This window comes from Sminthopsis crassicaudata, chromosome 3 (genome assembly GCF_048593235.1).
Source record: "Sminthopsis crassicaudata isolate SCR6 chromosome 3, ASM4859323v1, whole genome shotgun sequence".
NCBI classification, from domain to species: Eukaryota; Metazoa; Chordata; class Mammalia; order Dasyuromorphia; family Dasyuridae; genus Sminthopsis; species Sminthopsis crassicaudata.
Window position 1 is genome coordinate 650,129,731 of NC_133619.1, and position 72,089 is coordinate 650,201,819.

General features: G+C 36.8%; 3 protein-coding genes across 7 annotated transcripts; all 3 read right to left on the reverse strand.

The window, feature by feature from the left end:
• Positions 1–15,039: 15,039 nt before the first annotated feature.
• Positions 15,040–31,353, reverse strand: LOC141564629 (T-cell-interacting, activating receptor on myeloid cells protein 1-like). Of its 5 annotated transcripts, none has more exons than XM_074307332.1 (8): positions 31,248–31,353; positions 31,018–31,053; positions 25,500–25,799; positions 24,586–24,885; positions 23,209–23,511; positions 20,012–20,044; positions 17,939–18,057; positions 15,040–15,699 (listed from the first exon to the last, which is right to left on the reverse strand). In XM_074307332.1, exons 1-7 carry the CDS (start codon positions 31,279–31,281, stop codon positions 17,984–17,986), a joined length of 1,080 nt encoding a protein of 359 aa, XP_074163433.1. In that variant the 5' UTR covers positions 31,282–31,353; the 3' UTR covers positions 15,040–15,699; positions 17,939–17,983. The 5 variants fall into 5 exon arrangements, with proteins under 5 accessions (XP_074163433.1, XP_074163434.1, XP_074163430.1 ...); XM_074307331.1 differs by having other exon boundaries at positions 15,619–15,745; XM_074307330.1 differs by having other exon boundaries at positions 15,624–16,186.
• Positions 31,354–42,675: 11,322 nt separating this feature from the next.
• On the reverse strand, positions 42,676–43,614 carry LOC141560041 (olfactory receptor 2L3-like). Its single transcript, XM_074297677.1, has one exon. It carries the CDS (start codon positions 43,612–43,614, stop codon positions 42,676–42,678), a length of 939 nt encoding a protein of 312 aa, XP_074153778.1.
• A 12,865-nt stretch (positions 43,615–56,479) lies between these two features.
• Positions 56,480–57,418, reverse strand: LOC141560042 (olfactory receptor 2AJ1-like). The gene has a single exon (XM_074297678.1). The coding sequence runs from the start codon at positions 57,416–57,418 to the stop codon at positions 56,480–56,482; it is 939 nt and encodes a 312-aa protein (XP_074153779.1).
• Between the last annotated feature and the right edge of the window lie 14,671 nt (positions 57,419–72,089).

Below are 72,089 nucleotides of genomic sequence, written 5' to 3' on the forward strand. Positions count from 1 at the left end.
TTCATTAACATTGATGAATATTCTGCCAGCCACTGTGAAGATCATCTTCAGTCATGCTGATCTATATCTGGCCCTTGGACCTTGCAAAGGCCCCCTCACTAAAATCCAATTTACTTGCATGTCACCTCCCTGATTTCATGGCCCTCTTTAAGAATGAAAGTCAAACAATAACAACAAAAATATTTGGGTTAATACTCATTTACTCATCAAGGACTGTGTGCCACGCACTGTGTTAAATAGGCAGAGTGGTCAAAGAAGTCCGTTCTCTAAGTTTAATGGAGGAGGCAATAAGCAAACCACTGCATATGAGCAAATGATATCTAGGATAAAAAAATCATTAGATAAAAAGACACTAAATTAAGGAAGTCAGAGAAAGGTTTCCTCTCTAGGAAGATAGGACCTGAAAGAATCCAGGAAGGATACCAGTCAGAGATGAGGAAGAACATTCCAGACCTGGGGATCCAGAGAAAATGCTCAAGAGTCTGAGAGTGGAACTGTTTTGTTTAAGGAACAACAAGGAAGCCAGTGTCCCTGGTCTGTGGAGTACCAGGAGGAAAAAAATGTGAAAGAAAAGTAGAGGGTGGGGAAGAATGTATTAAGGAGGTCTTCTCTAGTTGATCCTAGACACTGGAGTTTACTGAGTAAAAGCATGATGTGACCAGTCTGTGCTTTAGGAATATCAATTTGACAGCTTAGCAATGGACATTGTTTGACAACTTATTACCACCTGAAGTAGAGAGAGACTTGTGGCAGAGATACCAACTAGAGGGCTAGTGCAATAATCTAGGTATGAAGTAATGAAGATTTCCACCATGGGAGCAATGTCAGAGGAGAAAGCAGGGTATTTATAAGGGATGTAATGGGAGAATCAACAGAACTTGAAAACTGAATGAATATTGGTGGTTAAAAAACAGTGAAGCATCTAGGCTGACATGGAGGTTGTGAGCCTGAGTTTCTGGGAGGATAGTGGCACTCTCAACAGTAATATCAAAGTTAAGAATGGAAAGCTGAGAAGGAAAGATTACGAATTCAGTCTTGGACATCTTGGATTTAAGATTGAACATTCAACTGAATCTGTCCAATAGGTAGTGGGAGATGAAAAATTATAGGTCAGGAGTGAGGTTTTGATTGCATAAATCAATCTAAGAGTCATCAGCATAGAGATGATAATTTAATCCATGAAAACTGATGAGGTCACAAAGTGAAATAGAGAACAAGGTGAAATAGGACCAGTAGGGCACCTTGGGGATAGATTGCTAGATTCAGCCTAGAAAAATGAGCCTACAAGATGACCTTTTGCTGTGGGCCAATGTGGAATGTTCAATCTATACTATGAGAGCAGACACTTATAGGAACAAGGTAACCTACACAGGCTGGGGCTAAATTTTCAATGATATATCAGATCACCAGCACATAGGAAATTAGAGTTGCTGCTATCATCCAGACTTTGGTAGCTCTACTCAAGCACAGCTCAGTGAGCACTAAAACTTATAGGGTAGAATATGGAAGGAATGCTGAAAGATTCAGTGGACATGAACATTTGGGTCCAGTAAGAGGGAACTGGTGCTGATGGCTCTGATGTCATCTTTCCTGTAAAGGTTAAAAAAGCCTCTAGGAGCAAGGAATTCAGCTCCAAGCATGTGGGAGGATCTGAGGGATGAGAGGTACCAAGGTGCAAGTGAGTCCAACGGGGAGATGGGGCATAGCCCCAGGAAGCAGTGTCTGGCCCCAGGTGCCACGCCTCCCTCCTTAGTGCTCTCAAAGCCAAGCACCTCCCTCCCTCCCTTTTCTCGGGCCAATCCCATTATGCCAGTTTTTTAGAGGACCTCCCCTTTCCCCCAGATCCTCAGGAGGGTGTAAATATATGCTATCTAAAAATAAATATTTCTTTCACATCACCCCTACCTCTTGGTGGTCTTTCTCTATGTTATCCGGGTTGGTGCCTAAAGACGAGTAAGTGTGGCCCAGCCATGCCATTGACAGATGGGCATTAAGAGTCGCTCAAAGGGGAGCTACAAGGTTAGGGTAGCATTAAGAGATGCTACAAGTGGTGCCCGAACAGGGACAATTTTGGCTAGGACCTCACCTTGTAGCAGGCCTACAAGTGGAAAGAGAAACAGAACTGAGTAGAGTGAGTGAGTAGAAAATTAGGAAATGGGACAAATTGTTGTGAGGGTGCCATACCAGGAGGTACCAGGGAAAGAAGCTTATAGAATAATAAAGCAAGCAGAATTGGAAATGGATTTTAAAATGTGAGAGGTTGTAGGTAGCCTCATAAGGATAAGTATGATAAGGAAACTCCTGGAGCCATCCAGGAACAGCACCAAGTGATTGGGGCCACTTTAAGAGGTGCAAGCTGCAATCCATTAAAAGTAAATAAAGAAGTGCAAATGGAGTCATAAAATAAATGAGGGTCATAAACTGACACTCATTGGGACCAGGTGTGCTCATAAAATGGAGCCAGAAGAAGTTAGCTGTGGGAAAGAATCAGGAAATAAACAGGAAGATGAAGGAGGTGGGTGTGACGTGAAAGAAGGAAGAGGTAGTGAGGAAGAAGCAGGAAGTGGATATGACAGAACAGGAGAGGGCAGGGATAAGATGAGTAAAGAGAAAGTAAACAGAGAGACATATGACCTTGAGGAAAAGGATGGTGATAAGACAAGGGAGGAGAAAGCAAACAGAGGGAAGGGAAGTCGTCTCCATCTCCAAGGCATGGCCTTCTTCCTCATCCCCCGCCCTCCCTGAGGAGACATATCTCCCGTTCACTCTCTCTGCATCCCTTTGTGAAGGCTTTGGAGATTCCCAGACAAGTTTAGGACAAATAATACAGAAAGCTGGAAAGTATAAAAGAAATGAGAATCAAATGCAATATGATGCAGCAATACATGCAGCTGTGTCCCAATGTGCCCAAAAAGCATTTAAAAAAATTCAAGCTTCTTGAAAGCAGAAGCCCTCAATGTCTAGGAACCTTTTCCTGATTTTGTGGCCTGCCTACAGGTGGCTGTTGAGAGGTCAGTGGGCAGAGGGAAGCCTCCAGCCTCCTTATACAGAAATTGGCAGGGGAGAATGCTAATACTAACTGCCAGATGGCCATGCTCACCGTAGCTGGGGAGGCTGGCCTGGAAGAGATGATAAAGAGATGTGAGGATGTCTGCTGCAATGCCTATAAAATGGATACCCTTGTGGCTGCTATATTTAAAGGGATTGCAGCAGAAGACCTGCCTTGGTAATTTGCACAGAAACAGGGGGTATTCCAACCCCTGGTGGTCACAGGTCTCAGGTACAATCAGTGGAGCAGAAACATATTGAAGGCTTGTGGGGCCTCAGTTTATATACCACCACTCCAGGATTTTTAATTGGGGTCATTGGGTGTTTGAGTACCACCATTCATATCACGCCCGTACCATTAATATGGAAATCTAACATCCCAGTTTGGGTACCCCAATGGCCTTTCTCAGTTTATAAAGCCCAACCCTTTTGTGAAATTTTACAACAACAGTTGAAGGCTGGACATATAGAACCAATGTCCAGCCCATGGAATAGCCCTGTATTTATCATAAAGAGAAAATCTGGAAAATTCAAAATGCTAGTGAACCTTAGGGCCATTGATGATACTATTGGACCTATGAAGCCAGCCTGGCATGCCATCTTCTAATCTAGTACCCACCGGCTGGCCAGTCACTGTAATAGACATACAGGATAGTTTCTTCTCCCTCCCTCTGGCCCCAGAGGATAAGAAAAGATTTGCTTTTACCATTCCCTCTATAAACAATGCAGGGCACTACCAATGGAAAGTTCTCCTCCAAGGGATGTGTTGTAGTCCACCTTGTGTCAGGTCTTTGTAGCACAAGTGCTAGAACCAATTAGGAAGACGTGGTTTCATGCCACAATACTGCACTATATGGATGATATATTGTTTTCAACAAGCAGTGCGAAAGATCTCTCTGCCCTGCTTAAAAAGACCATAAGTTTCTCGCTCCACATGGACTGGTGGTAGCGCCAGAAAAGATCCAACAAAATATCCCATCATTTACCTGGAACTCTGTATGGGGACTTCTGCAGTTACTAATCAGATACGTAACTTACAATTAGACAAGGTGAATACTCTGAACCTATTTCAGAAATTAGTTGGACAAAATCAATGGTTATTCCTACTTCTTTGATCAGCCTTTATATGACATCTTGAAAGGATGTAACAGATACCCAGAGCCCACATCCTTTTCATGGCTTTCTTAGATTATCACCATAATCAGGTAGCAAGTGTTGGGTAAAAAAGTATGAATCTCACTGAGATTAGAGGGAATATATATTTGGGTAAAATGTGGGATCTCAATTTCCTTATCTGTAAAATAGGACTCTTCCTTTGCTGCATGTTGAAACCCCAGAATACAGTTAATTTTAATTTATAAGTAAAGGATAAATGGAATTTTAACTCTTAGCAAAACATAAAAAATGATATTCAACCCTGTTATAGTTAGTGAAATTTTGCTTTTTGAGATAAAGACTTTGGGACTATGCTATCGTTCTGAGTTTCGCTGTATAGGGATGGTTGTCTGAATTGTCACAAAGCTAATAGTAGAACATGGCATGCTTCAGTCTGGGGAATTGTTATAGACAGATGTTTGGGCTTGAGAAAAGTGTTGCAGATGCTTAAGCATCCTCTTGACTCAGTTTCTCCCTTGTACTATTCCCCTTTGTAAATAGAAAATGTCCCTACTTCAATAATTCTGGACTTGGCTTTTGATACCCTGTGACTATATGATTGGCTGTCAGATATAATTCATGCCTACTATAAAAAAAAGCTAGGAAAGTTTTCTCCTGTCAAGGTGTATGTCAGGTGAGTCTGTGCTCTTGAAGGCATGAGTCTTGGCATTGTTATAACTATGTCCCTCCTTTTTCTTTCATAGTAAATTTCTACAACCAAGGCATATAAGAAAGAAAAGTTTTGCAAGTATAATACTAGATCTATCAATTAATAGAGTGATACTGGAATCTCTATTACTATAATAGGATGAAAATATGGAAAAATCTTACAATTTTGATCTGTATTTGTGGTCAAATTATAATACAGGGACAATATTCTTCAAAAGGGAGAATTAGATAAAGTGATAAGACAAAGATATGATGTAAATTTTTTCTAATTAAATAGAATAGGAAATTTCAAAACAGTAATCTAGAATCTAGAGATATTTATTTTTATCTCCCTAAAAGTCACATATAGATAGACCTACATAACCTATATGAGCAACAGACACATACTCTACACTTATATTCATTCCTAGTCATTCTCACATCAACTCCTGAACCACATACCATACCCTAGAGATGTTACAACTATGGTATTTTCATGCTAGAGTTCCTGCTATTCCAGTGGGGGAGTGCCTTATGTGGGGCTTCTTCTCTCAGGTTAACTGCTTTAGACAGGCTTCACTTTATTCACTGATATTCTTTCTGCCAAGAATCTTTCTTTTTTTTTTTTTAATATAATTTAATTTTTGTTTTATTTTATAATTATAACTTTTTTTTGACAGTACATATGCATGGGTAATTTTTTACAACATTATCCCTTGCACTTACTTCTATTCAGATTTTTTCCCTTCCTCCCCCAGGAGGCAGGCAGTCTTATACATGTTAAATATATTACAGTATATTCTAGATACAATATATATCTGTAGAACCGAATTTTTTGTTGCACAGGAAGAATTGGATTCAGAAGTTAAAAATAACAGTTTACACTCATTTCCCAGTGTTCCTTTTCTGGATGTAGCTGATTCTGTCCATAATTAATCAATTGGAATTGGATTAGTGTAGCGAGCTGTCGTCTCCAGAAGCTGCTGGATTGCTCTCTGGGAAGAGATCTGCTGTGTCTACTCAAATCTTTCAGACAGATTCTTCTTCCTGTAGTGAACCGTTGTCTCCAGGCAGTTGCTGTTAACTCTTGTCCAAAGAAGTGACTTCCCTTCCTGCAGAGAGCCCCGTCAAGCCTGATGCAATTCAGAGTCTTTCTCTTGAATCCTGGCTCTGAATCTCCTCCAGCTCTTATCCTTCTCCAGGCCGATCTGCTCTCTGCGCCCAGTGCTGTCTCTTTTTATCCTCCCAGAGAATGGGCGTGGGATAATGCAAGGGCTTCTGGGAAGAACCACCCCAGCCAATGAGCTTGCCCCCTCTATCAAGTCAACCTGAGTTCTCACCTTGTAATTGTCCAGAAAACCTCAGTTCTCACTTAGTAATCCTAACATCTCCCCCTTTCTTTTGATTTAGAACATAGGACAGTCATGACCTTGAAACATAAATCCATCAATATGGGAAGTATTACAGATAATTACATGAATTACATAAGCACATAGTAACATAGTAACATAACACATGCTAGAAGTATATAACATAATCATAAATTGAAAATTTATAAATGTCCATAAGTCCATTGTCCATTAGTCTCATCTTGTGTGAGGAAGTCCAATGATTCCTGCTGGTTTTTAAAGTTCTTTAACAGTCTTCTTATTATCCATGCTCTTTCAGTGTCAGATGTTTCTTAGATCTTCTCCTTTATTTTGAGGTCTTTCTCTTTTTCTGTCTCTCTCTGGTGGACAAGGCGAATATGACTCGTTGGCACCCATCTGATTCCTTCTCCTGCTGAAGAAATACAAGCAAACCCTCTCCCCCAGGCAGTTAACCTATCTAATTACCTTCTATTTACCACTTTCTAAATCTCTTCTCATCATCTGGCAATTACATTGGAGTTGTTTGCACTGGACACAGCCCTGTTGGTTTAAAAGGCCTGTATTCTCCCCAAGTGTAATCCATTTTTGCAATCTGATTGCCTTTTGGCTCACTTATCAGGTAATCCCTTTCTACCATGTGATTGCTTTTCTGCTGGTTGATCAAATCAGAGTCCTGACCTTCTAAAGGCTCTTTAGGTGTAACATCAGCTGCCATCATGCCCCAAGTCTTTTTTGCCTGGGGCCCTGGACCTGGGCCCCTCATCCCATTTCCCTGAATTATTCTACACTCTGATGCCCAATGGAGTCCTCTGTTGCATTTTGGACATGGGGTTTTAGGTCTTCTCTCACCCTGTCTTCTCACTGTATCTCCATATCTACACTGAGCTCTTAGATGCCCAATTTTTCCACATTGAAAACATCGCCGAGTTTCTCTAGAAGGCCCTTGCCATGAGGGACCCTGTCTTTCCACATTCATCATTGTCCGGGTGTAAAAAGCATTTGTTCCCACTGTAGCACAGCGTCTTATGATCTCCTCTAAAGGAGCATCTTTGTCTAATCCCCATATAATTCTTTTGCAAATCTCGTTGGCATTTTCCTTAGCCAGATGTCTGGTCATTATTTCTGTAGCTGAATTTTCTCCAATAGTTCTTTTGACAGCAGTTTGCAAACGTCCCACAAAATCTGCAAAAGGTTCATTGGGACCTTGCTGTATTTTAGTGAAAGCCTCTCCACGATCTTTCTGTCCAGGAAGGACACCCCAAGCTTTTATTGCAGCCTTAGCAATTTGCTCATATATTGTCATGGTATAATTAATCTGTTCCGAATTCTCTCCATACTGACCTTCACCAGCTAAGTGCTCAAAAGTGAATTGTGTGTTAACTCCTATTTCCAAATTGCATCTGACTTGAATTTTACATAATTCATGAAATTCCGCAAGCCATAATAAATTTTCTCCAGGTTCCAGACATGTCCTTGCTATGGATTTCCAATCATTCGGGGTTAGGACTTCATAAGACAAACCATCTAGTAACATTTTGACATAAGCTGATGTAGCCCCATAAAGGGTACAACCTTTTTTCAAATCCTTAATTTTATTCAAATCTAAAGGTGCATATCTTCTCCTTTTTTTACCTACAGAGTCAGTATTTTCAATCACAGGATATGCATGTATAAAATCACTTATATCCTGTCCTTCTCTCTTAGCTTTAACCAATGCTTTTTCTAATCTTGTCATAGGCTTAGGCTTCTTCACAGGCAATTCTGTTTGTGTTTCTGCCTCTTCCCCTCTTTCTTCCTCCATCTCTGAAGGTGGGGTTGATGTGGGCCTGTCAATAATCTGTTCTCTAGGCAGGGTTGAAGCTTCTTCAAGAGAATCATACCATAATTCCTCATTTAAATCCTCTTGCTCTAGGGAAAGATCTTGATCTTTCCTTTTTTCCTCACACTTCCTCCTCTGTTCATTTTTAGAACTTTTCCTTCTCCTACAACTTGCTTGATAGTTTAAGGCTAATTGAACTATGTTGTAGATATAAAATACTTCTGCAGAAATTGAACGAGGCCCATTTTTTGCTTGAAATTCTTTCATTTCATATCCCACTAGCTTCCATTTATCTACATCTATCTTTTCTTCCTCTAAGAACCAAGGGGATGTGCGTCTTAATGCAGCCAAGAGTTTAGCAATCTGTAACCAGGTTACAAGTAAACTCTGCTCCTCAATTATCTTGATTATACTCTCTATAGTACCACTCCTGAATGGGGGTGGAGCTGAGGTTGCTTCTGGGGCTGGGGTTGAGTCGGCTGAGGTCCAGGGATTGAATATAGCTAACATCTGCCCCATTTCAGCTATAAGAGATTCCTGGTTTATCCCTTAACAAGTTCCTTATTTATCTATTAGCACGCTCACTTAATCTTTAACAAAGTTTCCTCGTTACTCACGGTTCTGGGTCAGAGAGACTGAGATCTAGATCGGAAGCTTTTCCACTGGAATCAGGACCGTGTCTGTCCCTGTTCGGGCGCCAAATTGCGAAGGTCTGGTCTAGCTCTTCTTGTCAGGGTAAGCAAAAGTCCTTGCCCCACGTTGGGCACCAAATGTAGCGAGCTGTCGTCTCCAGAAGCTGCTGGATCGCTCTCTGGGAAGAGATCTGCTGTGTCTACTCAAATCTTTCAGACAGATTCTTCTTCCTGTAGTGAACCGTTGTCTCCAGGCAGTTGCTGTTAACTCTTGTCCAAAGAAGTGACTTCCCTTCCTGCAGAGAGCCCCGTCAAGCCTGATGAAATTCAGAGTCTTTCTCTTGAATCCTGGCTCTGAATCTCCTCCAGCTCTTATCCTTCTCCAGGCCGATCTGCTCTCTGCGCCCAGTGCTGTCTCTTTTTATCCTCCCAGAGAATGGGCGTGGGATAATGCAAGGGCTTCTGGGAAGAACCACCCCAGCCAATGAGCTTGCCCCCTCTATCAAGTCAACCTGAGTTCTCACCTTGTAATTGTCCAGAAAACCTCAGTTCTCACTTAGTAATCCTAACAGATTAGCTCTTCTCTATGTTGAAGATATCCACTTCTCTCAGAATACATCCTCATACAGTTGTTGAAGTGTATAATGATCTTCTGGTTCTGCTCGTTTCACTTAGCATCAGTTGATGTAAGTCTCTCCAAACCTCTCTGTATTTCTCCTGTTGGTCATTTCTTACAGAACAATAATATTCCATAACATTCATATACCATAATTTACCCAACCATTCTTCAATTGATGGACATCCATTCATCTTCCAGCTTCTAGCCACTATGAAAAGGGCTGCCACAAACATTTTGGCACATACAGGTCCCTTTCCCTTCTTTAGTATTTCCTTGGGAAATAAACCCAGTAGTAGGATGGCTGGGTCAAAGGGTATGCACATTTTGATAACTTTTTGGGCATAATTCCAGATTGCTCTCCAGAATGGTTGGATTCTTTCACAACTCCACCAACAATGCATCAGTGTCCCAGTTTTCCCACAGCCCCTCCAACATTCATCGTTATTTGTTCCTGTCATCTTAGCCAATCTGACAGGTGTGTAATGATACCTCAGAGTTGTCTTAATTTGCATTTCTCTGATCAATAGTGATTTGGAACACTCTTTCATATGAGTGGAAATAGTTTTAATTTCATCATCTGAAAATTGTCTGTTCATATCCTTTGACCATTTATCAATTGGAGAATGGCTTGATTTCTTATAAATTAAAGTCAATTCTCTGTATATTTTGGAGATGAGGCCTTTATCAGAACCTTTAACTGTAAAAATGTTTTCCCAATTTATTACTTCCCTTCTAATCTTGTTTGCATTAGTTTTGTTTGTGCAGAAACTTTTTAATTTGGTGTAATCAAATTTTTCTATTTTGTGATCAATAATGGTCTCTAGTTCTCCCTTGGACACAAACTCCTTCCTCCTCCACAAGTCTGAGAGGTAAACTATCCCATGTTCCTCCAATTTATTTATGATTTCGTTCTTTATGCCTAAATCTTGGACCCATTTTGATCTAATCTTAGTATGTGGTGTTAAATGTGGGTCCATGCCTAGTTTCTGCCATACTAATTTCCAGTTTTCCCAGCAGTTTTTGTCAAATAATGAATTCTTATCCCAAAATTTGGGATCTTTGGGTTTGTCAAAGATTAGATTACTATTTTTATTCACTATCTTGCCCTGTGAACCTAACCTATGTCACTGATCAACTAGTCTATTTCTTAGCCAATACCAAATGGTTTTGGTGACTGTTGCTTTATAATATAGCTTTAAATCAGGTACACTTAGACCACCTTCCTCTGACTTTTTTTTTCATTAGTTCCCTTGCAATTCTCGACCTTTTATTCTTCCATATGAATTTTGTTATTATTTTTTCTAGGTCATTAAAATAGTTTCTTGTGAGTCTGATTGGTATAGCACTAAATAAATAGATTAGTTTGGGGAGTATTGTTATCTTTATTATATTTGCTCGGCCTATCCAAGAGCACTGAATGTCTTTCCAATTATTTAAATCTGACTTTATTTTTGTGGCAAGTGTTTTGTAATTTTGCTCATATAATTCCTGACTCTCCTTTGGTAGATATATTCCCAAATATTTTATATTATCGACTGTTATTTTGAATGGAATTTCTCTTTGTATCTCTTGCTGTTGGATTGTGTTGGTAATATACAAAAATGCTGAGGATTTATGTGGATTTATTTTGTATCCTGCGACTTTGCTAAAATTCTGAATTATTTCTAATAGCTTTTTAGCAGAGTCTTTGGGGTTCTCTAAGTATACCATCATGTCATCTGCAAAAAGTGATAATTTGATTTCCTCATTTCCTACTCTAATTCCTTGAATCTCTATCTCGGCTCTTATTGCCGAGGCTAGAGTTTCTAGTACTATATTGAATAGTAATGGTGATAGTGGACAACCTTGTTTCACTCCTGATCTTACAGGGAAAGGTTCTAGTTTATCACCATTACATATGATGTTTACTGAAGGTTTTAAATATATGCTCCTTATTATTTTAAGGAATAGTCCATTTATTCCTATACTCTCAAGCGTTTTTAGTAGGAATGGATGTTGGATTTTATCAAATGCTTTTTCTGCAGCCAAGAATCTTTCTGTCAAGATCATACCCTGAAGGGCTCAACCTTTTCATCTATGAAACTAATCCTCTGAGTCTACCAGTGTCCTCATTATTGGCGGCCATACTTGGAATCTCACATGACAGAGACATGGATGAAATACTATGTAAAGGAAAAGAAGAAAAGCTGCTATCATTTTGGGTGATCAGGATTCCTAAAGAAAGGAAAATCTAAGATATATAATTCAAGCATATATAGGAATTTAACAGCTGAAGGTGGGAAGGATAAGGACAGTGTGACCAACCCAGTGTGAGCAGATTATAATTGATGGTATAGACATCTAGGTGTACAGAATTATAGAGAAGATAGGAATGATAGGAATAAAATCTGGAAATATTGGGAGATCTCAGATTTTGGAGGATCTTGAATATAAGGAAAAGGAATCAAGAATATATTTGATGTGCAAGCCACTGAGGACTAAGAAATAAAAGAAGGTAGAAAAATTATGAACAATAAATATTCTTTATGAAAAAGATTTTTAATGTTCTTTGGTTCAGTTTTCTTGGAGTCTCTTAGGCAGCCTTCTTTTCAGTCAGAGTAATCACCACAAGAATAGCCAGGGGTTAAAATCCAAATCTTTTATTATCTCCTTGAAAGTGTTGTCTCTTTTTTCCTGGGGCCCAGTTAGTTTTTTTAAAGGCCTTCTGGAGTCTTGGTTTCTGTGGAGAAACTGAGGAGGAGAGCCTGCCACCCTGAGCCTGACCAAAGATCGAAGGAATCTCTCTCCTTGGTTCCAAGATTCCTTTGTCTTTTCTGCCTCTGAATCTGGCTGAGTTTGTCTGAACTTACATGCTATCTTATCATAGGTGTGAATCTTGTAGAATTATATTAAATACTAAGTACATGTGCTGAACTAGAGAACTATTAAGCACCACGCTAAACTAAATAACCATTGTCTTTATCAATTCCACTGACTTAACACCTTGTAAGAATCCTTGATTCAAGTTCAGAGTTCTGGCCCATAACAGAGATTTTGCTAACAAGTGAAGAAGTTGAGATTGATACATAGAGACATTCCCTACTCTCTAATCAACACCATTGTTTCTACACATTCCTCCAATACTAGGAATTCTGACTGAAGAACTGTCTTAAAAGGATCACTGTGAACTGTTCCTTCCTCCTCCTATAAAGTCCAAAGACATTCAATGATCTTCTATCCTCCCTGGGGCATTTCTGCCCTATCTTTTGGGTTGCCATTTCTTATGTCTTCTCTTAGGATATAAATGTTCCTTCGTGTAGGGTTATGAGATGTCTGAAATAAAAGCTTTCTGAGCAACCTGCTTCTTTTATCCGTAAAGCCTCTCTTAATTCCCAGGAATGGATAAATTCATTGGGTGAATACGTCTTAATCAATGGATAGTTACTTCAAATATTGGAGAGAACCAGAGCAAGAGACAAGGACTTAGAGAGAGAAAAGTGGATGAAGAGGGATGTCAGGAAAGCTTGTGCTGATACAGGACAGAAGGACCTCCCATCCTCATGGAACCAAGATACTCAGCCATAGTGTAATGCCAGAGAAAGTGAGGCAAGGAAGAGATTAGTTTTTAATTGTGGAGAGTTTTAGACAAGCCAAGGCTAGCCAGCTGTATAGGACTCTTGTCCAAAGCATTCAGCCACCAAGCAACTAAGGCAGGGAACTCATATTATTACAGTCTTATAGGGGAAACAAAGGCAGATAAGGGGGATGAGCACACTGGGTAAATGGACAAGCCATAACTCCAGGAAAGGATCATAACTTAGACCTGACAGGATAAAGGTCAAGATAAGAAGGTTAAGGGCAGGAGACAGCAAAGCAAGGGGCAATACTCAAATGGAGGGGGAATTATTCCAGCAAGGATTGACAAAAGACATCTGGAGTTTATCTCAATGGCTTTTTTTCTGACTCAATTTCTTCTAGTCCTAATGGCAAGGAAAAGGGGGCTATAATAATTTTATTTAGAGCATTACAATAGGTGATGAGGGAAAGGAAAGGGGGAAGGAACCCCGTTTCTCGGCGCATAGATAATCCCATGAGGCGCAGTGTCCCTTGTAAATGAATGTACAGGCCCGAAAACCTAGATTGATAAATAAAAGGTTTGTTGTAGGAATTTGGAAGTAAAGTTCAGTTAGAAAGACGCCAGGGCCAGAGGTGGCCGCTGGGCGGGCAGGGACCCTTACATGGCCGGAAGGATGCCACGTTTTGGGGGGGAAAGGCTCCTGCAAAGAGAGAGCTCCAGCTCGGCTCTTTTATCCCTAGAAGGGGATTGTGGGCAGTACCCCCAAGTTCTTGGTGGGCTTTTCGGATAGCTCAGATCCGGTGGGGGCTGGGGGAAGCTGAGCTGATACTGGGGGCTGGGCCCGGATATTCAAAAGGGTGCTTCTGACCAGGATTTGTGAATCAAGGTCAGCCATGGGGGTTGGGCAGTCAGAGAGGAATCTTAAGGGACCTCAACCCCCATCATAAGGAGGCATAAACTCAGCCCGGGAGTGGAGCAGATTTTAGGCATGAGGTTGTAGCAAACATTTATGGAGCAGAAAGCAGGGGATCTGGGACCAGAGAGGCTTTTATGGAGTAGGGGAAATAAGCCTAAACTTGAACTTTGAAGATGTGGAGCCCCCATTCTCAGAGTGATCAGGAATGGTTTATGACCACTCCATAAGCGTCAGATTTTTCATCTTTCAAATGGATATATTTATATTCACTGCTTTACCAGATAAGATAACAGCAATAATGGTACTAATGGCTAGCATTTATTTGCTTTTTAGTGTTCAAAAGCTGATTTTTGTAATTAGTATTTTATTTTTTCCAATTACTTGTAAAGATAGTTTTCAACATCCATTTGATAAGATTTTGAATTCCAAAATTTTATTTCTCCTTTCCTTTCCTCCTCTCCACCTCCAGGATGACAAGCAATTTGCATTTGACAATGGACGTTCAATCATGTTAGACATATTTGCACTTTAGTCTTGTTGTGAAAGAAGAAACAGAACCAAAGGTAAAAACCCCAAAGTTTCCCCCCTCCACCAAAAAACAAGCAAAAATAGTCTGCTCTGATCTGCATTCAGATTTCATAGTTCTTTCTCTGGCTGTCATTAGCATTTTCCACCATGAATCTTTGGGGATTGTCTTGGATCCTTGCATTGTTGAGAAGAGCTCAGTCTATCATAGCTCACAATGTTAATAGCCAGCATGTATAAAGTATGTGTGTACAGAAATACACATACAAAAATAACTTATGTAACACTTGTTTTTAGATATATGCTTTTGTATATGTATAAGTGCATATATCTACATCTATATCTATCTGATTTACAAAGCACTTTCAAATATATCAATATATCTTGCCAGCTACTTCTAATATCCTTATAAAGATGGTGCTGTTATAACTACACCCAGAGAAGGAACACTGGGAAGTGAATGTAAATTGTTAGCACTACTGTCTATCTACCCAGGTTACTTATACCTTCGGAATCCAATACTTAACGTGCAACAAGAAAATTGGATTTACACACATATATTGTATCTAGATTATACTGTAACACATTTAATATGTATGGGATTGCCTGTCATCTAGGGGAGGGAGTAGAGGGAGGGAGGGGAAAATCTGGAAAAATGAATACAAGGGATAATGTTATAAAAAATTACTCATGCATATATACTGTCAAAAATGTATAATTATAAAATTAATTTAAAAAAGATGGTGCTGTTATTATTTGCATTTTACAGTTAGAAGAACTGAGGGTATGAGAAAGTGTTAAATGAATTTCCCAGCATCCCACAGCTAGTAAATGACTGAAATAGGTTTTGAACTCAGGTCTTGGTGGATCACAGAACTCTGCTCATTAAAACACCTAGCAATGGTTTTAAAAAGTGCTTTGTAACATACAGGGTGGGCCAGAGCTGAGAATTGTTGCTACACTTAAGGAATTTCATAACTCTTGGAAGCTTTGCTATTTGGAAAATACGTTTTACCTTTTTATTTATTAGTAGAACCATTTATGACATGTGTGTGAAGGGAATACAAGGAGGAAAGGACGTGGTGATATAGCAAGAAGAGAAGCAGGGCTGGAGAGCAAGAAGCAGGTGGTACTGGGCCAAAGGAAGGGGACAGAAGGTTTCTGATGGTCAGCTCTGGACATTAGCTGGGTTTGGGTCCAAGTCTTCTTATGCTGCCCAGAGCTGGCTGATCTCTTTCTCTCAACACTTGCTGGTTAGTTTGAAGTTCCTATAATCCTTTGATCTCAACATATGTTTTCTGCTGTCCAGCCTTATCCAGGTAGACATTTTCTGGCTCATCATCAACTCCTCAGGCTGGTCCAGTCACTGGCCAAAAGCATCCCGATGACAAGGAGGACCAATCCAAACAGGCTGATGTGAAAGAGATTGTTCACAAAATAAACCGACTGGGTAGAGTCTGAGGGAGAAGAGGAAATGAGGCTAGTACTGACATAAGAATATTTCCAAGAGTTCTCCCTTCTCTTAGCAGGCTCCTTGATCCTGCCCCCAGATTGGTCCAAATCAAGGCTTCCACAAAAGCAGGTCATCCAGGACTAAACATATTTCATTTGTGAACAGTTACTCAGCCCTTGCACATCCTCCTATTGAGGCTCTGAACTCTGAAATTCTGTGAGTGTCTGTGACTTTCTAAGAATCGCATCCCTACCAGATCTGCAAGACTCTGCTATTCTCTTGGCAGGATGCTGAGCTGCTCTCTGCTGAGGAGTTTAGCTCATCAGGCCCCTTGTTGCTCTTTACTCACAGCCATTGAGTTGTGGTGGTTAGAAAGTCTTTCGCTGACAAGAACAGGCTGCTCTGTTCAGAGTTCTTTCCACAGGAGCAATGAGCCACACTTTTACTTTGAATAGCCCAGAAAAGACAGGAAACATGTTTTAGGCTAAATCTGCTTTTTGATTTGTTTTTTGACTTCCTATACCTGGTGAAAATCCAAAATTCAAGGTCCCAGTTTGCTTTAGGAATAGAAAATGTATTTAACTCCTGTTTAACCACTTAGGGAGAACTTGTGACCTTAATCACTTTCCAGGGGCTCCACCCCCTCCACCTTCCCATTTTCCCAAATAACAGCTTCTGCCAGACTGGGGCAATCTAGACAAAGAAGCCTTATTCACTCCCAAAACCTTGTCTGATTGGCATGCAAATGAAATGAAACTGGAATCAAAGGTAAATGAGGAAAGGGATGTTTCTACTCTTCATTTAAGGGGCCAATAAAAAAAAAAGCCTGGAGTTTTAGAGCTTTTTCTCATCCAACACAAAGCTTTGCAGAATCTCAGTACCTGGATGTTCACTACCTAGGACTTTGTGAATACATTATTGAATCTGGCCAGGAGTTGAAGTTAAGGTCCCTTTTTTTTTTTTTTTTTTGTATATCCCATTTTCACCTGCCTTAAAAAATAATCTAACATTTGACCCAATAACATTGTCAGCTGCCATGGATTCCATTATTATTTCTAATAATTTGCAGGTCTACTTATTCATCCCAAACACTCTATTGACTTTCTGTCTCTAATTTCTAGCTGCCTATTAGACAGTTCAGACTAGATGCCTTATAGATAACTTAAATCCAATATGTCCCAAATGGAATTCATTATTTCCCCTTCTTCCCTAACCTCCCCTCTTCCTAAACTCCCTATTAGTATCAGGAGCTGTTATGCCACAGTTCTTTTATTGTCCTGACTCAGTTTCCCTAAATTGTCCTACCTTGGTTTCCCTAATTGTTCTGTCTTAGTTTATAATTGTACTGCTCAATCCTGCAAAACCACCCCTCCCTCTTAATCAGAATATTTGATAAGGATAAAAGATCTTATATTTTAGATGACCAGATTGCCTCTCCCTAGCCCAAGCTATCAGAATATCAGATCCTAATGATGCCTCTCCCCATCTCTGGGGTGCCTCCCCCCATGATGTCATTTCCATCTCCAGTGGCTCACCCCACTCTGTCAGAGTCTGTTTCTGCTCTCAGCACCCTGACTCCACCCCTGTCTCAGTCTATCCCCTATGTCTGAGCCACATGTATATATGTCATTGAGAACTCACATTGTTTGCTGGATTCTTGGAGACAATAGTCTCATTCAGTCCTGGGACCCAACCATGGATCCATTTGGCCCCAGTAAATCTCTCCCTTTTAAATAAAATATTAAATACTCTCTAAACTCTATCTTGCCTCAGTTTCTCCAGCATTACAGAGCATGGTCATCCAGGCTTGCAACCCAAGTGCCATCCTCTGCCTCTCACCCTCTGTTTCTCACTTCCCCCAAATCCAGTCTGTTGCTGCCTTGTCAATTCTGCCTTCACCACATGGCTCATACTCCCCCATTCTTTCATTTAGCTTTGTCACTCTCTTGATGTAAGTCTTTATTACTTCATATTGGGACTATTGTAATAGCCTGCTGGTTGGTCTAACCAGCTTAAAGTCCCTACTGCAGTCCCATCTCTATTCAGATACCAAAGTGATCTTCCTGAGCTTAGATCTAACCATGTCAATCCCCACTCTGTCACACTGAGAGCTCACTATCACCTCCAGCTTAAAATAAAAATTTGACTCTTAAAGCTCTTCATAACCCAGCCACTTTCAACTTTCCAATATTCTTACCAAGTCTTTATTGCTCCCATGTACACTGATCTAGTGACACCGATCTTAGTTGAGACTTGAAGAAAACCAGGGAAACAGCCAGGGGAGAGCGATGAGGAAGGACAGCATTCCATAGTTCACTGGACCAGGAGACATAAACTCATCTAGTACAACACTGACCCACAGTTCACTGGGCCAGTAGACTTGAACTCATCTAGTATAGCAAAGGGTTTTCTCTCCTTCCTTTGTTAACTAGTGCGCTATTTCCTTCTAATCATTTTGTATTTTATTCTTTGGAAGTTAAAGATCATTTTATTTGGCAGAGGATTTGGAGAGAAGAAAAGGGAGATAAAGAGATAAAGACAGAGAGAAGGGTGAAAGCACAGAGAGACAGAGTATGGGATAGAGACAGAGAGTAGAAAAGGGAGAGAGAGACAGAGACAAAGAAAGATATACAGAGAGAAACAGCTAAACAGAGAGAAGAGAGACAACAACAGAGACAGAGAGACAGAGGGATAGGTAGAGAGACACACACAGAAACATGGACTCCAAAATAATACTTAAGTAGCTCTACTTTCCCTCTGCCATCCATTACCATTATCCCTCCATCCTGAGCAGTGGTCCTTGCCTCCCCTTTTTGATTCTGTCTCTCTTTTCTCCATATTTCTTATAAAGACACTTTGGAGGTGGGCTGGAGTTTAGCTGTCTTTGCTGGATTCCCCTCACTCTGGATTTTAGATGTCCTGACACTATGCTTATAAGATCATGCATTGTTTCTGTCTTACTCTTTATGTCTCCTTGGCCATCTTCTCGGTATGCTGCTCTGCCGTCACTATGTTGGCTTCTGTTGCTATTTCAGCCTCCCAAGAGGCCCTACAGTAATCATGTCTTGGATCTCAGCCTCTTTCCTTCCTGTGGATGTGATTTCATGACTGAATAGAGTTCACAAGCCTATTCCACCTCACTGGTCTTCCTTCCTCCACTACACTCCCCTGATTCCCCCTGGCCACCTTTCTGCCCTGACACCCTTATAATTCTTGCGGTCATCCTGGTCCCTGATTGGGGATTACCTATGTAATCCATGTCTGTCTAATATTTCTCCAAGGACATGCTTGTGATTAATTTTACTCTAATGAGAAAAGTAGAGAAGGACAAAAAGCCCCAGGGATGTACAGGATGGAGAAAATGAAGAAAATTGATAGAACAAAAGGAAAACAGCCAATTCTCATTATTACTATTTTCTCTGCCAAAGAGAATGATATATCTTTTTATAGCACCATAAATTCTCCAAGTTATTGCCCCTCCTCTCCTCCCCGAGGACCAATCTATGTAGCAAATAATAATTTTTAAAGAAAATAAAAAGAGGAAAGAATTAACACAAGTGATCAATAGATCAAAAACAACAACAATATGTATGCAGTATAAAAATCACCTCTGCAAACAGCTAAATTCTCACCTATATTATTTTTACAGCCTCCTAAATCCTGACTAATATTTTCATCACTCTTATCCTTTTTAAGGACTGCTAGGTAGCACAGTGGATAAAAAGCTGGGCCTGTAGTCAGGGAAGTCTTGAGTCCAAATCCAGCTTCAGACCTATACTAGCCATAAGACCCTAAGCAAGTCACTTTACTCTTTTTGCCTCAGTTTCCTCATCTGTAAAATGAGCTAGAGAAGAAAATGACAAATCACTCCAGAATCTTTGTCAAGAAGATCCCAGATGAAGTCAGGAGGAGTCTGACATTACTGAAATGACTCTAATTTTTTCATCACTCATGTTCATCTACAAATTCCTTCCAAAAGAATTTTCTTAAGCATCAGATGTGATCATGTGACCCCTTATCTTAATGAACTTTAGTGTCTTTTGCCTTTAAAACAAAATATAAAGGCAGCTGTTAAGGTTCTAAAAGCCTTAACAATATGATCAAGAGGGAATCTTTCTACCCCCATTAAACCTTGATTGTTCCACTGCTTATACTCTGAGAACCATTCAAACTTGCCCTCCCACTCTAGTCCTTCCATACGATATTCTTCCTTCTACCCTGGTACTTTTCCACTGGATGATTTCTTTGTAGGAATTCATTCTCTTCTTACCTTGTTGTGTATGATGTGAATTGATGCTTGAATCTGAAAGTTTAAAAAACAATTTTATTTAGTCATTTGGCAAAGAGAGCCAGAAGAAGAGTTTACATTTTAAAATATTCAATGAGGGCATAGGCATTTGCCATATTGGCCACTGATAGGCAATAGGTGGTTTTCAGATGGAAGTTTGAGATGTATATCAGAGAGTAAGCCTAATCATCCAAATTTCAAGGGAAACTTTGTGTAGACTCAGAACAAGTTGGTTCTAAACACTTCCTGCAGCTGTTCTGCTTCCCTTGACCCCTACAGTAAATTTTTGGGTTAGACAATGTTTAGCACATAATACTAACTTTAAACAATATAATAGATAAGGTTTTCTGAACGATGAATAATAAAATATTTTCCTATCTCTGCCTTCATTTAAGACACAGATCGTCTGCATGACCCCTTTCCTGATCCTTCCCAACTGTTTGTGCTCTCCCTCTTAAACAACCTTGCTGTTAATGACTTTCTATTAATTTGCATGTATTAATTTTATAGCTGTAATGCATGGCTTTGCATTTATAACAGAACTGAATTACTTGGGTGTAGGAATTGCTTTATTCTTTGTGTTTGTATTCTCAATACCTATTGCAGTGCTTAGTACATCATAGGTGCTTAATAAATATTTTTTGGTTCATTTTCTGGGACTCAGTTTTCTCTTCGGTAAAATGGGGCTAAAGAGATTTCTAGTGCCAAGATGATAGAAAAGGATAAACTAAGGAAATCTAAACTAAGGTATCATAATTGTAAATGTGAATGGGATGATCTAACCGATAAATAAAAGTGGATAGTAGAGTGGATTAAAAACCAGAATCTTACAATATGCTATTTACAGGAAACACATTTGAGCATAGAAATAAATACCAAGTTTACTGGGTAAGGGGCTAGAACAAAATCTATTATGCTTCACTAGTGAAAAAAATTTGACCGTATTGATAACAAAACCAACAAATGTCTTATGATTTATCTCAATAGATGTAGAAAACACTCTCAACAAAATACAACACTTCCTTAAATGATAAAGTAACATCTGTCTAAAACCACCATTATCTACAATGGGAATAAACTAGAAGTTTTTCCAATAAGATCAAGGGTAAAACAAAGGTATACATTACCACCACTATTATTCAATATTGAACTACAAATGCTAATCATAATAAAAGAAGAAAAATAAATGAAAGAATCAGAATAGCCAATGAGGAAAGACAACTATGACTCTTTGCAGATGATATGATGATATACTTACTAAATTCTAAAGAATCAACAGAAAAAGTAGTTGAAATAATTAACATCTTTAACAAAATTGCAGAATATAAAACAAACCCACAAAAACCATCAGTGTTTCTATATTTCACCAACAAACTCCAGCAGCAAGAAATAGAATGAGACATTTTATTTAAAATAAATGTAGACTACATAAAATATCTAGGAGTCTACCTGCCAAGACAGACTCAGGAATTGCATATGAATACAATCATGACACATTTCTCACACAAATAAATTCAGATTTAAACAATTTAAATTATATTAATTGTTCACAAGTAAGCTAAGACAATATAATAAAAATTACAAAAATGTCAGTTCTATCCAAACTTATTCAATGCCATACTTATTAAATTACTAGAGCTAAAAAATATAACAAAACTCAAATGAAAAGAACAAATGAACTAGAATATCAAGGGGACCAATTGAAAAAAATGTGAAGGAAAGTAGTCTAAGCCATACTATATTATAAAATAATAATCATCAAAACTCGTACTGACCAAGAAATGCAGTTCTGGATCAATGGAATTAATTCGATTTGCAATTAGATACGTTGTAGTAAATACATGATCACAGTAATTTAGTGCTTGATAGATCCAAGCATTTGGGACAAAAACTTTTTTGACAAAAAGTGCTAGGAAAAGGAAAATAGTATGGTAGGCATAGATGAATATCTCAAACAGTATACCAAGATAATGTCAAAATGGATACATGATTTATAAGTGAAGAGTAACACTGTGAGCAAATTACGAAAGAATACTTTACCTGTTAGATCTATGGGAAAGGGATGAATTTAGGACTGAACAAAATATAAACTGGATAATTTTGATTACATAAAATTAAAAAAAAAGTTTCCACAAACAAAACAGATGCATTTCAAATCAGAAGAAAAGCAAAAAAACTGGGAGTTTTTTTTGTTTTGTTTTGTTTTTGTTTTTGTTGTTGTTTTGTTTTGTTTATATTTATTTTTTTACAAGTATCTGTGATAACAGTGCCATTTCTCAAATACATAGAGAACTGAGTCAAATGAATAAGAATGCAAGTCATTTTCTAATTGGTTAAAGACAATGAAGATACTCCCTATATCCTCATTTCCTTTCTCTGATCACTAACCCTTACCTTAATATTCCCTTCCTCTACTTCCCTCATATTGAGGCTTAGGGAAATTTTTAAAAAGACCAAAAAACTATTATTTAATAGTTGATTCTATTCTGTAATTGACTCTATTGTACATTACCGAATTATTTTGCCAAGCCACATTTTTCCATTCTTGAGTTAAACTCAGGAATGGGGTTTTTTCCTCTGAGTCAGTTTAAAGGTATGGTTGAAGGGACATATTATCACGCAAACTATTGGTTCCTGAGCTACCCCTGGCCTGTAAACTTAATCTGATGCCTTTTCCCTAAAGATGTGTCTGTCTTTGCCCATTCTTATATAGTTAGAAGAGATTTGATCTTCTCTAATGGAACAGTGAGACAGGTGGTACTGATCCCCCCAGCAAAGATTACAAGAGTCCCCTCAACTATTTAACATTCCTTTATTGTTGGTGAAGGGAGTAATTAGCCACACCTGAAGCTGAGCTACATTTCTCTGTGTTGTCAATTGTAATGTTCCAAACTACCCAGACTCCCTCATTTCTTGTATGACAATAAAGAGATCCCTGCTTCTCATTGAGATGGCTAACTTTACTGAGGTGGTCAAGCTGACTATTTGTTAATAGTTATATACCATTAGTAGTTATATATATATATCTCGCTGTTAATAAATTGATTTTTCTCAGCATACATTGGTTTACCTATTGAATTGACTCATGACAGACCTTACTAAATTCCCCACCTTTCTCTCAGGGGCCTCACACTAAGCAGTAATAGAGTCCCAATTTTCCTCCCCTTTTACCCACTCACCTGTTACCCAGATTTCCAGGGGATCACTGGGTTCTGACACTTTATGCTGAAGTGTTCTTGAATGATAATAAACACAGCTGTAGTTCCCTGAATCCTGGGTCCTTGCAACCAGGATGGGGAAAGAAGCCTGGGTCCCCACTGGTCTCTGTTGCTGGAAGGGGTCGGGGATGTCAGCCTTAAACAGTGCAAATGTCAGTCCCCAGAGGGAAGACCAGGGTGGCTGCTGGCACTGGAATGTGACATGATACCCTGGAGCTATCACAGGACCTGGAAGAACTAAGAGCAAGGGCTTGGGAAGAGAACCTGCAAGAGAAAGATGATGCAACTGTCAGTACAACAGGATTCATGGCCAACCTTGCTGGGCTCCCTGGACAAATTCCTTCCCTTGTCTTGACAAGTTTTCTGATGCATACTTTTCTTCAGTTTTTGATTCCATCAGGAATGGTACATGATGCTCTCTAAGGTCTTTTCCAAAAGAAGGAGACTTTCATATTAAATTCCCCATCTCACAATCCTCATCTCCACTGAGGGATCCTGTCCTTCATCACTTTCCTCCCCTGTCTCTTCCTAAGACCATTCCAGAATCCATCCAGAACAATTGACCAGTAGGAAAACCTTACTATTCTGAGCTCCCTTCTTCTCTTCCCCTAGCCTTTCTCCTTACCTCTCGGACAGAACAGTCCTCAACACAGCTTGACTTCTCAGAGCACTTCGGTGAGATGTTCAAATGAGATGGAGGACCCCTGGTCCTTGCGGCCCTAAAGCCCCCTCTGCTAAGTCCTTAGACTTTGTAGGCATTTCCGTCTGCCCCACAGCTGGGTAGTCTCCTCCATTAGATTGCAAGCTCCTTGAGAGCAGGCACTGACTTGCTTCTCCATCGGCATAGGGGCTGCCACATAGGAAGTGCTTAAAATATATTTTTGTTTTTGCTTCTCTCCTTTCAACTAAGATCTTGGATTAGAGGAGGACCCACTTTGACCTCTAATATACCCCTTCATCTCTCACCTGATCAAGGGTGAATCGTCAAGCAAGCTCAGGATTCAGGCTAATGCCAAAGGTCACAATATGGTCTGTGTTCTAGCTCCACCGTCTGTATCACCTTTCACCCAATCTGGACTCAAGTTCTTTTACTTGGAAAAAGTACAAGGGGCAGTCCCTTTCCAGGTCTGATGCTTGATGTTTCTACTCCTGAACGCTGTTCTGATTCTCCTTTCCAGATATGTTAGCTTTGTCTATAAAGGTCTTATCTCCTCTGGGATTCCTGGCTTCCACAGATTCCCAGAACGTTTCTTTAGGGGACACAGTTGTTTTTGGCCCTTTCGCTAGGGAGGGAGAGAATCTGTCTGATAGCGCTTTTTGGCTTTCTTCTTCCCTTACCTGTGACCAATAGCTCCAGGACGCTACTAGGCTCTGACATCATGTGAGGGTGCTCTGTCTCAGAGTAAAAGCATGTGTAGTTCCCAGCATCCTCTTCTCTGACAGACAGGAGGGAGAAGGGAGCCTGGATCTCTGCTGGGCTCTGATGTTGTAAGGGCTTCAAGGTCCCAGCCTTAAGCAAAGTAAATTTCACTTCCTGGAGGTTTGCCTGAGGGGGCCGCCAACACCAGAGGGTCACGTTCCCTCCTGGGGACACCACGGGACTGGGTCTGGCCAAGAGGGAGGGTTTGGGGAGGTAGCCTGGGAATGAAGGAAGCACCAGAAATCAAAAGGGGAAAGCCCCTGACTCCATCCCTACACCCTCAGTGCCACCCAGGACCGTGTGGCAGCAGCATAGGATCTGTCCCATGTCCCTTCGCTCCCACATCCTTACCCCCTTTGCAAGGTGAAACCTAGCCCTAGGGGCTTCTGCAGCTTTCCAGGGTGCAATCTATTCCCAGGTGACTGCTCCTTGAGTTAATGCACTGAGGTCAGAACAATGGGTTACTTAAGGCTAATTAATTACTGATTGGACAATACTCTATAAGAATACTCTTGGAAGATGGCCCTTCCCACAATCCTGTGCTGGCCCAATCATTTGGTGTATCCAGAGAACGCAGGAGGGACTAAGGGGTGGAGTAAGACTAGCCAGAGTCACTTCTGGGCAGGAGGCAAAGAAATGAGGTCGCAGAGATCCTGTGCATCCATTCCTCTCACTTCTACCACTAAAGACTGTTAGGATCAAGACCAAGGACTTTTCCTTATCCTGACTCTGGGATTCTAAGGTATCCAGGGTGCTAATGCGGTCATCACACTCCCCCACTGCCTAATTGTGTGGGGCAGATACAGGCCGGTCCTGGGGCTCGCACTGTTACCTGTCACCAACAGGTCCAGACTCTCACTAGGTTCTGACGTCCTGTGGGGGGCATTCACTTCATAGTAAAGGCAGTTGTAGCTCCCGGTGTTCTTGGTGCTCACGTATGGCAGAGAGAAGTCAGTGTGGTTCCCCTCAGGACTCTGGCTCTGTAAGGCCTCTGCGATCCCCACTTTCATCAGAGCAAACCTCAACCCTTGGAGGGAAGACTGGGCAGGCTGCCAGCACCGCAAGGTCACATTCCACCCTGGGCTCACTATGGCTCTGGGCAGGGCACCCAGCAATGGCTTGGGGAGGAACTCTTGGGAGAAGCAAGATCAAGAATTAGAAGCACATGGAGCAGAAATCTAGACTCGGCTGCGTCTCGAGACATTGATTGGCTCCTAGACATAGGTCTGGGAGGAAGCCTTTGGAGGCCCCTGAGCCCAGGTCTCCCAGTTTACAGATGAGGAAACTGAAGCTGAATTAAGCTACTAAGTGACCTGGCAGCTGAACTCAACTCTTCCCGTCTCCAAGTCCCACTTTCTTTCTACTTCACCACTTAAGAGATAAAACAAACAAAAAACTCAAAAAAACAAAAACAAAAACAAAAACCAAAACCAAAAAAACCTGAGTTTCATAGAGATCACACAGCTAAAATTGTGTCAACAAATATTTAAAGGCCTATGTTCCTGGCCCGGAGCCAGGTGTGGAGAGTACAAAGAATGAAATAGTCTGCTCAAAAAGAGTGGACAGTCTACTAGAGGAGACAGCAGCAAGTACAGATTATGAATATCAATTAATGGATATGCAATGCATAAATATCCAATGAATAAACATTAACATTAATAAATATTCATACAGAATGTTAAGCCATGAAAGCTTAAATCTGTGCTAAGATTTTTGGGACACTGAAAATACAATGAAGTTTAATCCCAGGTAATCTGGGAAGGGGGTGCCTTACTGTTTGGTTTCATGCAGAAATAGTACTTGAGTTGGCTCTTAAATGGAAGTAGGGACTCTGTGAGGGAGAGGACAAGAGGGAGGGCAATCCAGGCCTGGGGGAGGGCAGTCCAAAGAGCTGGAGGTAGGAGATAGGATGTTATGGAGAAGGATTTGCCTCCGTGACAGAGCACAGGCCAGGAGAAGCTGGAGCAGTCAGCTGGGGCCAGGCCAGGGAGGCTTTAACAACTAGACGGGAGTGTCTAGTTTTACATCACAGAGAGCAGGGGGAGTTGGGGGAGTAAGATGGACACAGCAGTACTGGAGAAACACTGATTGGGCAGCAAGGATCAGGGGAGAGTCAGGAAGCCAGTTAGGAGAGTGTTGAAATAATGGAGGGGAGAGATGATGAGGGTCAGAGGTGAGGTTCTGAGATAGAGATTTGAGGGTAGATGCAGCAGGATTTGGGGACTGAACGGAATGAGGGAAAGAGAGGAGGCCAAGAGGAGGCAGAGCTTAGGAACCCAGGAGCCTGGAAGGATGATGGAGCCTTCCACAGAAGGAATGAAATCTAGAAGAGAGGAGGGAAGGGTTAGCAAAAAAGATGCTGAGCTTCGTTCTGTTCTTTCTGAGTGTAAGATACTTCTGGAACACTCCATCTGAAATGGCTAATAGCTAACTGGTGATGGGGGACTCAGTGTCTCTCTGTCTCTGTCTCCTCTGTCTCTATCTTTCTCTGTTTCTGTCTCATTGGGCTAGACATACTGATTCATGGGAGGTGGATATATATATATATGCATATAGATAGATAGATATAGATATAGATATACATATCTATATCTATATCTATATCTATCTATCTATCTATCTATCTATCTATCTATCTATCTATAATCAGACAGAGAGACAGATCTAGAGACAGAGAGAGACGGAGTCAGAGAAGCAGAGAGAAATGATGATGATAGAGGAGGAGGAGGAGAAAGCCCAGAACTGCAGAAACACCTCTACTTGTAGGTCCCTCATATGGATGAGGTACCAAATGATTGGAGAATGATTAGACAAGTAGAAGATGCCATAAACCCCCAAGGAGGAGAGCATGTCCAAATGTTTGAGAGATGATGGGAAGGTCAAGAACTGAGAAAAGAGCATTTAGAACTTTGGAGAGAACAGTTTCTGTTGAATGAGGAGCTGGAAGACATTGCAAAGGGCAGTAAGCAGTAAAGAAGGGATCAGCCCCCAAACCTACAAACTTGACCCCTAAGGATCCAATAGTCACTTTTGCACGCTCTGGCTCTGCACCATTCCTTCAAACAGAAGAAGTGACCCTGGACAAGTCACTTCACCTGTGTCTGCCTCAGTTTTTTTCAGCTCTAAAATGGGGATTGTAATAGTATTTATCCCCCAGGATTATTGTGAGGATCCAATGAATTAATATTCACAAAGTGTTTATTACAGTGCCTAGCATGTAATAGGCACTGAATAAATGCTTATTTCCTTCCTTCTTTTTACTCCCAGTCCCTAACTTCTTATTTGTACTATTATGACACCACCTCCAAATCTCTAAATGGGTTTGAATTCTGCCTCAGACGTTTGCTTACCAGAATGACTGAAGTTACTTAATCTATCTTAGCTTCAGTTTTTTTGTCCATAAAGTGGAAAGAAGATAGTACCTTCTTAAGGGTTGTTGAGAAGATCTCACAGAGTTTTGCAAACACCCAAGGACTAAATAAATACAGCAAGCCTTATCAACATCATTACCCTTACTACTACCTCTATCTCTAGAAGTTCTTCTGGGAACCCCATACAGAAGGGAAATGTGCCCAACATAGATGGTTAGTCACTGTCAAAGCTAGGATTTGAGCCCATTACTATTATTTTTGTGACAGACTAATGCATTCACTGTGTATCAGACTGAGATAGCTTAACCTATCTTCGCTTGGCAATTGAGTCCAAAGGCTGCTGGAAATCTACATCTCTATGGAAGGGCAGGTTTCTGTGAACATACTCTTCAACCTGATATTCCATGATCCTAACAATGATTATTTGAAGGGGAGAGAGGCTAGTGCTAGCAACTAAGCCTGCGGAGTAATTGAGGGGAAAATGTATGTCAAGGAAAGGGGTCTCTCTGTATCAGATTTCAAGCTACACTAAAAATTGTCAGAAGTGAATTTCTAGGAGAACATAAGGGATCTTTTTTGTGTTTGTGCTATTTTTGCTGTTATATTTCTTTTTATTATCATATAGCCTTGAGTATGCTGAATATTTCCTTTGGTACTTCCTTCCCCCTATCACTTTATGATTAAAAAAGAAAATTCATAGGACTTAGATTAATTCCAGGAACTAGCTCCTTTCTCTATATTCTATCAAATAAGTCATTGTGTAGGAGCTTAAGTTGTGTTAATTAACTGAAGATACTGTTTTCTATTTTTAATAGTATCTGACTATTTGGGATTTTCTTGGCAAAGACATTGGAATGATTTGCTATTTTCTTCTCCAACTCATTTTACAGGTGAAGAAACTGAGGTTAAAAAAAAAGACAAAGAGGCAGTAAGTGTCTGATGTCAAATTTCTATTAAAAAAGATGAATCTTTTTAACTCCAGGCTTGGCACTCTCTCCACTGTGCCATCTAGATGCCCTATATATAAACTACTGATTAAAATTTATAAGCTAAGAGCCATTCCCAAATATATAGTCAAAAGACATGTATAGGCAGTTTTCAAAAGACAAAATCAAGCTATTAAACTATATAGAAAAATCCTCCAAATCCAACTAGATAATGGGAAATTAGAAATTAAAATACCTTTGGAATTTCATTTCACACCAAGATTAGCATCAAAAGAAAAACAATTACAAATTCTGAAAGAAGTACAAAATAACAGGCACATTTATCTGCTGTTAGTGGGAACTGTGACTTGGTCAAACCATTCTGGAGAGCCTTTTGGAACTGTGTCACTCAAAAGTTACTAAACAGTATATATAATCTGTGACCCCGAAATATTATGCTGAGGCTATCAAGAGATAAAAGAAGAAAATGATCTGTAGGCATAAAACTATTTTTAGTAACTATTTTTAAAAATTTTCATATTGGTTACCAGAAGGTTGTACTCTTATGGGGAAATAGTTAAGTGCATTGTAGGTAATGATGTATTAATGTGCCAGAAAAATGAGCAATTTCAGAGAAATATGAGAAAGCTTGTAATGAACTGATTCAAAGAGAAGGGAGTGGAGCCAAGAGAATAATTCATAAAAAGACAATCATTTTATAAAGAAAACTGTGCTGAATGCCATCATTAAATACATGTCTACAGAAGTGAAGGTGAAATAAATCACCTAACTGCTGCCAGAGACATGAAAGACTGGAAAGGCAGGCAAGTCCCGCATTTTTGGACACAACCAAGGAAGGCATTGTTTTGCAAGAATATGTAAATATTTGTCACAAGATTTTTTTTCTTTCCCCTCTTTTCTTTCTGTTTTTATTGTTAATTGTTCAATAAAGGTAGTGGGAGAGAAGGAAGAGATAATGAAGCCTTCTTTAAAAAAGAGAAGAACATTGACTCTGGGATCACAGGACCTGAATGTAAATCCTAGTTCTATCACTTGCTACTTAAATCATCCTAAATAAACTTCCACTTACAAAGAAGGCATTAATGGTTAGAAAACCCTTGGAAAGATACTGCTGTTTGAAGAAGACTTCTATTAGCCTACAATATTGTGTAGAGGTAGGCACTGTAATTCTCAAGCACACAACTATTTCATCTCTTGTTTAAAGATAATGTGTTTTAGAAGTAGATTATGGCAGTGACATTGGGCTCGTCTCTACAGTCTTCCAGATCTCATTTAGAACTTGGAAAGTTTAATCTCAAGAGTTTCTTCCATTTCTAGATGGTATGACTCTCTACTCTCTCTTCTCTAAGATCAAAAAGAGGCAGGGAGAGCTTGGAAAAGAGTGAAAAGAAGGTTTTCTGTTTCAGTAGACAAACTCATAAGCAATATTAGAGATAGGAGTTCCCCTAGTAGTTCTAAGAGAAACGAGACCCCTTTCCTTACCAAATCTAGGATAGCTGGGGCACATGGATCCCTTAGCATCAAGGAAGGAGTTAATGGCAGCAAAGATCAATGAATTCCCAGTGGGACTAGAGGTCTATGGGGAAATATGGTAATCAAGAGAAAGATGAAGGATTGTTCCTCCAATCCACTTCAGATATCATCACTACAAGGATATCTGCAAGGGTACCCTTAACTCTGACTGAAAAGTTCTCTGCTCACGTTGGCAATTGAATCTCTCTGAATCTTTGGGTCTCATAATCTTGAGTGGGAATATAGGTTTGGTTTTTTTTTTTTTTGTCTCTGAACTTTTCTTTCTTCAAGAGCTACAACTCAGTATTTTATGGCTTCTGGCATCAAGAGACTCCAGAGCTGGGTACAGGGAGAAAGATAGAGTCTAGGGAATGCTCTTGGTAGAGCCCAGGTCCTGGAATTTGGGGAAGAATGGTTTTCAATTTATCTCTGAATTAAATGTCCTCTAGTAAATACCCTATTCTTTCCTGTATGGCCAGAAGGAGGAAAGGGGAGGTGAAGGGTTGAGAAAAAAACTCACCTGTTTTTGACTCCATCTTCTTGACCAGACACAGCCCTGTCAGAGAGACTCTGATTATAGGTGATTGCCACCTACCCGCTTTTAAGCACCTTTGCTCTCCCCATTTCCACTGTCATCTTTGGTTAGAAGGAGAACAGTGAACATGTTGGGACCCTCTCTATTCCCCAATGCCCACTGTCCCAAGACCTTCTTACAATCTCCCTGCCTCTTCTAGACATTCAAGGACTCACCAAAACAGAGGAGGGCCATGAGTGCTGGGGACATGGTGAGCCCTCAGGGTCTGAGACTGCTTGGATTCTGATATAGAAGGGGAAGAAGGGTCAGATCAGTTGCCCGGATGCAGGATGTGGTAGAAAAAGTTGTTATCTCCACCTACACAGGGTTTCATACTTGACCATCTAAAATGGTTGACTCATAATTTCCTTTTAAGCATGTTTTATTTCATGGAACTCAGAAAATGTTTATTTAGCACCCACCTAAGGGTAAGGCTCATCAGGCCAGCAGGTGTCCATCCAGCCAGGACTGTGGTAGAGTCGGTTCAAAGTAACTTCTATTGTTAAACTTTTCTTGGGCGCATTTACTCCTTGGAAATCAGAATACTAGAAATCAGTGCTTGATCTATTGTTTTATTAATTGTCTAGACCAATGAAAGTGATGGAGAAAACAATGATATTGAAGGTTAAACTGAAAAGCATATTCTGTGTATTTTCTCCCTTTGGGAAGCTGATTATTTAAAAAATTTTTTTCCAAATAAAGAACATTTTTAACATTCACTTTTTTCATAATGGTATTTTATTTTTCCAATTACATGTAAAGATAGTTTTCAGCATTCATTTTCTGTAAGATTTTAAGTTCTAATATTTTTCTTCTTCCCTCCCTTCCCTCTCTCCTCCCTAAGACAAGAAATCTGAAATAGGTTATATATGTACAAGCATTTTAAATATATTTCCATATTAGTCATGTTATGAAAGAAAAATCAAAACAAAAGGGAAAAGGTATAAGCAAAAGCAAAAAACCCCCAAAAACCCAAAGGTGAATTTTTTTTTTTTTTGAGGCTGGGGTAAGGGACTTGCCCAGGGTCACACAGCTAGGAAGTGTTAAGTGTCTGAGACCAGATTTGAACTCTGGTCCTCCTGAATTCAAGGCTGGTGCTCTATCCACTGCACCACCTAGCTGCCCCAAAATCATATGTTTCAATCCATATTTAGTCTCCATAGTTCTCTCTCTGGATACAGATGGCATTTTCCATTCCAGGAATGTCGGTACTATCTTGGATCATAGTATTGCTGAGTAGAGTTAAGTACTAGGATCATTATATAATCTTACTGTTATTGTATATAATGTTTTCTCCTCTATCTTTCTTACTTGATTTTTCAAAATCACTTTTGAGGTCTTCCATAGACTGAGACCAATTTCTATTTTTTTTTTTTGAAGTTTTAAATATAGGAACTTTATTTTTATTTTTATTTTCTGAGTGTATATTTTGAGCTTCTTTCTCACCATAGTAGTTCTCTATGGTCAGAATCTTTTTATGCTGTTTACTCATTCCTCCAGCTTATTACTTGACTTTTAACTCTTTGTTTAAGTCGGGCTCTGTTTCCAGGGTAAAAAAAATGCAATGTCCCAATCTTCAGAGGTTTCGTGCAGCTAGAAATGCATACTGTCAGCCACTTTGCTATCCAGATCTGAGTATGGGCAAAACAACCAGAGTCCTGCCACAGTGCCGGCAAAAATGCTCTTGAAATCTCTCAGGCCAGCTATCTGCCTCCATTCTCTTCTGTTAATATGGACAATTTATAATTCTATAAATATTCATTTATTTCAATTATGCTATCAATTCAGTCAAATAGCTTTTAATTATTGCTTTAGTTCCCTCTTCATTGGTGATAAGTTCACCCTTTTCATTTTTGATATTGGTAATTTGGTTTTCTTTTTTCCTTTTTTCTAATCAAGTTAACCAAAGGTTTATCTTTAAAAAAAATAAAACCCAACTCTTAGTTTCATTTATTAGTTCAATAATTTTCTTACTTTTGATTCTTTTAATCTTTTCTTTGATTTTCAGAATTTCTAATATGGTATTTAATTGGGGATTTAAATTTTTTTTGCTAGCTTTTTTAGTTGCATTTCCTATTAATTGATCACCTCTTTATTTTATTCATGTAAGCATTTAGATATATAAAATTTCCTTTAAATACTGCTTTGGGGGGGAGCTACCTGGTGGAGACAATTAGCTCTGAAGTCAGGAGGACCTGAGTTCAAATTTGGCCTCAGAACTTAACACTTCCTAGCTATGTGACCCTGGACAAGTCACTTAGCCCCAATTGCCTCAGAGGCTTTGGCTACATTTCATAAGTTTTGGTACATTGAGTCATTATTATCATTTTTGGATGAAATTATTGATTATTTTTATGATTTGTTGCTTAACTCATTCAATCGTTATGATTAGATTATTTATTTACAGCTAATTTTTGGTCTATTTTTTCCATGGTCCTTTACACATGCAATTTTTATTGCATTACAATATGAAAAGGATACATTTGATATTTCTTCCTTTCTGCATTTGATTGTGAGGTTTTTATGTGTACATACCATGTACCACTGAAAAAAAGCACATACCTTATTATTCCCATTAAACTTTTTCCAGAAGTCTATTATATTTGACATTTCTAAAATTCTATTTTCCCCTTCAATTTCTTTCTTTCTTTCTTGGTAGTTGTTTTTTGTTAGATTTTCCTAGTTCTGAGAGATGGAGGATAGGAACCTCATAAATATAGTTTTGCTGTCTATTTATTCCTGCAACTCGCTCAACTTCTCCTCTAAATCCATAGAATCTGGATGCTATCACATTTTGCATATATATGTTTAGTATTAACATTGCTTCATTATCTGGGATACCCTTTAGCAAGATGCCATTTCTTTCTTTATCTCTTTTAATTAGATCTAATTCTCTCTTCAGCTCGGATCTTTTTATCAGAAATGATTAAAAAACACTATTTCATTGAGTGTCCATCTTTTCATCTGAAAGATTATGCTCATTTTTTTGAGGAGCTGATATTTGATTGTAGTCCAAGTTTCTTTGTCTTGTGGAATATAATGTTTTAGACCGACCAATACTTTAATGTGAAAGCTGCTAAGTTTGGGTGGATCTTTGATATTTGGATTGTTTCTTTCTGGCTGGCTGCATTATTTTCTCCTCAATTGAATAATTCTGGAATTTAGATACAATTTTCCTTGGAATTTTGATTTTGGTGTCTCTTTTAGGAAATGATCAGTGGATTATTTAATGACTATTCTATCCTCTTATGTTAAAATATCAGGGCAGTTTTCCTTGATGATTTCTTGAAAATGTTGCCCAGGGTTTTTTTTTCATCATGGCTTTTAGGGAGTCCAATAATTCTTAAATTATTTCTTCTGGATCTACTTTCTGGATCATTTCCCCCCCAGTGAGGTGTTTTATATTTTCATTTCTTTTTTTCTTTCAATTTTGATATTGACTGATTATTAGTGTTGCATTGAGTTGCATTCCAATTGTCTGATTCCATTTTTTAGTGAATTATTTTCTTCAGTTAACTTTTTAATATTTTGCTTTTGGTTGATCTGAGATCAGGATTTTTACCTTTCCCCCTGCTTTTATTTTATTTATTTATTTATTTATTTATTTTGAATCTTCAGATCCTATTTATTTTGATAACCAAGACAAATATCACAACTCATATCTAACATTTGAAAACCCTGCTTTTATTTTAGTTGAAGCATAAGGTATTTTGCTTCAGCCTTTTACTTTTATTCCATGGATATTTCTCTGCTTAAAGGGTTAATGTACTTGTAAAAACATATTGTAGGGTTTGGATTTTTAATTCAGGCTGCTATTCTCTTTTGTTTTATGGGATAGTTCATCCCGTTCACATTTATATTTCCTATATTTTCCTCCTTCCCATTTCCCCCTATTTATTTGTTTCTCTCTCCTTTCACCCTTTCCCTCCTCCAAAGTATTTTGCTTCTGATCCTCACCTATCTCAATCTACACTTCTTTCTTTCAGTTTCACATTTCTTAACCCTTTCCCTTTCTACTTCTGTAGTCTGGCTTGGCCTGTCATGACAGAGGATAGTGGCTAGTAATTTGCCTTCTACACTAGGTCAGGAAGCCTCACAGATAGCTTGATGAGCCACTGACCCATTGAATCAGAAATGAAGGATCTCTTCTGTTGACCTGTGCTGTGGCTAAGAGCCTCTCTTTAGTTTACCACACTATGCCTTAGTTGGGCTGTGCTCCCCTTTTACTCAAGCAAGAAAGAACTGTCCTTGATTCCTTATAATTTATTTTAAGCTGGAAAATTGTTTCTCTCTGAATTTTTGTGGGTAACTCCAACATCCATTTAGAAGCTTGATTTAGTGTTCTTGAGGAAAACATGGGAAAACTCAGGAAACCACCTGGCTTCTTTCTTGCCTTGACATTCACTTTTTAAAAAATGAGTTCTAAGTTTTTCCTCTTTTCCTTCCCCCTCCCTAAGTGGGTAAGCCATTTGATACATGATCCATCATGTAAAATCTGTAGATATTGTGAAGAAATGTCCCCCCAAACAATTTGGTTTTCAAAAGAGAAGAAAGGTATAAAATAAAGTAAAACTAGTATGCTTTGATCTGCATTTGGAATACATTAGTTTGTTCTCTGATGTGGATAGCATTTTCTATCATGAGTCCTTTGTAATTATCTTGGACCACTATATTTTTGAAAAAAAAAATGAAGTCATTTACAAGTGATCATCATGCAGTATTGATGTCACTGTGTACAACTTTCTCCTGGTTTTCCTCAATTCATTTTGCATCAGTTCGTACAAGTTTTTCCAGATTTTTCTGAAATCTGCCTGCTCATCATATCTTATAGTATAATAGTATTCCTTCATAATCATATACAATGATTTGTTCAGCCAAATCCCAACTGATGAGCATCATCTCCATTCTTTTTCACCACAAAAAACTGCTATAAATATTTTTGTATTTGTAAATACTTTCCCCTTTTTGATGATCACTTTGGTATATAGACCTAATGGTGGAATTCTAGATCAAAAGGTATGCTTGCTTTTTTTTAGCTCTTTGGGCATAGTTCCAAAATGCTCTCCAGAATGATTGGATCAGTTCACAACTCCACCAACAATGCATTAGTGTCCCAATTCTTCCATATTCTCTCCAACATTTATCAATTTTTTTATATCATATTAGCCAATATGATAGGTGTGAGATAGGTATCTCAGAGTTGTTTTACTTTTCATTTTTGTTACTACTAATGATTTAGAATATTTTTCATATGGCATAGCTTTGATTTCTTCATCTGAAAACTGCCTGTTCAGGTTCCTTGATCATTCATCCACTGAAGAATGATTTATATTTGTATAAATTTGGCTTCTCTAAATATTTGAGAAATGAGGCATTTATCAGAGGCATTTTTTATTATTAATAGTTTTTATTTACTAGATATATGCATGGGTAATTTTACAACATTGACAATTACCAAACCTTTTGTTTTATTTTTTCCCCTCCTTCCCCCGACCCAGATGGCAGATTGACCAATACATGTTAAATATGTTAAAGTATAAATTAAATACAATATATGTATACATGTCCAAACAGTTGTTTTGCTGTACAAAAAGAATCAGACTTTCAAATAGTGTACAATTAGCCTGTGAAGGAAATCAAAAATGCAGGTGGACAAAAATAGAGGGATTGGGAATTCTATGTAGTGGTACATAGTCATCTCCCAGAGTTCTTTCGCTGGGTGTAGCGAAATTTCTCTGCTGATTCTTTTTTCAGTCTTTTCAGTGGGTTTTGATCTTGTTCCTTGTGGCAGCGTGCTAAAGGATCTGGGGAACAACACAGGATGTGAAAGAAGAGATGGTCTTTTTAGCTGCCCACAACATCTACACCTATAATTTCCTGTTGAAAATTCACCCAGTGCAGTAACATGCTATTGCTTTAATTTTGATAGCTAAGTGACCTTAGGCTTGACTTCTTTGAGCTTTAGTTGTCCCCTACCTCTAGATGCAAAAATAAGAGAGCTGGAACAAATGATGTCTAAATCCTTGACATGTCCATGACTGATTCAACATGAAGGGTCTCATGATGAAATTTTCCCTGTCTCTAATCCCTCTTTGCTTATTTATCAATTGGTTTCCAACCTTTCCTCTTTTTTTCATTTACAATCCATCCAACAAAATTCTTCCTTAGATATCTTGCCACTCCCCCCTCCCTATTACATGCTATTTTTCCTAACATAGACGAGTTGCCTCATGTTTATATCCTTCCTATATCCCACAATTTTGGTGTTTGGACAGCAAATCTGTCATGATCACAAGATTGTGATGAGCTTTAGCATTTATGGGATGAACATCTTTAATTTATTCAAGGTGATGGGTAAAAAGCCTTCTTAGGGAACTATCTTTCTTCTGACTAGACCTTAGTATCAAGACACTTTTTATAATGCCTTAATTTCCTCTTCTTTGAAATGAAGGAATTAGATTCTATGAATGCTAAGATCATTACCAGGTTTTATGATCTGAAAAAGTATCATACAAAACAGTGAAAAATATGACTGTTGACTGACCATTTGACTAATCTATTTGTAAGAGTAAAGCCAATAAGTCATCAGTGATTCCTATAACATCACCAGTCAGAAAGGAACTTATCTTTATATTTGAGAGTGACTTTCTTTAAATCCACCTCCCCCAAAGCAAAATGCTCTCTAAAGATATATCTTTTCATCACTGCATAGCTGTATAGAATTCAAGAATTATGAGAAACAATTTATACACAATACAAATGGAATCCTCAATATAGCATGTCTGGGAAGTGGTCATTTAGCCTCTTCTTAAACTTTCAAGGATAGGCAACTTACCACTTCTTTGGGCACTGAATTCCAATTTGGAACATTTTTCATTGTTAGGAAGTTTTTTCCTCTTTTAATGGGAAACTCAAATTAGACTCTTTTCAATGTCCTCCAATTGCTCCTGGTTCTGCCCTCTCATCCAAACATAACAAATTTAATCCATCAACCAGCCAATATTCTTTCAAATACTTGCAAACAGCTCCCATGTCCTTTTTCTTTCCATTATTCACTTCTTTAGTGTAGCAGTCCTAGTTTCCTTCATTTGATCACCATAGTACATGGACTCAAAGTGCTTCCCAGTCCTAGTTGTCTCCTCTGGATGGTCTCCTGCTTATCAATGTCATTCTTAAACTTTGCTATCCAGAAAAATAAACAAACGAAACAATAGAGCACAATACTCCAGAATGGGTCTGATGAGTGCAGACCACCAAAGGAGTGAGTTTTACTTCCCCTATTCCTGAAAGCTGTGATCCTCCTCACATAGCCTAAAGTCATATGAGCTTTTGGGGGATGCTACATCACACTGCTGATTCAGAAAGAGATTTTAATCCACCAAAACATTTAGCCTTTTAATTTTTAAAATAACAACTGCTATCTACCCATGTCTACCACATTTTGTACTTATGAAGTTGATTTATTTTTTGGTTATTCAAATATAAACTCTAATTTATTCTTATTACATTTTATCTGATTAGGTCAGCCCAATATCCTATAAAGTTCAAAAAGAAAAAGGAGGACACTAAACCAAAACTGAATGGTATCTCAGAGTTAATATTGTCTTTGAAAATCATATTACTACTATCTATATTATTTTTTATTTATTTTATTCAAAAGTTATTTTAAACTGATTCAGACTATAATTAGGAGTATTAGGAGTATCAATGATGTGTGCTTATCAAAACCTTTTGGTTTATAATCCAGTGTGTTAGCTACTATTTCATCTTTGTGCTAGCTTCAGATTTAATGAGTATGTTATCCTTTAGCCAAACTGACTAAATTAAAATTGGATAACTTAAGAGTAAGCCCAGATCTCTGGGGGATGATGCAATACAACCACTGGCTCCATTGACAGTGAAAAATGAAGTGCCAGGTCGTCCAACAATATCTGAATTTCTCTGATGGTATTACAGTCTATTCTATAGCTCTTTTTCTAGCTTTGTGGGCAGGAAGAACAGAAAGGGTCAGAGAAGATAGAATCAGAGGATACAAAAGTCCACTCAATCCCACAAATATTTGCTAAGCCCTCATTGTGTAGAAAAGATTGTGCTGGGGAAACAAAGAGAAAGTAGGAAATAGTCCATGTTCTGAAGGGGCTTATAGTCTCTCAGTATCAAGATTAGTGGAAATCAAGACAATATAAAACATCATGCCAGATGGAAAAAGTTTGTGTTTTTATTTAATGAAAAAGAGAAATAACATTTGCTAAATGCAGGTGTCTTGACAACTGGTTCCTCTTTTCTCCACATCTTTCACTTAGTTGTATTTTACCTCAATTTCACCTTTTCTGTGAATGGGATGATATCTTTTATGCAGCTTCCACTCAGGCCAGAATCATAGCCTGTAGTCTAAAAGGTACCTCAGAAATGTCTACATCTGTTTTCCTCAGGACCTTCCTTTTTGGATTTATTTTTTTTTAGGATGAAGGAAATACAATGTACATTTTTATAGGTAGTAGGAAATTAATAAAGTGGGAGAGATGGAAAATAAAATGAAAGAGTGAGGAAGACAGAGGGGTCAATATGTTGGTAAAGAAAGCATGGAATGAGATCATCTGAACAAGAGCAAGTGTTGGTTTTGGTAAGGAATAAGGTCTTCATGTGAGAAATGGCTAAAGGAGAGAGGGGCAGAAGGCACCTGAGTGATAAGAGATGAGGAAAAGGGGAGGAGAGGAGCTCATGGCAAATGAAAAATTGGCAAAATTATTTTAGTAAAGTATGAGTTCAGATTATCAATCAGCTGAGAGAATTTTGTAGGAAACACAGGAGGTTTGAAGAGGGATGAGGCTTGAAAGAATCACTATAGAGAATGGACTAGTGTGTTGATACAACAGGATCGCCTAGAGACAATGATGACCGAGTTGCTGTTATGTGACATAAATTTGTAATGGACTTGATCAGAATAGTTGTATGATTCACTCCACCTTCTTTTAGCAACATGTGTTTCTTAAATATTAGAGGACTAAAAATAAGATGTATTGCATCTTGGAAGTAATTTATTATTGTTATTAAAAAATCAAATCTTGTTTCCAAAAACAATACATCTTTCAGAGCATTAAAACCCACAGGAGTAAAGATGACTTTTATCAGCTAAGACTTCTCTACTCTTTACCCTAGCTGCCTTAATGTGACACCAGGAAGAAAAGTTGGGGGTTTGTGAGAAATGAGTCACCTGTGTCCTGTCTCTGGCATTTCAGAGAAGTCACTCTCCAAAGCAACTCAGCACTTCCTACCTTTCTATAGAAGGTTCTAATTCCCTCTATTCCATAGTTTTTCCCATTCAAAGGATGATCTCCCCCTTCTATTCAAAATTTGGGCATCTCACTGATTGGGAACCAGAGTATCCCTTCCAAATCTCTTCCTGGGGCTGATTAACTCACTTTTCCCTACTCCATTCTCTACCCCAGGCACTCAGCCCCTAAAAGAAAGCATGTTGCTAATAGAGAAGTGATGATCAAGCTTGTCTTGAGATAAGGTGTATAGAAAGAAAGTGTGTTGGTGTCAAGGCCATCGAGAGTGACACAGCATGTAGTTAGGACTGGTGACTCACTTTTCCTTCCACAAGCCAAGTTTAACTTTGACTTTCTAGTTAATCAACTTCTTTAGTTCTGTACCTTTATTCTATCTCAGGCATTCATGGATAATCATAGCCATGATCTCATTTTCACCCTTAAGTGTTCTACCACATAATCCTCAAGCTCAAGAACTCTGGGATACTTCTGATCAATCCAAACCTTCCTTGCTCTGACCTTCAGGCTTTCCATCTGCACTCTTCCAGACCATTTTCTTTGACACAGAGTATTCGCTGGGTACTCTTGTGGAAAGAGTACTAGACTTGGATCAGGTCAAATCCTGCTTCAGACACTTGCTAGTTATGTGACTGTAAAATTCACTTCACCCATCTGCCTCAATATCCTCATTTGTAACACAGAGATGATGATAGCCCTTATCTTTTAGGATTGTTGTGAGGATCAAATGAGATAATATTTGTAAAGTGCTTGGCACAGTGTCTGGCAAATAGTAGGAATGAGTAAATGTTAGTGGTTGTTGTTGTTAGTCTATATAAATATTGCTGTTAAGATCTATGTTCATTTTACCTGGACATAGGACATTTTACCTAACTTGAATTTTATGCCATTTACTTTGCCTTCCTGAACTTGATCCTTTAGTTCTCCATTTCTCTTCACATTGTAATATACTCCTTTTTTTAGCTTTTTATTTTCAAAGTATATGCATAGAGAGTTTTCAATATTTACCCTTGCAAAATCTTGTTTCAATTTTTTTCCTTCCCTTTCCCCCACCTCCTCCCCTAGATGACAAGTGATCCAATGTATGATAAACATGTGTGGTTCTTCTGCACAAATGTAAAAATACTTCCAAATCCCTTGCATCTGAGCTCTGTCACTATATATAGCTTGCCAAACCCAATCCCAGAGTGTCACCACTCTTCATCTTCTCTGTCACTACTCAATTTGTGCTATAGGAAGTTGTGCAAGCAAGCTGATACTCCATAGTAAATTTATTATTCTCAACTGAGTTCTAATTGTCACAAGACAATCTCTTTGTCATTTTATTCTGACTAGATTCCTATTGCAATACATGGGACAGCTGTTATGTCTTCTCTTCTCCCCTTAAACTTTCCTGATGTTGCTTCCCATCCCTCAAATAGTTCCCATCTCCCACCTCTTCCCCTTTGTCCAAGCTGTCTTGCATGTCTTGAATGCTCTCCTTTATCTCTGCTTTTAGGAAGCCCTCACTCAGGCTCAGCTCCAGCAGCACATGCTACAAAAACTTTTTCTGATTCCCCCAGTTGTTAATGTTTCACTCCCTTTCCCCAATAAAACATTATATTGAATTTGAATACAATGGATATATATTATGAAGTATATAATTGGTAGTATAGTTTTTTTTTAATTTACAAGGATCATCTCCTCACTCAGGAATATAAGCAGTTCAGCTCCATTGAGTCCCTTATGTTTTCTTTTCCCTTATTCGCCTTTTAGGCCAACTTTTCTTCCTGGTGTCACATTAAGGCAGCTAGGGTAAGGAGTAATTTTTTATTCAAGTGAGACAGAATTTTTTTTGCTATCTTCCAAGTTTCTTTGGCAAAAGATTATTTTATTCCACCTTTTTTGCTCATTCTAATATTCCAGGAATTTTGGGGGATACTATTTTATGGTTGTTTGGAGATTAATATTTGAGTTATATTAGTTTACTGGTTAGTCTAAAATCTTGGCTATAGAAGTTAAATTTTCTTTTCTGTGATTTTTTTTTTTACATTCTCAAAGCTACAATATAAGAAATTTTAACTCGGGAATATGAAAAGGCCATCTTCGCCTCTCTATATATTCAGCTGACATTCTTAGTATTTAGCCCAGTGCCTAATGTATAGTAGATGCTAAATGAATACTAATTTGTTTCTAAGAAAACAATCTCCTTGATATAGACATCTTGCACTGGTGGAATTATAAGACCTCAATAGCCTCAAAGGTTCAATAAGATAATGGCCATATAATTTCTAAGATTACTTTTCATTCTGTTGCTGTGACTTTATATGCTCAGCTATTCTTTTTGGGATAAAGATCTTCCAAGGACTCTCTGGAAAGCTCCCAGAACCTCTTTATTCCTCAGGCTATAGATGATGGGATTAAGCATAGGAGTGAGAATGGTGTAAAAGACAGCCAAATTTTTGTCCTCTTCTGGGGAGCGCAGAGATGGGGGCCTTAGATATGTGTACACAAATGGGACATAATAGAATGTCACCACAGTCAGGTGGGTGGAACAAGTCGTGAAAGCTTTCTTCCTCCCCTGTGTTGAGCGCATGTGGGAAACAGCATAGAGAACCCGGCCATAGGAAGCCATGATACCAATGAAAGGGACCAGAAGAAACAAGTTGGTGCTGAAGAGCACTGTGTACTCATAGGCCCAGGTATCTATACAGGCCAGAGGCACCATGGCAGGGATATCACAGAAAAAATGGTTAATGACTCTGGACTTGCAATAGGGCATACAGAGTGCATACACTGTATGGAAAATGGAATTGATGAATGCAGAGACCCAGGACCCGGCAATCATCAGCAAACACATTCTCTTGTTCATGAGAATAGGATAATGGAGGGGACGGCAAATGGCTACATAACGGTCAATAGCCATGGAGGCTAAGAGTAATCCTTCACCAGCTGCTATGACTAAAAAACAAAAACTTTGGAATCCACAAGCCACCAAAGAAATGAAATTGTCCCCGGAAAGGAAGTTGATGGCCATCTTGGGAAATGTGCTGCAAATGTATATGAGGTCCATGAGGGAGAGCTGGCTGAGTAGGAAGTACATTGGAGTATGGAGGTGGCGATCCATCCAGATGAGGAGAATCATGGTTGAATTACCCAAAAAGGCAATTAGGAAGATGAGAAAAATAAGGAGGAAGAGGAGCAGGCCAGCTTTTGTTGGGGGAAACAGTCCCAGTAAGAAGAAACCAGTAGTGGTTTGATTCCATTCCTCCATAGGAGGGTGTTTCTGGAATTGTTTTCCTGTGGGATCAAGTGAGAGAATGGAAAGAAATTACTGTGGAACCAAAATTCCTTTGATTTCTTCTCTTTTCATATATATCAACAATGGCTCTTTATTCTTATTTTGATTTTCAGCAGCTATATAGTATCTTGGATAGGACAGGACTTGGAGCTAGGAAGATCTCACTTCAAATTTGGCCTCAGATGTTTTCTAGCTGTGTGATTCCGGGAAAGTCATTTACCATCTTTTTTCCTCGGTTCCCTCATCTGCAAAATGGAAAGAATAATAGCATCTATCTTAAGGTTATTTCTGAGATATCATATGTTCAGTGCTTTGAAAACCTTAAAATGCCATGTAATTGTAAATTGTTGTGATAATTATAATGATGATTATGAGTATTATCATCATCATAATATGCTATCTGCCACAGTGGATAAAGTGCTGGACCTGGAGTCAGAAAGGTCTAAGTTAAAATCCAGCCTCATATACTGACTAGCTTTGTGAACTTGGGCAAATCATTTGCACTATTTGCCTCAGTTTCCCCTTCTGTAAAAGGAGTTGGACAGCCACTATAAGTCCTTTTTTTTTTTTTTTAAACCAAGAAAACACCAAATAGAGTTACAAAGAGTTGGAGATTACTGAAAACAACTAAACAGCAATTAGTATCAATCCCAGCTTATTACCTATTTTAAATAATTGTCATTAGTGTCAACAAGGGAAGAGATGAGACTTGACATTGTCATTATCCATGTATGATGCTGTAAACGATTCAATTGTTTTCTGTGGTTTTTTCGCTTCACCTTTGTAGAATTATAAATTCCACAAATTATACAAAATGTAAAAAATTATTAACATTTTATAAAATTATCAAAAATAAAAAAAGAATTATTAAAACAACCTAAAGAATTTAAGGATACCCATTTTACAGGGACTGGATTGTGAGATTCTCTAACAGCAACAATCTTTCTCCAGTAAAAACAACAACAACAACAACAACAACAACAGCAGCAGCAACAACAACAACAACAACAACAACAACAACAACAGGGGCATGATGGAAACTTTGTTAGTCATAGAACTCCATCTGAGTTTGTAGTCCCTGGTCTTCTGGATTCAGCTGAGTGTTGACCTTCCCCGAGCTCCGAGATGCCAAGATTTTTGACTTTGTAAAAGGGGCACAGCACTAAGAACTCTGGATTTGGGAGTCCCTTTAGAAGCAAGAAACAGTCCAGCTTGATGAACTAGAACATAATAGAATGTAGTCACGCTGGTTTATGCACCAAGAAGACTGCTTTGTAACTAATAAGCTGTGGTTGGTGGTGGATCTTTTCAGCACTAAAGGTATATCTATAAGGACAGAATTGGATTCTATGGCATCTATAACTCAAGCATTTATTTGACATTTCCTCTCCAATTTATAGCTTGAATATTCTCTTTCATACATTTGTAAATGTTTAACAACCTGCTCTCTGAAAAACAGGACAGTTTAAATTTAGTCTGCACTAAATCTAAACAAACAACTAAACAAAACAAATGACCAAACTTTGCTGGGTGGCCTCTGCTAATTTCAGAGTTGTGCACACGAAATAATGAATAATGGGAAGTGGCTTCAGCACACTCTGAGCCATCTTATCTCTGAAAGACACCATTGTAGTCTTATCATCCTTTAGGGACCAGGAAATGCTTCAGCCCCTCTCAGTGGCTTTCCTGACTATCCTACTTCCTATTAATTTCTTCCATTCTTAGGTCATACTGTACCTACAGCATATACTTATTGCCTTAAATACTGTAGTTTTTTCTTCTACAAAGTAGCAATATTTTAACAGTATCTTCCTTGAGAGTGCACAACTCCCCTTTCATTTCTCCAACATCCCCTACCATATTTATCCCATAGTACTATCTCATTAGGCATACATACTTATTGGATTTATACATATACACATATAGGCACACATATGTAATTAAAATATTCATATATTATATTTAATTTATTATTCTATATGTATGTAATATAGATTGTCATATATTATACACATCTATATTACATACATATATTTACATTAATATATTATATATATTACATACATATATTTCAAAGTTTAAAAATAAGAAATACATGTATATTTTAAAATATATTTCATATATTTTATAATTATACATGCATTCAGGGTTTGTAAAGTGAAGTAAAAATATTATCTCATTTTTATCCTTACAACAATCCTGGGAGGTAGGTGCTATCATTATGCCTTTTTTATAGATGGGAAAACTGAGGCATAGAACAATTAAATGATTGCCTAGCGTCACACATCTAGTAAGTATCTCAGTACTTGCTAGATATATAATAGATATATATGCACAAACATGAATGTATATTTTCATTAATTATATAATCCATTAATCAGTCACTAGATCCATTAAGGAAGCAAAAAAATTCCAAATGAAAATTAGCCATATAGAATTTATAGCATTATATAATCTGAGTATCAGTTAGTATGATATTCCTGTTACCAGGTGGCATCTTATTTTGAGATCTGAAAACATATTCCATATTTGAGAATGCACCTTCCATTTTTTTCTTCCCCAGCAGTTATCATACTGATACAAGACAGGTATTGAGTCACCTAATCCAAACAATGCTCTGAATAAAAGAGGATGACTGCAATCTGACTAAAATCTCCAAATTTATAACTACTCCTTTAAAAAGAAAATAAAAATAAACTCAAACCCAAAATTACTCATGAAAGATTGATTTAGAGTATTTAAAATAACTAGACAGTGAAGGTTGGAATATCACTGTCGTGTAGGAAATGATGAGTTGGAGTTAAATAAATATGGAAAGACTTATGAAGGAAGGTGTTATTCACCATTAGAAAACAGCAGACAAACAAGCAGAGTACAGTCTTACATAAATGCATATGTGTATATATGTATATTACTATAGACATGTATGTATATGCACATGCATGCATGCATGGTTATATGTATGTTTCTATTTGTGTGCATATGTGTATGTATATGTGTATGCATGGAGGTTTGAATTATGTCTACATTAGGTATATAAATCTGGATATATGTGTACGTATATACATACATGTATGCATAAAGGTATGTATTGTGTGTATATATATATAAATCTGAATTAATATGTGTATAAACACACACACATACATAAATATATCCATGCTTAAGTTCAGCATTCTTCAGGGATGAAGGGAGGTAGGGAAAAAATAATAAAGTAAATAAAAGCAAATAAAGTAAATAAAATAAATAGCAGAGAACAATTTATTATATAGACTTTCTTAAAATGGGAATTTATTTGCTTTCTATTTTGAATCCTCCCTTATGTTCTGCTTTTAACAGAGAATTTTTCTTTTTCTACTTTATATTTCTTTAAAATTAATAAAGTTACAAAACAAATTGTTGAATGAATGAATAAGTTTCTCAGTGAGAATTGCTGAGTTGAGGTTGAGCAGTATCCCCACTCTTATTTATTCTAAGAATCAGCAGACTTCAGACCTGATTGGTCTTCAGAAATCACTGAATTCATAAATACATTTGCTTTGATTTCTTTGCTTACAGGACACTGTCTAAGGACCAGGATTAATAACAAGGCCATTCCTTGCAAACTCCTTCTGGTAATAGTTCTCACTATGAGTCTATTTTTTTTTCTATTTCTATGACTCTCAGGATCTGTCTCTCTGTGTCTCTCTTCTCTCTGTATTTCTCTTTCTGCATCTCTGATTCTGTCTATTTTTCTATCTCTCTCTGTTCTTTTTGTCTATTTCTCTCTGTCTTGCCTCTCCTATCTGCATTTAGAAATACTTTCTGTTTCCCAGGTATTTCTAAGTCATGAAAGGTAAATTCTTTGTCTCCCTTACTTGATATTTCAATACTGTAGCACTTTTTTTCTTCCTTTGTAAAAGGATGGACTACTCTCAGCTCAAGCATTTTTGTCCTGGGAAAACATTTAAAGATATATTAGACTTTGGTAAGACAGAATCCTTCGGCTTTATTAAAGTTTTTTGATTTCTGAGAATGAGATGTATCCATCCTTTGAAATGATGCTTATTCTGGTGAAGGGAAGAGGAGTATTAGCAAAGAGAAAGGAGGAAAAGGGGGAGAAAAAAAGAAGAAGCCAAACCCTGTCACTTTTTCATATTTATTTAGCTTTCCTTCCATGAATGAGATCCCAATGGAGATCTCAGAACAGGCAACAATCCTAGAGTCAGAAGAATGGTACCTGTGCAGTCTTAGGGAAATTATTTTACCTCACTCATATTCAGTTTTGCTATTCATGAGAAGTGGTTCATGAGGCTGTTTAAAGCTTAAAGAGCAAAATAAGCATTCAAAGTACTTTATTTAAAACACCATATTTAAGTGATGCTGATATTATTATTTTTTAATTTTTAATTCATTATTGTTGTCATCATTATCCTATATTGAAAGTAGACATACAGATATCTCCAATTTGCATTTGTCAGTGGATACAAAGATTCTTTTGATTTTTTTGCCCTTAAGTCCTCAAACAGATAAGGTGAATATATCCATGTCTACTTTGTGTATTACTTGATAGTCCCAGTCTGTCTAGAAAACCAAGAAATAAATTAATATCTAGATAGCAAAAGGTGCTTGAATGTCTTTAGTCACTGCCCCAAAGAATGCCTTGATATAGTAGTTTATTAATGGGCAACCCAATAATAATTACAATTGCAACCAGAAATCACAGTATCAAAACAATTTTCTCAGTTTAATTGGTTTTAGGTAATTTACATCAAAATAAGGAAGGATAAAGGCTAGCAATCTGGGGTAGCCTAGGTGAAATAGCATGATTGAGAGGAAATCGTTCTAGGGACACAGGGAATAGAAAGGGATAGAAACTTCTTTGCCTATTTTAAGGTATTTTATAACCTTGAGTTAATGCTGCTGCTACTGCTTAATAGCATAGCATTGATCCATGGAAAAGTGAGGGGATGGACAGTCTTGATGTCATGCTTTAGATCCTGCATCTGACTAGCTCTCTTAAACTCAGTGCCTTACAGCACATTAGAGTCCCCAGTTATTTAGGTAGAAAGTACTAATTTGTGCAGGTGGAGGGAGTTCCCACACCAGAAGATTCCTGCAGCTATGAAATAGTAGGTTGGATACTGCCATTATTATGGATTTGGAATAAGAAGACTTGAGTTTGGATCTTGCTGGCTCTCTTCTCTGTATGTGCCATAGGAAAACCCTTTCCTTGCCTGACGTTTTGTTTTCTTATGTGTAAAATGAAGAAATTGGGCCAGATGGTCTCTGAGGGTCCTTTTACCTTACAAATGTTAGATTTTGCTTTTTTTTTTCTCATTTGACTGTTGGTGGGTGATTCTTAGAGACTTGATCACTGAGATCTTTAGGTGTAGATATTTCTAGATTCTAGAGATCTTGATCACTGAGACTTTAGATATCTACTAGGTCATTTTGGCAAATACTCCAAATGGATGAATATTCCTTATGTGGGAAAGATCTGGCAAAGGTGACTTTTCCACCTTGTAGAATACACTTTTTAAAAATGATCCTCAGAGAAAGGGGTTCTATAGACTCTTTTAGTTACTTCTCCATATCTAGGAATTTGTCTTTTGGTCTAATTGAAATTTCAGAGAGGGTGACATTGTGTGATGGATAGAATTGATCTGAAATAACAAAACACACGAACCTCTGGGTTTTAGTCCAACCCCTGCAACTTTCTACACTTCTCTGACTCTCAGTTTTCTCAACTTTAAGTTGGGTACAACTTTATATATCAAAGGGCACTTAAGAAAGAAATCTTCTGTGTAAGGAAAAAATACTACATATATATATACACACACACACATACCTACACACATATTATATATACATATATACACATATACACACATATATGGCAAGAAACTTAATTTCACTTAGCTTGTTTCCTCATGTGTTAAATGAGGAAGTTGGACTTGATTTCAAAGTGTTCTTTAGCTCTAAATATGTGATCTCAATGATTCCAGTTTTGGGGTCCAATTCACCTTTACAAATAATGATGACCAATAGACTAATAGGTGGCTATTGTTCAGTTGGTTCTCATGTGATTCCTGATGGCAGTTGCTGCAGGAAAAGGCAGAACTGGAAAAGCTTATATGAGTTTTCGGATACTGTCAAGTATGCTGACACATCTGCAGTGATTGTAATGTTCAAGTCCTCAGAGATCATTTCTACAAACAGCCCCCATCTCTGCTTCAATCACTTCTTCTGTGCTTATTCATTTGTATATCCCTGGCTCTGTTGTATAACCATACCATCATCTGTTCATAGTCTTCTCTCTGGAGATGATTGTTGGCTGGTATATTCACCAAGAACAGACCAAGAGGGAATACACTGACACTCAATCATTGAAAAATACAGTTAGAAAAAAAAAGTTCTGTGTAGGTTATAGCATTTAGAAGTTATCTAATTTAATCACTTAATTTTAAAAGTTGGAAGTGTGCTTGAGCCAATTTTAAATTGGATCACAACAGCTGATTGTTGAATGTTCAGTGAATATTTACACCTCGAAAATCAGCAAATTACTATAAATCAGGGCATTGATTTGCTGTTTGGCTAGAGTTAAAGTGATCAAAATGTTAATAACACTGATAAAAATGAGAATTGTGTTGAGAAGTTTTTTGGGTTTTTTTTTTTGAGGGATGGGGTTAAATATTTATTAGCATATCCCTGATGAAAGGCTCCTTCCTTTTCAATTTAATATAGATGTTTGACCCAAGGGCAGATGCACGAGAGACAGAGATAGAAGATAGGAATCTTGACTCTGACAGAAATTGCCCAGCTGTCTAAAATTCCCTTTGCTTCTCAGGGCACTCAATAATCAAATGGGCATATTGATATGGCATTTGTACTGGGAGGTACTAGGAGAAGAAATGGTAATCTCCCTGCTTTCACTAACCACTGAGTTCACTGCTGCTACAAATTATCAAGACTTCTGGGATCTCCTAGATCTTCTAGATTCAATACAATTGTCTTATGTTGTTATTTGAAGATCCAAAGAAGTCAAGGAAATGGCCATGGTCAGTGCCAGAGCCAGAGCAACTCTGAAGATAGTAAACACTACTGTGATTCCTCTCCAAAAATTTCTGAGGATGCTCTACTCAGACATACATTGACTTCTTCTACCTCTCCATTTACCTACCTCCACTTTTAAATGCATACATATACATTGACAAATACATACCTTGGAAGTCAAACTCAGACACAAGTAAATTTATATCTTCATTCCTTCCTTCATCTTTTCTGACAGGGTACAGTACTCCCTTCACCTTGCTTGAAGGCCTGTAGTATATCTGAACATGCTTACAGTTTTATCCATCCTCTTTTTGCCCTTCAGACCCCCAACATGTATATTATATAGAATCACCAGTTTTCTATCTATAGCTATATCAATCTATATCTATATCAATTTAAATCTATATCTATATATCTATATCAATCATGGACTCCTGGCTCAGGCAGAGGTTTGAAAATAAAACCTCCTTCCTGCACTAAGGTGTACTTCCTGCACCTTGGCAAAAGATGATCTATTCTCCTTCTGAGGAGAATAAAGACTCCTGTGCATATATGATCTCACATTTACATCTGAGAGTCATTCCTTTCTTCAAGGAAGTCAGGATGGCATGGACAGGATTGAGAAGAGGGGACTTGAAATAATAAAACTGAGACTTAATATGCAATGGGAGTGATGTGAGATGAAGAAGAGAAAAAAGGGAGTTTATTTTTTTAATTAAAGCCTTTTATTTTCAAAATATATACATGGATAATTTTCAACATTCATTCTTGCAAAACTTTGTGTTCAAATGTTTTCTTTCCCTTCCCCCTACTCTTCTCCCCAAGATGGCAAGTGATCCAATATGTCAAACATGCAATTCTTCTATACATATTTCCACAAATATCATGCTGCACAAGAAAAATCAGATCAAAAAGGGAAAAAATTAGAAAGAAAACAAAATAAAAGCAAACAACAACAAAAAGAATGAAAGCACTATATTATGGCCAAATTCAAGTCCCACTGTCCTCTCTGTAGGTACAGAGGTCTTTCTTCATTGTAAGACCATTGGAACTGACCTGAATCATCTCACTGTTGATGAGAGCCAAGTCCATCAGAATTGATGATCATATAATCTTGCTGTGGCTGTGTATAATGTACTCCTGGTTCTGTTCATTTTACTCAGCATCAGTTCATATAAGTCTCGCCAGGTCTGTCTGAAATCATCCTGCTGATTTTTTCTTATAGAACAATAATATTCATACACTATAGTTTATTCAGCCACTCTCCAACTGATGGGCATCCATTCAGTTTCCAGTTTTTTGCTATTAATTACAAAAAAGGGTGCCATTTTTGCACATGTGGGTCCCTTTCCCTCCTTTATGATCTCTTTAGGATACAAGCCCAATAAAACCACTGCTGGATCAAAGGGTATGCACAGTTTGGTAGCCCTTTGGGCATAGTTCCAAATTGCTCTACAGAATGGTTAGATCAGCTCACAACTCCAACAAAATGTATTAGTATTCCAGTTTTCTCACATCCCCTCCAACATTAGTCATTATCTTTTCCTGAAATCTTAGCTAATCTGAGAAGTATGCAATCAATGGTACCTCAGAGTTGTATTATTTGCATTTCTCTGATAAATAGTGATTTAGAACATTTTTTTCATATAACTAGAAATGGTATTAATTTCTTCATCTGAAAATTGCCTACTAACATTCTTTGACTATTTATCAATTGGAGGAAAGATTGAATTCTATTGTCAATTCTCTCTAAATATTTTAGAAATGAAGCCGTTATCAGAAACCTTGAATGTAAATTTTTTCCCAGTTTGTTGCTTCCCTTCTAATCTCATCTCTGTTAGTTTTGCTTGTAAACACCTTTTTAACTTAATATAATCAAAATTATCCATTTTGCCTTCAACAATGTCCTTGAGTTCTTCTTACCACAAATTCTTTCCTTCTGGACAGAACTGAGAGGTAAACCATCCTTTGTCCTCTTAATTTGCTTATAATATCACTCTTTATGTCTAAATTATGAACCCATTTCGATCTTATCTTGGTATAGAGAATTAGGTGTGGGTCAATGCCTAGTTTATGCCATACTAATTTCCAATCTCTCCAGAAATTTTTGTCAAATAGTGAGTTGTTATCCCAGAAACTGAGGTCTTTAGGTTTGTCAAAAACTAGATTACTATAGTCATTGACTATTTTCTCCTGTGAACCTAACCCATTCCACTAATTGACTACTCTATTTCTTAGCCAGTACCAAATGATTTTGATGACCTCTGCTTTATCATATAGTTTTAGGTTTGGCATAGATCACTTTAATTTACATTTTTTCATTAATTCCCTTGAAATTCTTGATCTCTTCTTCCAGATCAATTTTGTTAATATTTTTTCCTAGGTCTGTGAAGTAATTTCTTGAAAGTTTGATTGGCATGGCACTGAATAAGTAGATTAATTTGGAAGTATTGTCATTTTTATTATATTAGCTCAGCCTACCCATGAGCACTTGATATTTTCCCAAGAGATTAAATATGACTTTATTTGTGTGGAAAGTGATTTTGTAATTGTGTTCAATGGCTTTTTGTCCTATGCATATGTATGTACAAACATATATGTACATATTCATGTGTATATAAGTGCATATGAAAATATATATGCATGCATGTGTGTGTTTAGTCTATTTATCTTGTATACCAAATACTTCACTGAAAAAAAATTGATAATAAAAATTGCCTCCACCCTAATTTTTTTCACTTCCTTTAATATCCTTAGATGCATTAACTTTGATTGTACTGAAACTTACCAATATCATGTAATCAAAATTGTCTAGTCTTCCTTTTCTAATAGCCTCTATACCTTTTGTGGTGAATAATCTAGCTCTTGCCTATAGTTAAGCGTATATATAATCTGTTTTCTTTCATGTTTTTAATAGTATGATTCTATTTCAAGGTGACAGTTCCATTGTGAAATTATCATTGTACCAGATGTAAGGTGTTATTAGTTTAAGTCTAATTTCTTCCATAGTGCTTTCTAATTTTTTTTCAGAATTACATATAGAATAGGGAATTCTTTATCTTTAAGCTATCAAACACAGGATTATTGTCTAAAACTAGACCCAAATATACACAAACACATCTCTCTCTCTCTCTCTCTCTCTCTCTCTCTCTCTCTCTCTCTGTGTGTGTGCGTGCGTGAATACATATCATGTAAAACCATACTATACAAATTTTCCTTTATCACTTCTTTCTCTGGATGTAGATAGCATCTTCATAAGTTCCCTTATAGCCATTTTGAATATTTACAATACTCAAAATGACTTAGTCATTCAGTTGTCCTTAGAATACTACAGCTATTACTGTGTACAATGTTCTCACAGTTCTGCTCATTTTTCTCTTCACTGTCTCATGTAAGTCTTTTCAAGTTTTCTAAAATCATTGAGCTCTAGAACACTAGTATTCTATCACAATCATAAAACTTGTTTAGCCATTTCCCAATTGATAGATGCCCCCTCAATTTCCAGTTCTTTGTCATAACAAAGAGAATTGCTAAAATATTTTAGAATATCCCTTTTCACCTTGAGAAACAGTCTTACTAATAGTGTTGCTGGTCAAAGGCTATATAGTTTTATAACTCATTGGATATAATTCTAGATTTTCCTCCAAAATGGCTGGATTTTACAGTTCCACCAACAGTGAATTATTATCTCATTTTTTCATATCCCCTGCAACAGTAGATTTCTTTCTTCTATAATTTTAGCCAATCTTATAGGTGTGAGATATCTCAAAATTGTTTTAATTTGAATTTTTCTAATCAAAGTAATTTAGAGTAATTTTACATAAGTATATATATATATAGTTGTAATTTCTTCATAGAAAAACTATCTAGTCATATCCTTTGATCCTTTATCAGTAGGTGAATAACTTATATTCTTCTAGATTTGACACAGTTTTTTATATGATTTACATATGAGACCTTTATCTGAGAATCTGTTTATATAAAAATTTCTTCCCTAATTTTTTGCTTACCTTTTGATTTTGGTTACATTTATTTTATTTGTAAAAAAACCAACCCTTTCAATTTAATATAATAAAAATTATCCATTTTACACTTCATAATACTCTCTATCTCTTGTTTTTTATAAGTTGTTTTTATACAAAAGTAATAGTAACATGTTTCATGTTTTTTCTAATTTTCTTATGATATCTTCCTTTCTATCTAGATTATGCATTCATTTTGACCTTATTTTGGCAAATGGTGTAAAACTGCTTTATGTCCAATCCTTCCAGATTGCTTTTCAACTTTCTCAAAAATTTTTTTTAACCAAATAATACGTTCTTATTCCAAAAGCTTGAATATTTACATTTGTCAAACATATGGTTACTGTAATCATTTGTGCCTGTGTATTGCATGCCAAATCTGTTCTACTAATTTATTTTTCTACTTCACGGCCAGTATAAAATAATTTATATATAGCTGAAGATTTTATAATATAGGTTAAGATTTAATCCTGATAAATCCCCTTCTTTTGCAATTTTTGCATTATTTTCTTTGTCATTCTTGTCCTTTTGCTCTTCTAAAAAAAGTTTGTTATTAATTTATTGCTCAGTAAAATAGAATTTTGATATTTAATTGGAATGGCAGTGAAAAAACAGAGTAGGTTAAATAAAATTGCCATTTTTACTTTATTGCCTTTGCCAGCCAATGAACAATTAATATTTCCCCAATTATTTAAATATGGCTTTGTTGGTATAAAACATGTTTAAAATTATGTTCACATAATTTCTAGGTTTGTCTTGTCAGTCATAATCCCAGGTAATTTATGTTATCTATAAGTATTTTAAATGGAGTACCTCATTTATGCAAGTTTATTTTATATCCTTCTACTTTTCTGAAATTGTTTCCATTATCTTTTTAGCTCAATTTTTAGGATTTCCCAAATATTTTGGGAACAGCAACAGTTTTAGTATCTCACTGCCCAATCAGATTGCTTCAATTTCTTTTTCTTCTTTCATCGCTATTGCTTGCCTTTCTAATGCAATATTATTTAATAGAGATGTTAAAGGACATCTTTGTTTTGCTTCTGAACTTACTGAGAAGGCTTCTAGCATATCCTCATTATAAATAATACTTGTTAATGGTTTTAGGGAGATGCTTATTGTTTTTAGGAAAAATTCTTTTATAACTATTCTTTCAAGCATTTTTTTAAAATTAATAATGAGTGCTGTATTTTATCAAAAATTTTTTTCTGCATCTATTGATATTATACATGACTTTTGTTATTTTTGTTATTGATGATCCAGAATCCTAGTTAATTGTTTTCAATGGTTCAAAGGGAAAACCCAAGAACATCTGCAACCACACCCTTCAAAGTGACCTTTCTAGATATTCATGATAAAACTACTTTTTTGTCAGTGAAAAAAGAGGAATGTGTGTGTGTTTGTATGTGTGAATTGTTTGCTGTCTGAGATTAAGTTCTGCTGAGAAGGGAGAAGTTGATTACTGAGAAATTCATTGACAAATGTCCACCTATGATAACAAGAATAATGCAGTTTGATACTAACTTTAATGAAACCATGACATGAGACTTTTGTCATGAATCACAGAACTTTAAATATATTTTAAATATTATTTTAACATTTGGTTGCTACTTTCTAAATGTGATACTATCCTCCTGAAGAACTGAAATACAAATCGGTAGCATCATTCTTGGTCTAAATTAAGTCAAAATTCTTCAAATAAGCCTAACAAATAAATGGAATATTTTCTACACATTTATGATAGGTCATCCATGGACACAGGATATAGTTTTATATAAATATTAATTTCTGTGGAGTTTTCCTAAGACCTTCTTCAGGGCACATAAAACATCTTTATTTCTGAGGCTGTAGATGATAGGGTTGAGCATGGGAGTCAGAATTGTATATAAAATAGCCAAGATCTTGTCCTGTCCTGGAGTATGATAGGACTTTGGTCTCATGTATGTAAAGATAAATGGTCCATAATACATGATAACCACAGCCAGATGGGAGGAACAAGTGGAGAAGGCTTTTTTCTGGGCCTCCATAGATTTAATGTGAAGCACAGTACGGAGAATCTGACCATAAGAAGCAAGAATAATGGAAAAGGGAATGAGAAGGAAGAATACAGCACTCACATAGACTCCTCCTTCATAATGTGATGTGTCAATACAGGAGAGTTTCAACATGGCTGGGACTTCACAGAAGAAGTGGTCAATGGCTTTTGTGCCACAAAAAGGGAGGTGCAGAACATAAGTTGTGTGAATTGTAGAATTGATGGTTCCCACAAGCCAGCATCCTGCAGCCAGAAGGACACTGATCCGATGGTTCATGAGGATTGGATAACGCAGTGGGTGGCAGATAGCTACATAGCGATCATAGGACATGGCTGAAAGAAGAAGGCATTCAGAACCCAAAAAAATGAGGGAGAGGAAAATCTGTAATCCACAACTTGCAAATGTGATGAATTTCCTGCCTGATATGAAGTTACTGGCCATCTTGGGAACGATGTTGGAGATGTGCAATATATCTATGAAGGAGAGGTGGCTGAGAAGGAAGTACATTGGAGTGTGGAGCCGGATGTCGAGGCGGATCACAAGAATCAAGACTGTGTTCCCCATAATTGCCACCATAAAAATAATAAGAATAAGTGTTAAGAATAAGAATCCATATTGGTTTGGATGCAATAATCCTAAAAGGATGAAATCTTTAACAAAAGTTTGATTCTTTTCTTCCCACATTAGTATTTCACTTTTTCCACCTAAAGCCCAAAAGAAAAGTTTTAGAAAAAGAAGATTGGATAAATACAAACCCTAAGACTGAATTTGTAGCTTAAAGTTATGACTGTCACAATAGTCATTTCATTTATTTATGTCAACAAGTTGGAATTCAAAAAAAATCAATCAAATGAATCACTGGGATTAACTGACACCTTGACATCAATTCATTGACTGAAATGCTGAAAAAAAAAATTCAAAATGGCTCATCTGGATAGTTTTATATTCTTTCTCACTTTTTTTATCCTATCACTATTACTTTTTATTTTCTCTTTATTCTCTTTATTCTCAACCATCAGAGTCCAGTTCTCATCTCTGCCCCTCTCCTCCCAATCCCAATTCAACTCCTTTAAAGGTCCCTTCCCCATGCTGCCCTAGACACTGTCAGAGGATTGCCCAACATGGTCTGTTCTCATCAGAGAAGTTGCTGTGCTCTATAAGCAAAGAAAATTGAATTAGCTCAGAAAAAAATGTGAGATGAGCAAAGTTAGGGAATCTGCCCAAAATGCTAATAGAGTCTATTTGTGTCTGACCTGTGGCAGAGCACTCCAAACTTATATAAGCCACAGTCTGATACACTAACCACTCTAACATAGTAATTTCATTCTGGTCCTCTTCAAGAGTAGAACAACTAGATGCCCTTTTCTCCATATTCCCAATCTACACAACTCCCAAAATTCCTCCCTATCTTGTCTGCATCTTTTCTCAGGTTCTTTACATGTTCAAAGATTTCTACACCCTTCCATGTGTACACATTACTTCCTCTTCAATCTAGATGAGAATGAGGTCACAAAATTACCAGCCCTCTACCATTACTTGAGTCTTTTATCTCAGTTCTTCCTTTCCATACCAATTTTTATATTATTATTATTTTTTAAATAATAGCTTTTTATTTTGAAAATACATGCAAAAATAATTTTCAATATTCACCCTTGCAAATTCTTATGTTTGCAATTTTTCTCCTTCCTTTCCCTCATATATTCCCCTAGACACCAAATAATTCAATATATATTTAACATGTATGATTCTTTTATACATATTTTCATATTTATCATGCTGCACAAGAAAAATCAGATCAAAAAGAAAAAAAGAGAAATAAAAAAGTTGAAAAATTATCACATCTCATTTTAATATTTTATAATATGATATATTCACTAAATCTTTTTCTACTCATTTTAAAAATAATCATCCCACCATATCCAACTCTTTCAAAGTACTTTAGTAATGATGATAGTTTTAAGAATATTGATAACATTTTCATATATGTAATAAGTACAGTTTGATATAATGAGTCCCTTATAATTAATCTTTAATGATTTCCTTATATTTCTTCAAAGATTTAAGTTTATCTTGGGTTTCCACTTTCAATCTTGGCATTTCACTGAAACTGCTCTCTCCAAAGTTACTATGAAGCTTATATATGTCAAACCCAATGGCTTTTTCTCAATCCTTTCTCCTTGACCTTACTACAGACTTTGACACTGTTGATCATTCTCTTCTCCATGATATTCTTTACTCTCTAGGTTTTCAGAATACCCCACCTTTTTTTTTTTTGGCTCTTCTTCTACCTACCTGACCCCTCTATATCTTTCTCCTTTACTGAATATTCCTGCAGATCCTGCCCTTTAATCATAAGTGTTACCTCACATTTCTAGTCTGAGCCCGCTTTTATTTTCCCTCCCTATTACTTCACTTCAATCATCAGCTGCCATTGATTTAATTACCATATTTATGCTGATGATTTTCAAATCTACTTTTCCTGCTTCAGTTCCTCTGCTGACTCCCAATATTATAACACCAATTGCCTTTCAGACATGTCAGCGGGATCTTCAGTAGATATCTTAAACTCAATATATCCAAAATGAAATTTATCTTCCTAAATTATTTCCCCTGTTGCCTTACTTGTAATTGTCAAGGGTGAATCATCTTATCAGTCTCTCAGGTTCACAATTTAGGGATCATTCTGCATTTCTCACCATCTCAAACTTTCTCATTCCTCAACATATCTAACTTCATCAACACCTCCAGAATATAACCTCTTTCTCTACTCAAACACTGTAGACCCTTCTAGATTATTGCAATAGTGCTCGGTTGGGTCTGCCTTCTTCAAATCTTTCTACCCATTATAATCCATTCTTTATTTAGCTATACAAAAGTGATTTTGTTTAAGGGCAGTTATTATTATTAAGAGCAACTGAAGAAGTGCTATTGTTATCTTCATTTTACAGATGAGGAAACTAAATCAAAAAAAGCTTCAGTGAATTGCCCAGGGTCACAGAGCTTGTAAGTATCTGAGGCTAGATTTGAAGTCATGTCTTCCTGACTGTAGGTTTTACACTATCCGTTGTATCTCTTCACTGTCCCATTCAAGGACCACAATTGTACCTAAAAGAGAATTATATTGAAGATTTCTGCTGTAAGTTATAACTTAGTGCTTTCAAAACAGGGTTGCTTCCAACATGTGCTGTTGATCTAGTTTGACCACTCTTTCCATATTCACCTTCTTGATTGCCATTTACAATGGATATTTCTTTGCATTTGAATTCTTTCTTCTAACAAGTTATAGGACTAATAGTTAGTAGACAGTTCATTTGGAAATGAGTCCTGCATTGATTAGCAATCACTTTGGATCAATTAAATTGTAATTATTTTTGTTCTGTTTTAGTGATTCTATTTGATACCCACCATATCTTATGTCTACTAATTCTATTTTCAATTATTCATGGTGTTTTGACAAAGTTAATAAATCTTCAACCCTTTTATGTTTTACTTATAAACCAGATGTTCCTAACATAAATGTCCATTAGTTTACTTTTGCACTGAATGGGATGAGTATTAAAGTATATTTTAGTTTATTTAAAGATGTTGACATCCAGGCTTACAAACCAGGTATCATTCTTACTCTCTTTTTGCCTACCACATCAATAATTTACCAAAATAGCTCAATTTTATCTCCATAACATCTCTTGGATACACGCCCTGTTCATCACCTTTGGGAAAAGCCATTATCTCCTAGTGCCTGGTCTATTATAATCACCAACTAGTTTGTCTCCTTTCCTTAAAACTTTTTTCTAAATTTCAGACCATTGTCTACTCAATCGTTAAAGTGGCCTTTCTAAACCACTGGAATTATCATGTGGCCAAAAAACTCTATTAGCTCCCAATACTTCTAGGAACAAATATAAAACTTGTCAAATACTCAAAGCCTTTCATAACTTCTGTCCAATACTTTTCAGTCTTCTCTAGACTGTAAACTCTTTGAGGGTCAGGAAGGTGTTGCTTTTTAAAATCTGTACCATATAATATAGTTCCTGGTATAAAGTAGGTTTTTTTTAATAAATGCTTATCAAATTGAATTCAATTTTTAGATATCATTGCCTCTATTTTACTCTGTGATTCGGTTATACTGCTATCCACTATTGTTTCTCAAACCAACTGGTATCTCTGGGCACTTGCACTGTCCTCCATATCTAGAAATCTTTTTCTTCTTTACTTTTTGGTTTTCTTGGCTGTCTTCAAGTCACAAATGAAATCCAATCTTCTATATGAAATCTCTCCTATTTTTGAATTCTAATGTCTTACCTTGGTTGATTATTTCCTGTTAGAATTCTTACAAGGTGCTAAGTAAGTGGAATTGATAGAGACAATGATTGCTTAACAGTTCTCTAGATATACTTAGTACTTATTAGAAATTCACAGGAATCACACCTTTAAGAGAGCATATATAAGGAGGAGCTCCCACAAGCCCACAAAAAGAGAAGCCCACTCTCAGAGGAGGAGTCAGATTCATTCCACCTTCCACCTTTGTGCTGGCTGGAGGCTGAAGCTGGCAGAGGCAAAAGACTAACAGCAAGAGTTCTCGGAACCAAGGAGAGAGATAATCCTCTATTAAAGCTACCCAGGCCCTAGGAAAAGTTTCAAAACTTTGAAGGAGAAAATAAAGGATCTGGACTTTAACTCCTGACTGCATTTGAGGTGATTATAATACTGAACTGAAACTAAAGTTTCTTCCAGAAGCCCCCCAAGAAACCTGCTCCCAGAGAAATTTACATTTTAGAGAAGAACATTACATTTTGGCACCTAATGGGGGATTTAGAACATAGGTGGTCATGACCTCCCTGAATTTGCTATCTATTATTTCTATAGATTGTTTTACATATTTATGTCCTCTATTAAATTGTAAGTCCTTGAAGGTCAGGACTGTTTTTTGCTCTACTTTGTACTCTTGGCACTTAGCAAAATCTGTGATACATAGTCAGTGCTTAATAAGTATTTTTTTTTTGCTTAGTTGTTTTATAATTGCATTGATCATAGTTCTTAAGTTTTCCAAAGTTGTTTTTTTTAAACAATGTTGTAATAATTGTATGAATTGTTTTCCTTGGTTAAACTCAGCTATCTTTAATTCAATGACTTTAAATCTTCCTGCATTTCTCTGAATCCACCCCTTTTATTATTTTTATCATGTAATAATATGAAGTTCTTCTACCTTAATATATATTATGTTCTTCTACTTTAATATATATGACAGGTCTGATTTAGATAGATATCTATCTATGGATAGGCAACACTAATACTGGCACTAAAAATAACAAATAGCAGATGTTATTTTCAATGTATAAGTGGTGAAATAGATTGCATCTAATTACTTGAATCCATCATACATTTGTCCATAAGTGTAAACTTCTCAATTCTGGAATCATGGTCTCATTGTATAGTCTTCTTGGAATGGCCACCAAAGATCTTACATTTTCAAACACACACACACACACACACACACACACACACACACACACACACACACACTCTCTCTCTCTCTCTCTCTCTCTCTCTCTCTCTCTCTCTCTCTCTCTCTCTCTCTCACACGTGAAAATAGGATGAGCTATTTGCTGAAAAAAAAATATTTGCCTAGTTTATTTTAAAAATATTTTCTTAATTACACACATGTATCTATCCTAAAATTTATCCTGAAACTAAAGTTAAGATTATAATCCCATAGGTTATAGAATTTATTCTCTTCCATTGTTTTGATGGTACTTATCAAATTCACCATAATATTTCAAATGCCACTGATATTTGCTGAGCAATCACATCTCCCAGTTCTTTATGAAGCTGAGGAGATAGGTAACTGGAAAGAGCAAAGTGGAAATACTGTGTCAAGTACTATATTTGTAATTTTCTAGATGTGACACTGATTAAATCACCTGGCTTTTCTAAGATTCCATTTTCTCTCTATACATTGAAGAAAATAGAAAAGAAAATAAGAAAAAAAGAAAAACACTTTGTAATATTTAAAGAATGATCTCAATAATTTGATGTTGTTATTGTTCATTATATCTTGTTTGCGTCTTGGTAACCCTATGGACCATAGCACACCAGGCCCTTGTATCCTATACTAGCTCTAAATATCTTTCTAAGCTTATGTTCATTTTTTTCATGATAATATCTATCTCATCTTCTGCTGTCTTTTTTTTCCTTTTGCCTTCAATCTTTTTCAAATCAGTCTTTTCCAGTAAGTACCATCTTCTCATTATAACCATAGAATTTAAGCTTCAGCTTCAATATTTGACCTTCACAATAGTCAGAATTAATTTTCTTAACTGTTGACTCGTTTGAGCTCCTTGCTGTACTGAGGTCTCTCAAAAGTCTTCTCTAATACCACAATTCAAAAATATCAGTTCTTTGACTCTCAATTTTCCCTATAGTCCAACTCTCACAGCCATTCATTGCTAATGAAAAAAACCCACAGCTTTGGTCATATGGATCTTTGCCAATGGAAAATAAAATAGTAAGTCACTCCAGTATCTTTGCCAAGAAAACCCCATGGACAATGTTAAAATGACATCATTATTACCTATGACCATACAAGTTAGCTTAATTGAATCCATAAAGGGTTATCTCTTACTATACTATCTCTTCACTAACTCTAATTAATAACTCCAGTAGTCACTTTTCTTATTTTCTTTCCAGTACAAGAGTCATCATCCTTGGCAAAAAAGGAAGCCAAATATAAACTGAGAACCTCTCACATCTCTGTTGTTAGTGATTATCATCCCAACCAGATTGAGCAGTGGTCTTTCCCTTTCTTTGATCTTCCTCTTTCACCCAGTATAGCTAAAAGAAAACTTTTAATTTCTTTCCTCATCAGCCTCATCTCATTGTTTTCTTTAGATACAAAATAAATTCATTGTTCTAACTTACACTCACCCAACAAGATACCTTGGAGAGTAATTTTCAATATATAGCACTGTGGTACAAAAATATTAAGGAAATTCTGATTTTAAAGTTTTCTATTTCATTATCAACTTTTAAAACTGAAAATCAGCCATGTTTACTTTTAGGGTAAACAGCCTCTTTGTGCTGCACTGTTTTTCCACTTTGATGCCCTTCTAATGCCACCTTCTCAGGCATCTGATCTCTTAACATCCATCGTTCTTATCTGCTTTCAGGGGAACACCTCTAAATCATTTATGAAAAAGCACACATGACCATTAGTTGAAATGTCACTCAAGATTAGCACTTCTGTAAGAAATCATGAGAAGGTAAAGAATACATTCCACTGGAGGATTCAGCCCATACTTTTGGTTTTCTAGAATGTATGATTCTAAAAGACGTTGAAATGAAAATGATTTTTTACAAAATTAAAAAGTGTTATAGATTCTGGAAAGAGGCATTGTGGGATAGTTGAAAGGGCACTGGATTTGTAGTCAGGAAAAGCTTGGTTCAAATGCCCTGTCAAATTCTCATTAGTTTTATGACTCTGGGAAAACCATTTCACTTTGCTACATCACAGTTGTAAAACTAACTTGTAAATCTTAGATATAAAGTTAGCAAGAATAAGTAAAATCAGATAAATTGACACATTATACTAACTTGTTTCTAAAGTTCTTCCAATCCTAGGACTAGGATTATGAATTAAAGAATCCATCCAAATAAATAATAGGGGTGTATTTGAAGTTAACAAAGTAACTGTTTGCCTTAATTGGTCACATTAAGAGGTTATTTAAGTATTATTTTAAATCTTCTGAGGAGATGGTTCTACAATAGATCCAGTCTGATTTGAAATAGGACACTCTATTACCAAGACTGCCAAATATTCCTGGGTTATAAACATTATGTGGATATGAATGAGCTCTTTTGCCCTTAGGTTGAACCAGACTACTTTTGATTAGAATCTTTACTTTCAAATTGAGACTATTTCTAACCATATGAAAAGCCATATGATTATTAATCAGAGAAATGCAAGTTAAGATAACTCTGAGATACCACTACACACCTGCCAGATTGTCTATAATGACAGGGAAAGATAATGCACAGTGTTGGAGGGGATTGTGGGAAAACAGGGACACTGATACATTGTTGGTGGAACTGTGAATACATCCAGCCATTCTGGAGAGCAATTTGGAACTATGCCCAAAAAGTTATCAAACTGTGCATACCCTTTGACCCAGCAGTGCTACTACTGGGCTTATATCCCAAAGAGATCTTAAAGAAGGGAAAGGGACCTGTATGTGCCAAAATGTTTGTGGCAGCTCTTTTTGTAGTGGCCAGAAACTGGAAACTGAGTGGATGCCCATCAATTGGAGAATGGCTGAATAAATTGCAGTGTATGAATATTATGGAATACTATTGCTCTGTAAGAAATGACCAGCAGGATGATTTCAGAAAGGCCTGCAGAGACTTACATGAACTGATGCTGAGTGAAATGAGTAGGACCAGGAGATCATTGTATACTTCAACAACAGTGCTATATGATGATCAATTCTGATGGACATGGCCCTCTTCAACAATGAGATGAACCAGAACTGCTCCAATAGAGCAGTAATAAACTGAACCAGCTACATCCAGCAAAAGAATTCTGGGAGACAACTATGAACCACTCCATAGAATTCCTAATCCCTCTATTTTTGTCCACCTGCATTTTTTATTTCCGTCACAGGCTAATTGAACACTATTTCAAAGTCCAATTCTTTTTGTATAGCAAAACAGCTGTTGGACATGTATACGTATATTGTATTTAATTTATACTTTACCGTATTTAACATGTACTGGTCAACCTGCCATCTGGGAGGGGGGAAGGAGGGGAAAAATTAGAACAAAAGATTTGGCAATTGTCAATGTTGTAAAATTACCCATGCATATATCTGGTAAATAAAAACTATTAAAAAAAAGAAAGAAAGAAAGAATTTCTACTTCCTCAGGCCACTTGGGTTACTGACATAGCAATATCTTGTGCTTTTTAACCTGTCAAGTCTATTTGTGTTTGTTGCCATATTAGATCTGGAGAATTCTAAAATGAACAGTAGCTTCATTTCATAGATTGAAGTAAATAGTAACTTGTTTCTAGAACTATTGTTTCAGCAAATTCAAATCCTGTGATTCACCAGTATTGATAATACATTTAAGGCCTCTAATAACTTCATTGTAATTTCTCTATAAAGTCCCTTTTCATGGTGCTCTCCCTCACTGGCCTCTACATTGTGATGCAGTTCAAATAACTAGGCATTTCTTAAGGGACTGCAATATGTAATGGTCTGCACTTTGCAACTGGACTGTGTTATGTTGCCTACAGAAACTGGTTCAAAAAGCATTTACGCTGAATAATAAAATTCCACATATGTAGATTAAGGGCATGTTCTGGTTGATGCTAGATTCTCAAAGTCATTAGATTGTGAGGGTTTCTCAAGGGAAGATTGTCATTTTTAGAAGGTACTTAGTAAATCTTATTGACTATGCTTGTAAACATTATAATAGCATTACAAAACATACATAAAATTCTGCCCATTCTCAAGCCCACCTGGAACAATAAGGGATTTCCCTTTTCTTCATTCTGTGTCTGTAAACTCCCAGACCATACCATGTGCCTGGAAGAGAGATCTGCAAGTGGAGATTCTTTTCCTCCTTCAAGTCTCAACCCCCCGATCAGCACTGCCATCGGATCTTTCTTGTTTATAAGATGACTATGAAGTGTTCTTCTATTTTCTTATGGCTTTCTGAGAGCACCAGCTCTGGTTAGCTCTTCTGCTCTGGTTATATTCTACACGAGCTGAGTGCTTGTTGTATCAGCCCTATTTAATCATAAGTTCCTTATGCACAATTTCCAATTTTTAAAATGTTTGTAAACCTTATTGTCAATCAATAAACATTTACTAAGTGCCTGCCATGTATCAAGTGTTGTGCCAAGCACTGGGTATCTGAAAAAAAGCAAATGACAATCTGTCCTTGGAGAATTCACACAGTGTAATCATTATGAGTACCTAGTCTCATCCAGAACATTCACTTAATACAATTATTTTATCAATTTATCATTCATTGTAAATGGTGTTTGAATCATTTTTTTAAGTAACTAGAATTCAGTCTGGGTCCAGTTGATACCACCGGAGAGAATAAGTGTCCAGTTTCTGAAACCTCACACTTCACTCCTTTTTCTTATCTGGGACATCTTAAACAATGAAAAGTTTGGTCCACAGACAAGCAGAATTCTTATCTTCATGCCTTCAACAGAGATTAGTCAGGCAAGTGAAGGTTTCTGGGCTAAAAGGGGGGATATTCACTAGCACTCAGCCTTACATTTGTCACCAGATAAAGTTAGATCTCTCTTCTTACATAGAGAAAGCAATCTACTACCCCACCAATTCAGTCAGTTCATTGAAAGGAAATAGAAAAAAAGAAACAATCAAATTGATGGAAAGGCTTGTTTAATATCTGGCAAAAGGAACGTGTGCTTTGTTGTTTCCTTACCCAGAAACAATGAAGAAGTATTACTTAAAGGGTATTCTATTTTTCTATTCTTAAATCATCTCTTGACCTCTTTGTCCGTCTGCAAACTTACCTAAGATCATCATAGAAACTAGAATCTAATGAGTGCAAACATATAAGCCATGTACAATATTAGTTTCAGGGGCTCTATAAAGCTTGTCAAAACTCCTACAGTCCTGGAATTAGAGATACCCTAGGATAAAACTTGATGGAATGATACACAAATATTTTAGAGAAAAAAATTTAGTTTATAAGAAGGAAGAAATTTCAAATAATGAGTCATGTGGAATAATAGGCTTGATTTATTAGAATAAGGGCAAGGACAAGCTGAGGGGAACATCTAAATTGACTTCTAAGATCCACCCCAACTTTAAATCAGTGATTTTAGGATTCTGTGGGAGGCAACATGGTATATCGCAATAAGAATCATAAAGACTGAGGTTCAGATCAGGTAGCAGACATTCGCCAGTTGTGTTACTCAAGACATTTCATTTATCCTCTCTATCTTTCAGTGTTTTCATCTGTAAAATGGGGATAATAAAACAACTACTTCACATTTGCTGTTAAGATCAAGTGAGATAAGCATCTGAGGAATGATTCAGTCAAATGAATAATTTTTTAAAATAACATTATAATGTATCTGATATTTAAAGCATTATAAATTGCAAAGTAATATCAATATCTCAATGTTGCTGCCATGGTTATTCTTACCTTGTGTTCTGATTTTTGTGAAAATGCAAGAATGAAATCCACAAAACAACTGACCCAATATCCTAGATCCTGGGATCCCCTTATTCTTACCTGAATCTGTAGACAGTACAACACTTTTAGAAGATTCTTTTGTCGTCTACAGAAAAATCAAACACTTAATACTAAGAGAAATAATAAACTGTTGACAACTAAAACATTTGTTTCCAATCTATTTTTTTTTTAACTAAGTTACCCAATCACTGTACTCAAGATGGTTTGGTGGAAAAAAAACAGTCTGAAAATGGAGAAAGTGAAGGGTGGTACTGCTTCTTTGTTGCTTTCCACTGGAAATATAAAGCCTAAGGATGCATGGGATATAGGAAAGGCCAATTTGTTGATCTGAATTAGACACAACATCCCCTTTGGGATTTATTGTTACCCTTCAGAGAATCCTTTTGCCCAACTATCCCCTTTCTGTTTTATAGAGATATTAAATGTTTTCTGCAGAGTTGTGGGTGATTCTTCTAAGAGCACTGTGGGGAGTGACTGGAAGAGGTCAAATGGGATGGCCAAAGACCTGTTTATGTCAAGTGAAGACTAGGCTTTCAGGGAGACCCCCAAAGTTCATTTCATTTAACATTAGAATTTAGATACAGTTATAGATAATCTGATTCAATTCTTCCAATTGTTCTTGGTTGTATTTATTCTGTTGCTTAAGTGCACTTAAATATTTTGTGACTCCATTTAGGATTTTCTTGGCATGGATACTGAAGTGTTTTGCCATTTCCTTTTCTTACTCATTTTACAGCTGAAGAAACAGGCAAACAGCATAAATAATTCATTTCATTTCTCTTTTACTCTGTAGTCACCTACAAAATGAGGATATTACTGAGATTACTTGACGTAAACAATTCCTGTGAGGAAGAAGGAAAGAAAGATAGAACTATGAGCAACTCAAGGAATTAATGAGCTATGGTTTCACTTATAAGCCCCTAAAAGCACAGGCTCTTAATGAAGTAGTTAGGGAAATACACTGACCTGTGCAGATGAGATTGTCTGCATGGTAGAAAGAACTTTGGAATGAGAGGAAAAGGATATTTTGGAAAACATTTATTCAAATTCTAAAAGCTTAAATATAGTTATAGGTGAATGAAAACATTCTTAGATTTCTACTTATCTTGATTCCTCCTCCCCAATTTTATAAGATTAGTAGTTGATTTTCTTTCACAGACTCTTATCCCTGGTGTTCACCTTACTTAATTACTAAAGTAAAATGTGGATGAGAAATGCAAAGTCAGCGTCTTCCAGGATTCCTGATTGTCTGCCTGCCTGATCTCTGAAAAAATGCAAAATCAATCAATCCATGATTAAATTATAATTAGTTTTTAAAAATCTGTTAAATCTAGAAGTAGTTTACAGGAGCTGTGTACAACCAGAGGAAAGTTTATAAGTATGTTATTCACTCCCAACAGAAATCAAACCCACAAATATTTGTATTGTTGAAATAAAGGGAGGGAGCAAAATCTACTATGATTTAGCTAATATAAAAGAAGTAAAAGATAGCATTCATGAATTGGAACCAGACAGCAATACATATATATATATGTTTATACACACACACACAAACACACATCAAATGGCATAACGTCTAAATTCTTAAAGTAATGTTAAATGAGTATTAGGCAAAAATAGTCATTCAAATCATAATAGTGGGGAAACACAACTAATTTTACTCCTTCCAGACTTTTAAATATCCAAACAAAAATTATGAAAAAGCACTTACAGGCATAAACAAAATTTTGGTAGTTGAATGAAGGATGGATTAGAGAAACTAACTATTAGAAGACCATTTGTAAGATTAATTCTATAGTCCAAACAATAGGTGATGAGAACCTGAACTTGTGTAATGGTCATGTTAGTGAGAAAAAAAGGAGAATGATTTGATAACTGTGGACAACACTTTGCAACTGATTGGATATAATGGATGAAAGCAAGTGAGGTGCTAAGGATAACTCTGTGTGATGATACCAGTAGTGCTATCTTCAACAGGAATAGGGGAGTTTAGAAGAAATTTGAGAGGGGAGGGGAAAATCATGAGTGCCACCATGGGCAAGCTGAATTTTGCATATCTTTGGGACATCCATTTGAAATGTCCAAAAAAGGAAGTGTTTCAGTTGGATTTGAGAATGGAAATATGATAGAAGTATTCATATATAAATAAGTATATCTAAGTATACATATATTAATGCATACACATAAATATGTACATATCTTTTTATGTACTTTGCATTAAATTTGCAAAATACTTTATTAGTATGTGAACATGTAACTCTCAGGAAATTTTAAATTAATTAAAAGTTTGAATTATTCAATTTTTGTATTTGTATCTCAAGAAAGTTATGTAGTGTCAGAAACACAGGAGGAATTTAATAAAAAATTGGTTGATTGACTCATGGAAAAAGAACAAAGAACTGATTAACATTTTTAAGAGTAGGAGTCATTCCTTAATTGATAAATGATGAAAAGACATGATTAGGAAGATAAAAGGAAAAAGGGAATTGTGAAAATGAAAATTGACATCTCACGTTATTCTATACTGTTTTATATATAAGATAGTTTGACTTCTTTACAAGAAGTTAACTATCCCAGTTAACTTGGCTAAATCCCAGTCTCATTGAGACAATGTGGTCATAAGAGGTTCCGCCTGGTCACAGACGTAGCATCAGACCATTGTAGTGTAGGAGGTTGCCCAAAATAAGACTTTTGAGAGAATGTTGGCTAACTTTCTGTTTTCTTTATCATTCTGAACTTTGCAATGCCCTTTTTGCAAGTCAACATGATTATGAAAAATGTAAATCCACCCTGTACCTTCACTCCCCCTTTACTATAGATAAATCACAATTCTAGTTTAACATCACTTAATCTTATATGACTATATGTTTAAAAAATTGCTCTCTCTGCTCTAAGGGGTATTTGATCCCTGAGGGGTCATTAACTTTTATTGCTGGCAATTTTTAGCCTTGCAAATAAATAGATTATACTTAAAACTCTTGTGTGATAATTTCTCTTTATCACAGATTTTTGTGATGATAGGATTTTTCTTTAGGGAAAAATCCAAGGTATCAGTAGATAGTAACATGAAAAAAAAATGCTCTAAACCACTAATATCTAGAGAAATGAAAATTAGAGCAATCAAAATTCCACATAGCATTTAACAGACTGGCAAATATGGAAATGATAAATATTATAGGGCTGAGCAGAAAGGAGGCACATTAATGTGCTATTGGTTTAGTTGTGAAATTATATGGAACTATATTGCCAAAGTTATGAAATGGTGCATATTCTGATTACAGGCGCTATACCTACAAAGAGATCAAAGGAAGAGAAGAAGTACTTATTTATAAAACCATTTCTGGCATATCTTTTTTGGAGACAAAGAACTGGAAACTAAGTGAATTCCCATAAAATGGAGAACAAATGATGATATATAAATGTAATACTATATGATTGAGCTTTAACACATAGAAGACAGTTTCAAAGAAACTGAAGATGTGTAAAATGATGAAGAGGAAAGTAAACAAACTTGGCAGAACAATTTCTTTTTCTTTTATTTTTCTAATTTTATACTTTTTTCTAATTGTAGTATAGAGATATCTCACAGCATCATGGTAGGGGAATACAAATATGTGTCCGAATTCAATATACACATAAATTCATTTTCCTGAAAACCAATCCTTAAGGGACTACAAAGCAGAATCAGAGTGTCTTAAAATTTCATTTAGGTCTGCTTCCTAATTTCCATCAGCTTTCCTGATGAGATCAACCTTCAGACAATGCTCATCCCCTCCCTTCTTTTCCTTGATTGTAATGTCTTTTGTGCTTCTTCATGTGATCTAATTAGTTACATTATACCTCCCCTTTCATCTTCTCCTAGTGTAGAACAATTTCCAAAATAACAATAATACTTATAATACATTTAATTGAAACCATTAAGAATTCTGATCATCAAAAAGACCAACCATGATTTGAAAATACTGGTGATAAAGAATTTCATTCACCTTTCAACAGAATATTGATTAGCCAATTTCAAAGAATGTGAAACGCATTATTGGAAAGGACCAGTTTTCTGATTTATTTGGATTGATTTTTTCCAAGTTTCTACAAAGGTTTGAATACTTGCTTATTTATT

What these genes read in the sequence shown, in the direction of transcription:
- LOC141560042 (XM_074297678.1), bottom strand. Translation starts at nt 57,418, where the DNA reads ATGTGGGAAGAAAAGAATCAAACTTTTGTTAAAGATTTCATCCTTTTA.
- LOC141560041 (XM_074297677.1), bottom strand. Translation starts at nt 43,614, where the DNA reads ATGGAGGAATGGAATCAAACCACTACTGGTTTCTTCTTACTGGGACTG.
- LOC141564629 (XM_074307329.1), bottom strand. Translation starts at nt 31,281, where the DNA reads ATGTCCCCAGCACTCATGGCCCTCCTCTGTTTTG. An exon ending in CCTGGAGCTATTGGTCACAG is followed by an intron (nt 23,512 to 24,585) that starts GTAAGGGAAGAA and finishes TTTCTCTTGCAG; the next exon opens with GTTCTCTTCCCAAGCCCTTG. An exon ending in TTCACATCATACACAACAAG is followed by an intron (nt 15,746 to 20,011) that starts GTAAGAAGAGAA and finishes CTTCTCCCTCAG; the next exon opens with ACTCTACCCAGTCGGTTTAT.